Source organism: Ranitomeya imitator, chromosome 6 (assembly GCF_032444005.1).
Source record: "Ranitomeya imitator isolate aRanImi1 chromosome 6, aRanImi1.pri, whole genome shotgun sequence".
NCBI classification, from domain to species: domain Eukaryota; kingdom Metazoa; phylum Chordata; class Amphibia; order Anura; family Dendrobatidae; genus Ranitomeya; species Ranitomeya imitator.
This window is the reverse complement of record NC_091287.1, coordinates 460,526,800-460,598,888: the sequence shown is the minus strand read 5'-3', so window position 1 is coordinate 460,598,888 and position 72,089 is coordinate 460,526,800.

Below are 72,089 nucleotides of genomic sequence, written 5' to 3'. Positions count from 1 at the left end.
GATGATGCACACAGGAGTCAGGAGTGACACACAAGCCCAGAGGCCAATATTTATCTCCCAATGATTGATGTAGTGATTTTTTCAGGTAGATTTTGGAACCCAAATCAAGCTAAAAAAATAATAGGCTTTCTATGGCCCACTATTTGTGAGAGAGATGGCACGCTCAGGACTGGCACACAAGCCCAGAGGCCAATATTAATCTCCCACTTTTTTTTTTTTTTTTTCAGGGAAAATTTATAAACCCAATAAAATAAATAATAAATAGGCTTTCTATGGCCCACTATCTGAGAGAGAGAGATGGCACGCTTAGGACTGGCACACAAGCCCAAAGGCCAATATTAATCTCCCTTTTTTTTTTCAGGGAGAATTTATAAAACCAAAAAAAATAAATAAATAGGCTTTCTATGGCCCACTATTTGTGAGAGAGATGGCACGCTCAGGACTGGCACACAAGCCCAGAGGCCAATATTAATCTCCAACTTTTTGTTTTTTTTTTCAGGGAAAATTTATAAACCCAATAAAATAAATAATAAATAGGCTTTCTATGGCCCACTATCTGAGAGAGAGAGATGGCACGCTTAGGACTGGCACACAAGCCCAAAGGCCAATATTAATCTCCCTTTTTTTTTCAGGGAGAATTTATAAAACCAAAAAAAAATAAATAAATAGGCTTTCTATGGCCCACTATTTGTGAGAGAGATGGCACGCTCAGGACTGGCACACATGCCCAGAGGCCAATATTAATCTCCCACTTTTTTTTTTTTTTTCAGGGAAAATTTATAAACCCAATAAAATAAATAATAAATAGGCTTTCTATGGCCCACTATCTGAGAGAGAGAGATGGCACGCTTAGGACTGGCACACAAGCCCAAAGGCCAATATTAATCTCCCTTATTTTTTTCAGGGAGAATTTATAAAACCAAAAAAAATAAATAAATAGGCTTTCTATGGCCCACTATTTGTGAGAGAGATGGCACGCTCAGGACTGGCACACAAGCCCAGAGGCCAATATTAATCTCCCACTTTTTTTTTTTTTTTTTCAGGGAAAATTTATAAACCCAATAAAAAAAATAAATAGGCTTTCTATGGCCCACTATCTGAGAGAGAGAGATGGCACGCTTAGGACTGGCACACAAGCCCAAAGGCCAATATTAATCTCCCACTGATTGATTTATTGATTTTTTCAGGTAGAATTTAGAACCCAAATAAAGCAAAAAAAAAAAAATTGGCATTCTATGGTCCACTGAGTGAGTGATGATGCACACAGGAGTCAGGAGTGACACACAAGCCCTGAGGCCAATATTTATCTCCCACTGATTGATTTATTGATTTTTTCAGGTAGAATTTAGAACCCAAATCAACCAAAAAAATAAATAGACTTTCTATGGCCCACTATTTGTGAGAGAGATGGCACGCTCAGGACTGGCACACAAGCCCAGAGGCCAATATTAATCTCCCACTTTTTTTTTTTTTTTCAGGGAAAATTTATAAACCCAATAAAATAAATAATAAATAGGCTTTCTATGGCCCACTATCTGAGAGAGAGAGATGGCACGCTTAGGACTGGCACACAAGCCCAAAGGCCAATATTAATCTCCCTTTTTTTTTCAGGGAGAATTTATAAAACCAAAAAAAAATAAATAAATAGGCTTTCTATGGCCCACTATTTGTGAGAGAGATGGCACGCTCAGGACTGGCACACATGCCCAGAGGCCAATATTAATCTCCCACTTTTTTTTTTTTTTTCAGGGAAAATTTATAAACCCAATAAAATAAATAATAAATAGGCTTTCTATGGCCCACTATCTGAGAGAGAGAGATGGCACGCTTAGGACTGGCACACAAGCCCAAAGGCCAATATTAATCTCCCTTTTTTTTTTCAGGGAGAATTTATAAAACCAAAAAAAAATAAATAAATAGGCTTTCTATGGCCCACTATTTGTGAGAGAGATGGCACGCTAAGGACTGGCACACAAGCCCAGAGGCCAATATTAATCTCCCACTTTTTTTTTTTTTCAGGGAAAATTTATAAACCCAATAAAAAAAATAAATAGGCATTCTATGGCCCACTATCTGAGAGAGAGAGATGGCACGCTTAGGACTGGCACACAAGCCCAAAGGCCAATATTAATCTCCCACTGATTGATTTATTGATTTTTTCAGGTAGAATTTAGAACCCAAATAAAGCAAAAAAAAAAAAAATAGGCTTTCTATGGCCCACTGAGTGAGTGATGATGCACACAGGAGTCAGGAGTGGCACACAAGCCCTGAGGCCAATATTTTTCTCCCACTGATTGATGTAGTGATTTTTTCAGGTAGATTTTGGAACCCAAATCAAGCAAAAAAATAAATAGGCTTTCTATGGCCCACTGAGTGAGAGATGGCACACACAGGAGTCAGGAGTGGCACACAAGCCCTGAGGCCAATATTTTTCTCCCACTGATTGATGTAGTGATTTTTTCAGGTAGATTTTAGAACCCAAATCAAGCAAAAAAATAAATAGGCTTTCTATGGCCCACTGAGTGAGAGATGGCACAGACAGGGATGGCAGTCTAGCAGAAATGCCAATCTTAATCTCCCACAAAAAAAAAAGGAACTGTCCTTCAATTACTATCTCCCTGCAGTAATCTCAGCCAGGTATGGCAGGCAGCAATAAGGAGTGGACTGATGCACAAATTAAATAAAAAGTGTGGACAAACAAACAAGATAGCTGTGCAGAAAGGAAGGAACAAGAGGATTTGTGCTTTGAAAAAAGCAGTTGGTTTGCACAGCGGCGTACACACAGCAATGCAGCTATCAGGGAGCCTTCTAGGGCAGCCCAATGAGCTACAGCGCTGAGGGGAAAAAAAAATGTAGCTTCCACTGTCCCTGCACACCGAAGGTGGTGTTGGACAGTGGAAATTGCTACAGCACAAGCGGTTTGGTGGTTAATGGACCCTGCCTAACGTTATCCCTGCTTCTGACGAAGCGGCAGCAACCTCTCCCTAAGCTCAGATCAGCAGCAGTAACATGGCGGTCGGCGGGAACGCCCCTTTATAGCCCCTGTGATGTCGCAGACAGCAAGCCAATCACTGCAATGCCCTTCTCTAAGATGGTGGGGACCAGGACCTATGTCATCACGCTGCCCACACTCTGCGTTTACCTTCATTGGCTGAGAAATGGCGCTTTTCGCGTCATTGAAACGCGACTTTGGCGCGAAAGTCGCGTACCGCATGGCCGACCCCGCACAGGTTTCGGATCGGGTTTCATGAAATCCGACTTTGCCGAAAGTCGGCGACTTTTGAAAATGAACGACCCGTTTCGCTCAACCCTACTGGTGAGTGTAACAGGCCAGTGCTTCTCCTGTGGGGGAGGGCCTGTGACTTGCTCTCTGCACCTCTCGCTTCCCAAACATCTAACAGCAGAAACTCCAGCACTTTTATCATCTTCCAGAGATTTCCTTAATCCTTCTCTGCCCACAGTCAGATCTATTAGGAGATTCCCCCTGAGCAGAGCAGTGATTACAGCCTGCACACGCTTGCAATAGCCCTGTTCTCATAGTGGGGGGACCAGGACAGATCCTCCTCTGCTCAGCAAACACGACTCCAGTGTGAGAGATACGGGAAGCTGACAATATCCCTTCTAGTCAACAGAAGCTGATCGTCTACCACTGTCACTCTCCTCCATAAGAGAAGATAAACTATTTCTTTGGAATCCCATCCCTTTTCCAGCAGCAGCACCCAGGAGAACAATAAGACATATATCAGAGACAGTGGGCTTCCTGTTTGTTTTTTCTCTGCTTCTACAACATCATCACTGAGTTGTACCCTCAAGTACACGGTCCTGGGCTTGTCCCACACCTAACCTTGTCATGTTGGACCTAAAATGAGGTGACGAGCTTTGGCACCACCAGACATAACGCGGCTCATACCGGCTTTCACTGACTCTCCTGACCGCTGAGGCGCTTACCGCTAGAACCGCAGCACGACTGGGCACATGATGACCCGAGGCAGATCTAATAAGAAGGCCTCTCCTCCTCGCCTGCCAGACTTCTTTCCGCGGTCTCAAACCGCACATGCCGCAGGGAAAATGGCGCGGGCTTCTCCCTCCAGATCATCACACTCCTCCGGCGGCTCCCAGGATTCAGAAAGAGGTGAGACCTCAGCGGGAGCACAATATAGCAGCTCTGCACCTATGACCAGGGGGGATATGAAAGAATTCCTCACATCTATACGCGCCTCATTAAAAGAGGATATGCAGGACATGTTGAAGGAGATAAGAGGAGACATTAACTTCTTAGGGGCCCGCACGGATCATTTGGAAAACAAAATGTCCAAATATGTCTCTGTAATTAACGCTCTGGTGGATGAAAACCAAGTTATAAAAGGCAAGTTAGCAGGGGCATTTAATAAATTGCACGACTTAGAGGACAGATCCAGGAGAAACAATATTTGTGTGAGAGGAATCCCTGAGAATGTTGCAGATAAAGATTTAGCTGCTTTCCTCCAGAATTTTATGCAGGCTGCCCTGCCCTCACTTTCCTCGAGAGATCTACTGGCGGACAGGGTACATAGAACACCCAAGCCCAAGCATCTAGACCCATCTCTTCCTAGAGACATCCTTGCACAGATTCATTTGTACACTACTAAAGAGACATTCCTGCGGCAGATAAGGAGCCCCCCTGACCTTCCCCCTGAATTCCGGGATCTCCAGGTCTTCCCGGATTTGTCAGCTGCTACCCTGGCCAAAAGGAGAGAATACGCCCATGTCTGTAAAGCATTGAGGGACAGCAACATACGTTACCGATGGGGGTTTAATCCTGTGCATTTGATTATCACTTATGAAGGACGCACGGTCGCCTGCCCCTCGCCTAAACAGGCAGAGGAGAGGCTTACGGCCTGGAAAATACTCTTTGCTCCCAGACCTGCGGATACAGGAAAGAAAATAGCCTCAGACTGGTCTACGGTTTGAAAGTGCCACACGGACGGTGTCTGGATTGCTGAGCTCTCCTACTGCACCCCTCAGTGGGCCTTTGGATTGTGAACTTCTCACTTCCACCCCTCCACGCAGATTCTGTTCTGCGGACTGTCTGGACTGTTCCGGACGTTCCTACGAGGATTCCTCATATATTGACCTATGTTTTGTTTTGTTTTTTTTTTGCCTTTTTTTTTACTTCTTTTTATTTTCTGGTTCTTTTTACTACATACTTGCCCTTCCCCTTTCTTCCCTCCAGGTTTTTTCTCTCCAAATCCCCGGGCATTCTCTGTCTATATTGATTTTTGATTGTTATTATGGAACTGGCAGTTATTTGTATATAAGCTTTGGTACACCGCTAGTGGGGTCACTGGGTAATACCAGCAGTTTAGACTTTAGTATAATGGTACCATGACTTTACAAATTCTTTCTTTGAATGTCAGGGGTTTAAACTCCCCTGAGAAGAGATCTATGATGTGGAGGGAGGTGAAGCAGTCGAGGGCAGATATTTTCTGCTTGCAGGAGACCCATTTGTTGGTCGAGGATAATTTTAGGCTTCGTCATCCCCTCTTCCCACACATTCTATTTACTAATGGCCCAACCAAAAAGGCTGGTGTGTGCATCATGGTGAAAAATACAATCGCTTTTAAATTGATAGCGCAAAATAATGACCCCACGGGTAGGTGCTTAACTATCACGTGCTTATTGAATGGTGAGTTACACACGTTGACAAATCTTTATGCTCCCAATGAGGGACAACATACATTCCTGAGAACAACCCTTCATGAGGTCTCTGAGAATGTGAAGGGCAGCAATATAATATGTGGTGACTTTAATCTCCCCATGCATGTGGACCTGGATTGCTCTTCTAGTAGCAGACGACCTAGAGGGGACTTGACTCTCCTCACAGGCGAATTTCATCTGCATGATTATTGGAGATATTCGCATGCATCTGAGAGGGAATATACCTTTTACTCTTCCAGGCATTCCACATACTCCCGTATTGATTATTTTCTAACAGACAGTGCAACCTTGTCCAGATGTAGATCCGCAACTATAGGCTTAATAACGTGGTCTGATCACGCTCCAATCACTCTAACTCTTACTTTAGCACACCAAGCTAACCCAGCCTTTAGGTGGCGATTAAACGACGCATTGCTGTTGAATGGGGAGGTGTTAGATAGAATCTCTTCGGAGTTGGAACACTACTTTCAGATAAATGATAATGGAGAGGTTTCTGATGAGTCCTTATGGTTGGCGCATAAAGTAGTGATTAGAGGTGTGCTTCTCCAACAAGCTTCCTACCTGAAAAGGAAGAGGGAGAGTGGCAGAGAGGCTTTACTTTCCCACCTGCAATATTTAGACAATATCAACAAGTCTGCTCCCACGCCTTCTATCTCTGAGGAGATCTATCAGATTAGGTTTAAATTGAGAGAAAATCTCTTGCCCAGATATGCACATAACAAGAAGAAATTCAAGACTAGTCTATATGCCGCAGGTGATAGGGCAGGTGCACTCCTGGCGCGCAGAGTACGTAAGAGGGAAGCTAAATCAAGAGTGGACCATATCTTAGATAAAAATAGGAAGGTCCTCAGGAACCCTCAGGACATAGTCCAAGCTTTTGCAGAATATTATACCGGCTTGTATAATTTAAAAGATGACCCTTCTACTCCCCAGCCGGATCACCAATCTATTTATAAATATATAGACTCTATAAAATTACCCCGTATTACATCTGAGCAGCTAAACTACCTTAATTCTCCCTTCACAGATGTAGAAATTAACTCGACGATTAAACAAACTAAATCTCATAAGGCCCCGGGCCCAGACGGGTTGACGAATGACTATTATAAATCCTTTTATCTGTTGCTGACTCCATATTTGCAGAGATTATTCTCGGTGTGGAGAGACTCTGGTACTGTGATGGCTCTTGGTTTGGAAGCTACCATATCTACCATACCCAAGCCTGGGAAGCCTCTCACACACCCTGGTGACTTTAGACCCATTGCTCTGCTCAATTCGGATGTCAAAATATTCACTAAAATTATAGCGTCCGGACTAAAGCTTATTATCCCAACTATAATTTCACCGGACCAAGTGGGTTTTATGGCCAGATGTGAGACGAAAGTTGGGGTGTGGCGCATGCTGAATCTGATTAAAATAGCCGAGCTGTCTGGCCTACCCAGTGCATTCCTGTCGCTTGATGCTGAGAAGGCTTTTGACAGGGTGCACTGGGGGTACCTTCGGGCAGTATTAGAAAGGTTTGGACTGTCGGGCCCAATATTCTCAGCAATCTGTGCTATGTACTCGACTCCTTGTGCCAGGGTCTTGACGTCCGGTTTTTTATCTGGTCCGTTTCAGATCACGAATGGCACTCGTCAGGGTTGCCCACTCTCTCCTATTATTTTCGCACTGTGCATGGAGCCGCTCGCTGAACGCATAAGAACCTCTATTAATATCACCGGCATCAGGGTTGGACAGATGGAGCACAGAATTGGCTTGTATGCTGATGATGTTATTCTATCCTGTGTCAACTTGGAGACATCCTTGACAGCTATTACCTTGGAATTCAGGGAATTCAGTAATGTGTCATACTACAGGTTGAATCCCACGAAGTCCTTGTTGTTTCCGGTGGCGGTTCCGTGCGCGGCCAAGTCGAAAATGGAGGCTGAGTTTCCATTTAAATGGATGACAAAGGGTATCGCGTACTTGGGAGTTATATTGACGGGCTCTGAACAGATTGTCAAGAAGAATTTCTCTAAATTGATCACACAGGTTAGGGCACAACTTGACCATTTTCACAAAGTTATAACATCCTGGATTGCCAGGATTAATGTTTTCAAAATGATGATCCTGCCTAAAATATTGTATCTCCTTAGGTGTATCCCATTAAAAATCCCCAAAAGTTTGATTTTGAAATTACAAACTATGACATACGATTAAATTTGGTCACACAAAAAATCTAGAATCGCTAGGACCTTGATGTACTATCCGTACAAACGGGGAGGGCTGGGAATGCCGAACCTCATGCTGTACCATAGAGCGGCCATACTAACTGGACTTAGAGACTGGTGGCAGGCGGACAAAGACCATAGATGGCTCCAAATAGAAAACTATTATGCCAAAACTAGATCTACCCATACAATTCTTGAGGCTGAATCTATTGCAATCACTGATTATTCCCCTCCCTTACCAACCATGAAAATCGCACTCCACTATTGGAGGACACTGGTCCCTTCCTTGATTAAATTATCTCATGACTCCCTATTAGTGTTGAGCGATACCGTCCGATACTTGAAAGTATCGGTATCGGATAGTATCGGCCGATACCCGAAAAATATCGGATATCGCCGATACCGATATCCGATACCAATACAAGTCAATGGGACATCAAGTATCGGAATGTATCCTCATGGATCCCAGGGTCTGAAGGAGAGGAAACTCTCCTTCAGGCCCTGGGATCCATATTAAAGTGTAAAATAAAGAATTAAAATAAAAAATATTGTTATATTCACCTCTCCGGCGGCCCCTGGACATCAGCGGGAGGATCCGGCGTCCGGCACGGCTTCTTTCTTCAAAATGCGCGCCTTCAGGACCTGTGGAATGACGTCCCGGCTTCTGATTGGTCGCGTGCCGCCCATGTGACCGCCACGCGACCAATCAGAAGCCGCGACGTCATTCCTCAGCTAAAGTCCTAGAATGAGCGCCTTCTAGGACCTGAGGAATGACGTCGCGGCTTCTGATTGGTCGCGTGGCGGTCACATGGGCGGCACGCGACCAATCAGAAGCCGGGACGTCATTCCACAGGTCCTGAAGGCGCGCATTTTGAAGAAAGAAGCCGTGCCGGACGCCGGATCCTCCCGCTGATGTCCAGGGGCCGCCGGAGAGGTGAATATAACAATATTTTTTATTTTAATTCTTTATTTTACACTTCCGATACCGATACCCGATATCACAAAAATATCGGATCTCGGTATCGGAATTCCGATACCGCAAGTATCGGCCGATACCCGATACTTGCGGTATCGGAATGCTCAACACTACTCCCTATCCTTAAAAGCCCTTGAGACACACATCCCATTTATTAATCTCCAGCCTTGGGTTGATGCTGGAATCGTAATATTACGGCAGATATTGGATGCCGCTGGCCTTGTCCCCTTTGACCGCTTGGCCTCCGGCTTCCCGAATGTCCGGAGATATTTCTATCAATATTTGCAGATACGTCATCTACTTCATAATTCCCCAAACTCGCCTTTCTTCAACTCCCATTTAAATAACAGGGTTAATGGTTATTTCTTGTTGCCTGACTCTGGCCCGAAGGGAATTTCAATATTATATAAAGCCTTAAACGACCCAGCAGAAGATGTTAAACTGCCATATATGATCAAGTGGGAACAGGATCTGGACTTCCTATCTGACGCGATAGATTGGGAGGAGGGACTGGGTGAAGTATTACGGGTATCTGCCTGCGTCAATTATCTCGAACAATTGAAAAAAGTACACCTTAGATGGTCCCAATATCCGGTTCAGGTGGCTCACTATGACCCTGCCAGGTCGGACAAATGCTGGAGGGGGTGCGGTCACAGGGGAACTCTGGAACACACCTGGTGGTCGTGTCCAATTCTTCAGCCTTGGTGGAGAGATATGGACCTTTTAATTGCACAGGTCTTGGGGATCCAGCTGACTCTGTCATCTAGGCATGCCATTCTTCACATCGGCCTGGAGGACATTCCACACATACTTCGAGGTACACTATCACATATTCTAATAGCTGCCAGGTTATTAGTCGCCTCAAGATGGAAAGACACTAATCCTCCCAATATTAGTGAATTAATTAATAAACTTAATGTCCACTGCCAATATGAACTCGCTTTGGCTCACTCCATGACTGCCAAAACCAAAAGACAAAATATTTGGCACCCTTGGTTACATAGTGCTCATTCCTCTATTTACCCGCACCACCCTGTTTGATCGTTTACTTGAGTGGGAATAAGTAAGCATAATTGATATGTCTGTTTTTGTGTTTGTAATATTCTTATTCTGCCATAGTTTGCCAGGACCCCTTGTCTATAACTGAATTGCTAGATAATGTCTTGTGAATGCCTATACTCCTTCCCCCCCCCCCCCCTACTCACCCTACTGTACCTATCCCTCCCCCCGCCTCTCTCCCCTACTTCTTCCTTTCTGATTGGTTTGCTTTTTCTCCTTACTTATTTCTGGTCATTTTTAGTTGACCTCTGTTACTGTTATTACTGTTTGACTGCACTGTATTGTTTTGGAAATCTTCAATAAACACTAATTGATAAAAAAAAAAAGGTTGCCAGTGTTGAACCATAGTTAAAATACTTTTTTATTAATAATTATTAAAATAATTTTTTATGTTAAAAGTGAAAATGTGTTTGTCAAATTATTTGGGAATATGTCATACCACAAAAAGAAATAATTAAGAAACGGGGAGTTAAAACGCTGGAGCATACACCAAATGAGCCTGAACTCTGACACTGGGTGTTATCTGATCCATTGGGCGTTGCTTCCAAATGCTGACGTGTACATGTGTAGCCCACGGTCTAGGAAACAGTTGGCTGTAGGCGTTCGCCCCCCCTCCTCCTCCTCCTTGTCCTCCAGCAGATGCGAGAGCTCGTCCACAGACTGCAGTCGCATGACCACTCCGCAGCTGCCACTGTTGCAGACGAGGTTTCCCATTATGGAACAGCTAGTGGCAAGCGTCAGCAGGCTGTATTGGCAATGAAGTGTTTGGGCGACAACAGACACACCGCCGAAGTTCTGTCCGAGTTCTTGCAGCAAGAAACTCAGTCATGGCTGGGCAGTGTACATCTTGAGGTAGGCAAGGTAGTCAGTGATAACGGAAGGAATTTTATGGCTGTCATAGCCCTTTCACAACTGAAACACATTCCTTGCCTGGCTCACACCTTAAACCTGGTGGTGCAGTGCTTCCTGAAAAGTTATCCGGGGTTACCAGACCTGCTCCTGAAGGTGCACAGACTTTGCTCGCACATCCGCCGTTCGCCCGTACACTCCAGCCGTATGCAGAACCATCAGCGATCTTTGAACCTTCCCCAGCATCGCCTAATCATCGACGTTGCAACAAGGTGGAACTCCACACTGCACATGCTTCAGAGACTGTGCGAACAGAGGCGTGCACATGGCTGGTTAGTGCAGACAATGCCATAATAAGCATGAGCATCCCCCTAATGCGTCTGCTGATGCAAAGTTTGACGCACATAAAGTAGCAGGCGTCTGCAGCCGATTACGAGGGAAGCCTTGATGAGAGTCAGCCATTGTATTGTCAGGGAAGTCTACTGGACGAGGTGACGGGTGAAGAGGAGGAGGACGAGGAGGATGATGGGGATGAGTATTTTTTGGATGAGGAAGCTTCTCAGGGGGCAATAGAAACTGGTGGCGCTGCAAGGTTAGGTTCAGGGTTTTTGAGGGAGGCAAGTGACGTTGATTAGCCTGAAAGTGCTCCTCAACCCAGCACAAGCATTGAATTGACAACTGGAACATTGGCCCACATGGCGGATTATGCCTTGCGTATCCTAAAAAGGGACCCCCGCATTATAAAAATGATGACCGATGACGATTACTGGTTGGCCTGCCTCCTGGATCCACGCTATAAGGGGAAATTGCAAAATATCATGCCACATGAGAACCTTGAACAAATATTAGCAACCAAACATGCAACTCTTGTTGACCGTTTGATTCAGGCATTCCCAGCACACAGCGCCGGTGATGGTTCTCACACGGGCTGCAGGGGGCAACAGGGCAGAGGTGTTAGAGGTGCACAAATCAGAAGTGGTGTTGGACAGAGGGGTTTTCTGACCATGTTGTGGAGTGATTTCGCAATGACCGCAGACAGGACAGGTACTGCAGCATCAATTCAAAGTGACAGGAGACAACATTTGTCCTGTATGGTTACTAACTATTTTTCTTCCCCTATCGATGTTCTCCCTCACCTGTCATTCCCATTTGATTATTGGGCATTAGTGTTGAACATTCCGATACCCCAAGTATCGGGTATCGGCCGATATTTGCGGTATCGGAATTCCGATACCGAGTTCCGATATTTTTGCGATATCGGGAATCGGGATCGGGATGAATATTCATGTGTAAAATAAAGAATAAAAATAAAAAATATGGATATACTCACCCTCGGACGCGCACTGGTTGTAACCGCTGCAATCGGCAGCCTCCGTTCCTAAGAATGAGCGAGTGAAGGACCTGCGATGACGTTGCGGCTTGTGATTGGTCGCATGAGCGGTCACATGAGCGGTCACGCGACCAATCACAAGCCGCGACATCATCGAAGGTCCTTCACCCTGCATTCTTAGGAACGGAGGCTGCCGGTTAAACCGCTAAGGTCCAGGGTCCGCCGGAGGGGTGAGTATATCCATATTTTTTATTTTTATTCTTTATTTTTTACATGAATATGGATCCCAGGGCATGAAGGAGAGTTTCCTCTCCTTCAGACTCTGGGAACCATTCCAGGATCACTTCCGATATTTGTGTCCCATTGACTTGTATTGGTATTGGGTATCGGCATCGATATCCGATATTTTTTGGATATCGGCCGATACAATCCGATACCGATACTTTCAAATATCGGAAGGTATCGCTCAACACTACTGGGCATCCAAAATAGACAACTGGCCTGAATTGTCCGAATATGCATTGCAGGAGCTCGCTTGCCCAGCAGCTAGTGTGCTATCAGAAAGAGTATTCAGTGCTGCTGTTTCAATACTGACCGAAAGAAGGACTCATCTGGCTACCCAAAATGTTAATGCTCTAACCTTCATTAAAATGAACCACTCATGGATTTCTAATTATTTTGCCCCACCTTTCCCGGCTGACACCTAGCTTTCCTGTAAAAAGGTCTTGCTTTTGGACTGATCTTATTGACTGTTCCAATCTCTTAATTTGCAGCTGCTGTATGTCCAGCATACGACATGTTTACACCTCCCTAAATGGGCTGACTCCCCCACAGGGCCGTGGTCTCGCCACTTAGCGCAAGCACCCGTGAGAGTGCCGTTTGTCTGAAGAGGTGGGTGTGCTCACTTTTGGTCGATGGCACTGGCCCTGGGTCCCTCATAGTACAATGAAGTGTCTCTGGCGGTGGTGATGCGCTCCCAACATCAGACACACCGTTGTAACATGAGGGGCCCTGGGCCAGTACCGCCGGGCACGAGAGAGTGTCCCCCCAGCTCAAACTGTGCTCTACCACTTGCAAAATTATCTCTCACAGCTCCATCGCTGTTTAGTCTATGCGGTGAAATCCTTCAATGCCTGGCACTGACAATACCAATTTGTTGACATGTATGATGCTAGTTAAAATATTCAGTGGCCCTGTCCTACATTTACACCAGTAAATACTTTGCGCCAAATAACAATGTCTGAAAGTCAGCAGAGGAGCCCACCTCTGTACCTAAGTATGCCACCCTTTTTTGTTTTGTTTAGTTTTTTTGCGAGACAATAACATCTAGGTATTATTTTGGAGTACTAACTGTGTCAGACACTCCTTCCAATTGTCCTCCGCTGACCACACCAATGCTGTCTTTGTACCCCTGCAAGATAATTGAAACTGCATTGAGCCTATTTTTTTATTTTAGGCCTAATAAGTCTGTCTGCGGTCCCTCCTTCCAATTGTCCTCCACTGACCACACCAATGCTGCCTGTGTACCCCTGGAACCTAATTAAAAGTGCATAGAGCCTTTTTTTTTATTTTAGGCCTAATAAGTCTGTCTGCGGTCCCTCCTTCCAATAGTCCTCCAATCACCACACCAATGCTGCCTGTGTACCCCTGGAACCTAAGTAAAAGTGCATAAAGCCTATTTTTTTATTTTAGGCCTACTAAGTCTGTCTGCGGTCCCTCCTTCCAATAGTCCTCCGCTGACCACACCAATGCTGCCTGTGTACCCTTGGAATCTAATTAAAAGTGCATAGAGCCTTTTTTTTTATTTTAGGCCTAATAAGTCTGTCTGCAGTCCCTCCTTCCAATTGTCCTCCACTGACCACACCAATGCTGCCTGTGTACCCCTGGAACCTATTTAAAAGTGCATAGAGCCTACTTTTTTTATTTAAGGCCTAATAAGTCTGTCTGCGGTCCCTCCTTCCAATTGTCCTCTGCTGACCACACCAATGCTGCCTGTGTACCCCTGCAAGATAATTGAAACTGCATAGAGCCTATTTTTTTTATTTTAGGCCTAATAAGTCTGTCTGCGGTCCCTCCTTCCAATTGTCCTCCACTGACCACACCAATGCTGCCTGTGTACCCCTGGAACCTATTTAAATTGCATAGAGCCTATTTTTTTATTTTAGGCCTACTAAGTCTGTCTGCGGTACCTCCTTCCAATTGTCCTCCACTGACCACACCAATGCTGCCTGTGTACCCCTGGAACCTATTTAAAAGTGCATAAAGCCTACCTTTTTATTTTAGGCCTACTATGTCTGTCTGCAGTCCCTCCTTCCAATTGTCCTCCGCTGACCACACCAATGCTGCCTGTGTACCTCTCGAACCTATTTAAAAGTGCATAGAGCCTATATTTTTATTTTAGGCCTAATAAGTATGTCTGATGTCCCTCCTTCCAATTGTCCTCCACTGACCACACCAATGCTGCCTGTGTACCCCTGGAACCTATTTAAATGGGCATAGAGCCTACTTTTTTTATTTTAGGCCTACTAAGTCTGTCTGTGGTCCCTCTTTCCAATTGTCCTCCGCAGACCACACCAATGCTGTCTGTGTACCCCTGGAACCTAATTAAAAGTGCATAGAGCCTATTTTTTTATTTTAGGCCTAATAAGTCTGTCTGCGGTCCCTTCTTCCAATTGTCCTCCACTGACCACACCAATGCTGCCTGCGTACCCCTGGAACCTATTTAAAAGTGCATAGAGTTTACTTTTTTTTTTAGGCCTACTAAGTCTGCCTGCGGTCCCTCCTTCCAATAGTCCTCCGCTGACCACACCAATGCTGCCTGTATACCCCTGGAACCTAATTAAAAGTGCATAGAGCCTATTTTTTTATTTTAGGCCTAATAAGTCTGTCTGCGGTCCCTCCTTCCAATTGTCCTCCACTGACCACACCAATGCTGCCTGTGTTCCCCTGGAACTTATTTAAAAGTGCGTAGAGCCTACTTTTTTTATTTTAGGCCTAATAAGTCTGTCTGCGGTCCCTCCTTCCAATTGTCCTCCACTGACCACACCAATGCTGACCATGTACCCATGTAACCTTTTTTAAACCTGCATTGAGCCAACTTTGTGGTGTAAGGCCTACTAGCAGTGTCTGGCTGTGCCACTCAATACAGCTGTCCTCTGCAATTGTCAGGTTTTCAGCCTATCGGAATTTTAAAGTGGGGCTACTAGTTTGGTTGGGGCCTACTAACAGTGTCTGCCGCTCCAAGGTGTTCTCCAGGTTGCCTTTCCTGAGCTTCTATCTTCAGGCTCTTGTTAAATAGTTGTTAAATGGAACAAATGCAGTGGGGCTACTAGTTTGGTTGGGGCCTACTAACAGTGTCTGCCGCTCCAAGGTGTTCTCCTGGTTGCCTTTCCTGAGCTTCTATCTTAAGGCTCTTGTTAAATAGTTGTTAAATGGAACAAATGCAGTGGGGCTACTAGTTGGGTTGGGGCCTACTAACGGTGTCTGCCACTCCAAGGTGTTCTCCTGGTTTCCTGCCCTGAGCTTCAATCTTCAGGCTCTCATTAAGTAGTTGTTAATATAACACTGCATTTGGCCCCCGCCATGCAAACACACCGCCGTACTTTGAGGGGCCCTGTGCAAGTGCCAATGCGAAAGAGTGGGCCCCCCTGCTTGCTCAGGATCACAGCACTTGCAAAGTTGAAATACTTACCTCTCCCTTCTCCACTGCCGTGACGTGGTCAACGTTTCCTGGGCCCACTAAATACTTGAACTAGCCATTCCCCCACAACTTTAGCCAAATGACCCCCAATGTCCAATGCCTAACTATAATTATAAGGTAAATTAAGATTGGCAAGCTTCAGTACCAAGAATGGATGTTTTTTGCCATTAAAATGGGCACTGTAGGTGTTTTCCTGGCCTCCACTCACTGCCGACTATGCTTCCCCATTGAGTTGCATTGGGTTTCGTGTTTCGGTAGATCCCCAACTTTTCGCGATAATCGGCCGATTTCACTCGACTCAACTTTTAAGATAGTCGGGTTTCGCGAAACCCGACTCGACCCTAAAAAACTAAAAGTCGCTCAACCCTAGTCATCGGTCATCATTTTTATAATGCGTGGGTCCCTTTTTAGGATGCGCAAGGCATAATCCGCCATGTGGGCCAATGTTCCACGTGTCAATTCACTGCTTGTGCTGGGTTGAGGAGCACTTTCTGGCAAATCAACGTCACTTGTCTCCCTCAAAAACCCTGAACCTGACCTTGCAACGCCACCAGTTTCCATTGCCCCCTGAGAAGCTTCCTCATCCAAAAAATATTCATCCCCATCATCCTCCTCGTCCTCCTCCTCTTCGCCCGCCACCTCGTCCACTAGAATTCCCTGACCAGACAATGGCTGACTCTCATCAAGGCTTCCCTCGTCCTCAGCTGCAGATGCCTGCTTCTTTATGTGCGTCAAACTTTGCATCAGCAGACGCATTAGGGGGATGCTCATGCTTATGATGGCGTCATCTGCACTAACCAGGCATGTGCATGCCTCAAAACACTGAAGGAAATGACACAGGTCTTGTAGCTTCGACCACTGCACACCTGACAACTCCATGTCTGCCATCCAACTGCCTGCCCGTGTATGTGTATCCTCCCACAAATACATAACAGCACACCTCTGTTCGCACAGCCTCTGAAGCATGTGCAGTGTGGAGTTCCACCTTGTTGCAACGTCGATGATTAGGCGGTGCTGGGGAAGCTTCAAAGATCGCTGATGGTTCTGCATATGGCTGGAGTGTACTGGCGAACGGCGGATGTGCGAGCAAAGTCTGCGCACCTTCAGGAGCAGGTCGGGTAACCCCAGATAACTTTTCAGGAAGCACTGCACCACCAGGTTTAAGGTGTGAGCCAGGCAAGGAATGTGTTTCAGTTGTGAAAGGGCTATGGCAGCCATAAAATTCCTTCCTTTATCACTGACTACCTTGCCTGACTCAAGATGTACACTGCCCAGCCATGACTGAGTTTCTTGCTGCAAGAACTCGGACAGAAGTTCTGTGGTGTGTCTGTTGTCGCCCAAACACTTCATTCCCAAAACAGCCTGCTGACGCTTGCCACTAGCTGTTCCATAATGGGACACCTCGTGTGCAACAGTGGCAGCTGCGGATGGAGCGGTCGTGCGACTGCGGTCTGTGGACGAGCTCTCTCTTCTGCTGGAGGATGAGGAGGAGGAGGAGGGGGGGGGCGAATGCCTACAGCCAACTGTTTCCTAGACCGTGGGCTAGGCAGAACTGTCCCAATATGGCTGTCCCCTGTGGACCCTGCATCCACCACATTAACCCAGTGTGCCGTGATGGACACGTAACGTCCCTGGCCACGCCTACTGGTCCATGTATCTGTTGTGAGGTGCACCTTTGTACTGACAGATTGCCTGAGTGCATGGACAATGCGGTCTTTTACATGCTGGTGGAGGGCTGGGATGGCTTTTCTCGCAAAGAAGTGTCGACTGGGTATGTTGTAGCGTGGTACTGCGTAGTCCATCAGGGCTTTGCAAGCTTTGCTTTCAACTAACCGGTAGGGCATCATCTCTAACGAGATAAGACTAGCAATGTGGGCGGTCAAACCCTGTGTATGCGGATGAGAGGATGAGTACTTCCTTTTCCTAACGAGAGTCTCTTGTAGGGTGAGATGGACTGGAGAGCTGCATATGGTGGAACTAGCGGGGGTGCTGGTGGACATGGCAGACTGAGAGATGGTTGGTGATGGTATTCTTGCTGTTGGCCTACATACAGTGTTTCCTACCAAGAACCTGGTGATTCCCTGACTGCTTTGGCCTTGCGACGATACCTCCACATTTGCTGCAGGTGGTGTGGTAAACCGTGTGCTTACAGTGAGGGAAGGAATGTAGCGTTGCTGACTAGCTTCATTGTGAGCGGGTGCAACAACGTTACGGGATGTTTGGTAGTTAGTCCAGGTTTGCAAGTGCATGGTGGTTAAATTTCCACGCATGCAAGTTGTATTTAGATTTTTCACATTCTGACCTCTGCTAAAGGTACTTGAGCATTTCTTACAGATGACTTTGCACTGATCATTCGGATCTTGGTTAAAAAATTGCCAGGCTGCACTCTTCCTACTATCGAATACCTTTTCAGGCATTGCACACTGAGCTACTTTAACCGGATGGCCATGCTGTTCTACAACTGGTTTTTGGTTTTGACACACATTTTTGCCCAGATACAGGCCTGCCAGATGAAAGCTGTTGTGATGTTGATGCCTGCTGCGGCTCCTCCTCCTCCTCTTCAGAGCTACTGCCAGCGGCACCCTGTTCCCCCAATGGCTGCCAATCGGGGTCAACAACTGGGTCATCTATCACCTCCTCTTCTATGTCCTGTGCACCTTCCTCTGTGTCACCATGTAAGCCGGTGCTATAGCATTCGGGACGGGGCACCATAGTCTCATCAAGGTCAGATTCTGGCTCAGTACACTGTGAGGGCAATATTGTGATCTGAGTCAATGGAACATCATAATAATCTGGCTGTGGCTGTGCATCTGTGCACACCATGTCCGATTCATCTTGTAATGGGCATGGCCTGTTAACAATTTCCCTTTCTAACCCAGGCACGGTATGTGTAAAGAGCTCCATGGAGTAACCTGTTGTGTCGCCTGACGCATCCTTCTCTGTTGTTCTGGGTGAAGGACAAAAGGAAGCGACTTGTTCTTGACTGGGAGCATCCACTGCCGACGCACTGCTTTTAAATTTTGCACTTTCCGAAGAGGAGGCGAAAGAGCTAGAGGCAGAGTCAGCAAGGAAAGCCACAACTTGTTCCTGCTGCTCCGGCTTTAAAAGCGGTTTTCCTACTCCCAGAAAAGGGAGCGTTTGAGGCCTTGTGAAGCCAGATGATGACGCTGGCTCAACAACTCGAGACTTAGGTGCTATATTGCTTTCCTACGACCACCTGATGCTCCACCACCACTACCATCATTACCAGCTGGCAATGACCGACCACGGCCACAACCTCTTCCACCAGACTTCCTCATTCTTGGAAAAATGTAACCAAACTAACAAACGTTATATGGTACTGTAAAACCAGTTAGAAGGTGCACGTAAACATGTTGTGAGTTTAAATCTCCCTTTATAGGTGTGTGAGACTGCTGGGAAAATCAGGCCCACTGTATTACACTTCACAGTTTGAGTGGCAGAAAGTGGATGACATATGCCACAAACAGGACTGACGCAGATGCACTCAGTGGCAATATAAATCTCCCTTTTTTAGGTGTAGGAGAATGCAGGAAAAAATCAGGCCCACTGTATTGCACTACACTGTTTGAGTGGCAGAAAGTGGATGACAGATATGCCACAAACAGGACTGACGCAGACGCACTCAGTGGCAATATAAATTTCCCTTTTTTAGGTGTGGGATAATGCAGGAAAAAATCAGGCCCACTGTATTACACTACACAGTTTGAGTGGCAGAAAGTGGATGACAGATATGCCACAAACAGGACTGACGCAGATGCACTCAGTGGCAATATAAATCTCCCTTTTTGTATGTGGGAGAATGCAGGAAAAAATTAGGCCCACTGTATTACACTACACAGTTTGAGTGGCAAACAGTGGATGACAGATATGCCACAAACAGGACTGACGCAGATGCACTCAGTGGCAATATAAATTTCCCTTTTTTAGGTGTGGGAGAATGCAGGAAAAAATCAGGCCCACTGTATTACACTACACAGTTTGAGTGGCAGAAAGTGGATGACAGATATGCCACAAACAGGACTGACGCAGATGCACTCAGTGGCAATATAAATCTCCCTTTTTTAGGTGTGGGAGAATGCAGGATAAAATCAGGCCCACTGTATTACACTACACAGTTTGAGTGGCAGAAAGTGGATGACAGATATGCCACAAACAGGACTGACGCAGATGCACTCAGTGGCAATATAAATCTCCCTTTTTATGTGTGGGAGAATGCAGGAAAAAATCAGGCCCACTGTATTACACTACACAGTTTGAGTGGCAGAAAGTGGATGACAGATATGCCACAAACAGGACTGACGCAGATGCACTCAGTGGCAATATAAATCTCCCTTTTTTAGGTGTGGGAGAATGCAGGATAAAATCAGGCCCACTGTATTACACTACACAGTTTGAGTGGCAGAAAGTGGATGACAGATATGCCACAAACAGGACTGACGCAGATGCACTCAGTGGCAATATAAATCTCCCTTTTTTAGGTGTGGGAGAATGCAGGATAAAATCAGGCCCACTGTATTACACTACACAGTTTGAGTGGCAGAAAGTGGATGACAGATATGCCACAAACAGGACTGACGCAGATGCACTCAGTGGCAATATAAATTTCCCTTTTTTAGGTGTGGGAGAATGCAGGAAAAAATCAGGCCCACTGTATTACACTACACAGTTTGAGTGGCAGAAAGTGGATGACAGATATGCCACAAACAGGACTGACGCAGATGCACTCAGTGGCAATATAAATCTCCCTTTTTTAGGTGTGGGAGAATGCAGGATAAAATCAGGCCCACTGTATTACACTACACAGTTTGAGTGGCAGAAAGTGGATGACAGATATGCCACAAACAGGACTGACGCAGATGCACTCAGTGGCAATATAAATCTCCCTTTTTTAGGTGTGGGAGAATGCAGGATAAAATCAGGCCCACTGTATTACACTACACAGTTTGAGTGGCAGAAAGTGGATGACAGATATGCCACAAACAGGACTGACGCAGATGCACTCAGTGGCAATATAAATTTCCCTTTTTTAGGTGTGGGAGAATGCAGGAAAAAATCAGGCCCACTGTATTACACTACACAGTTTGAGTGGCAGAAAGTGGATGACAGATATGCCACAAACAGGACTGACGCAGATGCACTCAGTGGCAATATAAATTTCCCTTTTTTAGGTGTGGGAGAATGCAGGAAAAAATCAGGCCCACTGTATTACACTACACAGTTTGAGTGGCAGGAAGTGGATGACAGATATGCCACAAACAGGACTGACGCAGATGCACTCAGTGGCAATATAAATCTCCCTTTTTTAGGTGTGGGAGAATGCAGGATAAAATCAGGCCCACTGTATTACACTACACAGTTTGAGTGGCAGAAAGTGGATGACAGATATGCCACAAACAGGACTGACGCAGATGCACTCAGTGGCAATATAAATCTCCCTTTTTTAGGTGTGGGAGAATGCAGGATAAAATCAGGCCCACTGTATTACACTACACAGTTTGAGTGGCAGAAAGTGGATGACAGATATGCCACAAACAGGACTGACGCAGATGCACTCAGTGGCAATATAAATTTCCCTTTTTTAGGTGTGGGAGAATGCAGGAAAAAATCAGGCCTACTGTATTACACTACACAGTTTGAGTGGCAGAAAGTGGATGACAGATATGCCACAAACAGGACTGACGCAGATGCACTCAGTGGCAATATAAATTTCCCTTTTTTAGGTGTGGGAGAATGCAGGAAAAAATCAGGCCCACTGTATTACACTACACAGTTTGAGTGGCAGGAAGTGGATGACAGATATGCCACAAACAGGACTGACGCAGATGCACTCAGTGGCAATATAAATCTCCCTTTTTTAGATGTGGGAGAATGCAGGAAAAAATCAGGCTCACTGTATTACACTACACAGTTTGAGTGGCAGAAAGTGGTTGGCAGATATATAAAAAAATACAAGGGCTGTAGTAGAATTTCAGTCTCCCTACAATGATCAAAGGACAAGTATGGCAGCAATAAAAAGGACTGCTGCGCACAAAAGTGTGAACAAAGAAGCAAGAGAACTGTGCAGAAAAGAAGGAGCAACAGGATTTTTGCTTTAAAAAAAGCAGTTGGTTTGCACAGCAGCGTACAAACATCAATGAAGCTATCAGGGAGCCTTATAAGCTACAGAGCTGATGCACAGAAATCTAGCCTCCACTGTCCCTGCAAAGAAAAGGTGGTGTTGGATTGTGGAAATCGCTACAGCACAAGCGGTTTGGGGGTAAATCTTCCCTTCCTAACAATATCCCTGCTTCAGACGAAGCTACAGCAACCTCTCCCTATGCTCAGATCGGCAGAAGTAAGATGGCGGTTGGCGTACACGCCCCTTTATAGCCCCTGTGACGCTGCAGAAAGCAAGCCAATCACTGTAATGTCCTTCTCTAAAATGGTGGGGACTGAGACCTATGTCATCACGCTGCCAACACTCTGCGTCCACCTTCATTGGCTGAGAAATGGCGCTGAACGCGTCACATGAAACGTGACTTTTGCGCGAAGATCGCGTACCACATGGCCGATCCCACACTGGGATCGGGTCGAGTTTCATGAAACCCAACTTTGCCGAAAGTCGGCGACTTATGAAATTGGCCGATCCGTTTTGCTCAAAACCATGTGACCGTTCACTGCAGGAAGAAGCTGCAAGCGCCGGAGAACCAGAGACACTGGGCCAGGAGCAGGTGAGTATTATTACACAGCTGCCGCTCCCCCTCCCCTGCCGACCCCTGGGTGTGACTCGAGTATAAGCCGAGAGGGGCAATTTCAATCTAAAAAAATGGGCTGAAATTATCGGCTTATACTCGAGTATATACAGTAGATATAATTTTATACAAATCCCCCAAAATAGGCTGGACAAAATTGTTGGTGCCCCCAACTTAATTTTTTGTTCCACACCCTTTGGAATAAATAACTGCAATAAATCGCTTCCTATACCCATCAATGAGCTTCTTAGACCTCTCAACTGGAAATTTTGACTACTCTTCTACTCTTTTTTTGCAAACTGCTCCACGTCTCTCATATTTGGAGGATACCTTCTCCCAACAGCAATTTTAAAATCTCTTAACAGGTGATCAATGGGATTTCAAATCGTACTCATTGCTGCCACTTCAGAACTCTTCAGCGCTTTGTTTACATCCAATTCTGGTTTCCTCTTGAAGTATGTTTCGAGTGATTGTCCTGCTTGAAGACCCATGACCTAGGATGCAAAACCAGCTTTCTGACAGTGGGCACTACATTGCGACCCAAAATCAGCGCCAGAGGTAGCAAAAGAACCCCAAAACATCTTTAAACCTTCACTTCTCCTCGTTCTGTTCTCCATGCTTAGTGTGGCAAACACAGACACACAATGCCAAGATTGAGTAAGCTTCTCCCCTTTTCATCTGGTTTCAGGTATTTTCTGAGTTTGAATGAGTATCACATGCTTGAAACAAAGCTGTTTCCCACAATTTTGGAAAGGTAACAACAATTTTGACCAGACCATTTTTGGAGTTTAATTTAAAATTTTGTCCAATTTGCCCTTTTTTTCCTCATTTTTTGTGTTGTTTCAATATACACAAAGGAAATAAACATGTGTCTAACAAATCATGTGTAATTGGCATAATTTTCTGGGAGAAATACTTCCTTTTCTGGAACAATTTCTGGGGTGCCACCACTTTCGGCCATTATTGTATTTATATAGGCAGCACGGAGGCTCAGTGGTTAGGGTCCTGGGTTCATATCCCACCAAGGACAACATCTGAAAGGAGTTTGTATGTTCTCCCCGTGTTTGCGTGGGTTTCCTCCCACATTCCAAAGACATACTGAAAGGGATTCTAGATTGTGATCCTCAATGGGTACAGTGCCAATAATGTTTGTAAAGCGCTGTGGAATTAAAGACACTATATAAATGAGTTAAATAAAAATAAAAAATAAATAGATGTGTATCCAGTAATGTATGTATTATATATACACTGCTCAAAAAAATAAAGGGAACACTAAAATCCCACATCCTACATATCACTGAATGAAATATTCCAGTTGTAAATCTTTATTAATTACATAGTGGAATGTGCTGAGAACAATAAAACCTAAAAATGATCAACGTAAATCACAACTAATATCCCATGGAGGTCTGGAGTTGGAATGATGCTCAAAATCAAAGTGGAAAATGAAGTTACAGGCTGATCCAACTTCAGTGGAAATGCCTCAAGACAAGGAAATGATGCTCAGTAGTGATGAGCGAGTAAACTCATTGCTCGGGTTTTCCCGAGCACGCTCGGGTGGTCTCTAAATATTTGTAACTGCTCAGAGATTTAGCTTTTGTTGACTCAGCTGCATAATTTACAACTGTTAGCCAGCCTGAGTACATGTGGGGGTTGCCTGGTTGCTAGGGAATCCCCACATGTAATCAAAATGTATAACAGTCGCAAATCATGCAGCTGCTGCGAGGAAAACTAAATCTCCGAGCAGTCACAAATACTCAGAGACTACGGGAACGTGCTTGGGAAAACCCGAGCAACGAGTATACTTGCTCATCACTAATTCTCAGTAGTGTGTGTGGCCTCCACGAGCCTGTATGATCTCCCTACAATGCATGGGCATGCTCCTGATGAGGCGGCGGATGGTCTCTTGAGGGATCTCCTCCCAGACCTGGACTAAAGAATCCACCGACTCCTGGACAGTCTGTGGTGCAACGTGACATTGGTGAATGGTGCGAGACATGATGTCCCACATGTGTTCAAACAGATTCAGGTCTGGGGAATGGGTGGGCCAGTCCATAGCTTCAATGCCTTCATCTTGCAGGAACTGCTGACACACTCCAGCCACATGAGGTCTGGCATTGTCCTGCATTAGGAGGAGCCCAGGCCCAACCGCACCAGCATATGATCTCACAAGGGGTCTGAGGATCTCATCTCGGTACCTAATGGCAGTCAGGCTACCTCTGGTGAGCACATGGAGGGCTGTGTGGCCCTCCAAACAAATGCCACCCCACACCATTACTGACCAACTGCCAAACCGGTCCTGTTGAGGGATGTTGCAGGCAGAAGATTGCTCTCCATGGCATCTCCAGACTCTCTCAAGTCTGTCACATGTGTTCAGTGTGAACCTACTTTCATCTGTGAAGTGCACAGGGCGCCAGTGGAGAATTTGCCAATCCTGGTGTTCTGTGGCAAATGCCAAGCATACTGCACGGTGTTGGGCTGTGAACACAACCCCCATCTGTGGACGTCAAGCACTCAGACCATCCTCCTAGAGTCAGTTTCTAACCATTTGTGCAGACACATGCACATTTTTGACCTGCTGGAGGTCATTTTGCAGGGCTCTGGCAGTGATCCTCCTGTTCCTTCTTGCACAAAGGCGGAGGTAGCGGTCCTGCTGCAGGGTTTTTGCCCTCCTACGGCCCCCTCCACATCTCCTGGTGTACTGGCCTGTCTCCTGGTAGCGCCTCCCGCCTCTGGACACTACACTGACAGACACAGCAAACCTTCTTGCCACAACTCGAATTGATGTGCCATCCTGGATGAGCTGCCCTACCTGAGCCACTTGTGTGGTTTGTAGAGTCCATCTCATGCTACCACGAGTGTGAAAGCACAACCAACATTCAAAAGTGACCAAAACATCAGCCAGAAAGCATTGGTACTGAGATGTGGTCTGTTGTCCCCACCTGCAGAACCACTCCTTTATTGAGCGTGTCTTGATAGTTGCCAATAATTTCCATCTGTTGTCTATTCCATTTGCACAACAGCATGTGAAATTTATTGTCAAACAGTGCTGCTTCCTAAGCGGACAGTTTGATTTCACAGAAGTTTGATTTTCTTAGAATTATATTCTGTTGTTTAAGTGTTCCCTTAATTTTTTAAGCAGTATATATATAGATATATATATATAGATATATATAATTGTCTAAGAGTTTTTCTGTCTGTCTGTCTGTCCTGTCTGTCCTGGAAATCCCGCATCTCTGATTGGTCGAGGCCGCCAGTGACGGGCACAGCATGGCGACGATGATGTCATAAAGGTTGCCTCGACCAATCAGCGACGGGAACAGTCTGCCGCGAATTCACCTCGACCAATCAGCGACGGGCACAGTATAGACGTAGATGTCGGTTGTGAATTCTGTTGTCGAGCTCCCTCCTGTGGTCGTGAATGGTACTTCGGTGAGTTCTGTCCGTGGGCTCCCTCTGGTGGCTGTGAGTGGAGCTGCTGCTTCTGAGGTTCCTTACACAGGTGACGGGGTTTATCCTTTGGTTTGCTGCTCTATTTAACTCCACTTAGATCGTTACTCCATGCCAGCTGTCAATGTTTCTGCATTGCTTCAGTTCGCTCTTGGATCTTTCTGGTGACCTGTCTACTCCAGCAGAAGCTAAGTTCCTGACATTATCTAATTCGTTCATTGTTTTCTTGTCCAGCTGGATATCATGATTTTGTCTTGCTAGCTGGAAGCTCTGGAATGCAGAGTGGCATCTCCGTACCGTTAGTCGGTGCGGAGGTCTTTTTTGCACACTCTGCGTGGTCTTTTGTAGTTTTTTGTGCTGATCGCAAAGCTACCTTTCCTATCCTCTGTCTATTTAGTAAGTCTGGCCTCCCTTTGCTGAAACCTGTTTCATTTCTGCGTTTGTGACTTTCATCTTTACTCACAGTCAATATATGTGGGGGGCTGCCTTTTCCTTTGGGGAATTTCTCGGAGGCAAGGTAGGCTTTATTTTCTATCTCTAGGGCTAGCTAGTTCTTAGGCTGTGACGAGGCGCCTAGGGAGCGTCAGGAGCGCTCCACGGCTATTTCTAGTGTGTGTGATAGGATTAGGGATTGCGGTCAGCAGAGCTCCCACATCCCAGAGCTTGTCCTGTTTGAGGTTTAACTATCAGGTCATTCCTGGTGCTCCTAACCACCAGGTCATAACAGTACAGCTGGCCCAAAGTATTAATGCATCTCAATAGAGGGATAAGAGAAGTTCTGAGACCATTTTTTTTTCTTTGCACTGTGTTTTGTATTTCTTTTCCCCTAAACATTTGGGTGGTTCAGGACACAGGTGTAGACATGGACATTCAAGGTCTGTCCTCTTGTGTGGATCATCTCACTGCAAGGGTACAAAACATTCAAGATTTTGTGGTTCAGAATCCGATGTTAGAGCCTAGAATTCCTATTCCTGATTTATTTTCTGGGAATAGATCTAAGTTTCTGAATTTCAAAAATAATTGTAAATTGTTTCTAGCTTTGAAACCCCGCTCCTCTGGTGACCCCGCTCAACAAGTAAAAATTATTATTTCTTTGTTTCGTGGTGACCCTCAGGACTGGGCATTTTCCCTTGCGACAGGAGATCCTGCATTGCGTGATGTTGATGCATTTTTTCTGGCGCTTGGATTGCTTTATGATGAACCAAATTCCGTGGATCAGGCAGAGAAAATCTTGCTGGCATTGTGTCAGGGTCAGGATGAAGCGGAGGTGTACTGTCAGAAGTTTAGAAAGTGGTCTGTGCTTACTCAGTGGAATGAATGTGCCCTGGCGGCAATTTTCAGAAAGGGTCTTTCTGAAGCCCTTAAGGATGTCATGGTGGGATTTCCCACGCCTGCTGGTCTGAATGAGTCTATGTCCTTGGCCATTGGCCGCTCTTCTTACCTGCATCTCAAAAAAATTTCTAGAATTCGCCCTTTTCTTACTTTCGACTCTGCAAAAACTCTTACTGTTTCACTTATTCATTCTCGTCTGGACTATTGTAACTCTCTACTAATCGGCCTCCCTCTTGCAAAACTCTCCCCGCTCCAATCTGTCCTGAATGCTGCAGCCAGGATCATATTCCTCACCAACCGTTACACCGATGCCTCTACCCTGTGCCAGTCATTACACTGGCTACCCATCCACTCCAGAATCCAGTACAAAACTACTACCCTTATCCACAAAGCACTCCATGGCTCAGCACCACCCTACATCTCCTCCCTGGTATCAGTCTACCACCCTACCCGTGCCCTCCGCTCCGCTAATGACCTCAGGTTAGCATCCTCAATAATCAGAACCTCCCACTCCCGTCTCCAAGACTTTACACGTGCTGCGCCGATTCTTTGGAATTCACTACCTAGGTTAATACGATTAATCCCCAATCCCCACAGTTTTAAGCATACCCTAAAAACTCATTTGTTCAGACTGGCCTACCGCCTCAATGCATTAACCTAATGATCCCTGTGTGGCCTATTTAAAAAAAAAAAAAAGGTTCCTCGCATCATGTTCTCATACACTTTATGCAGTATTAGCCCTCTGTGTCTGTACTGCTACATACTTAGGCAGATAACTGGTTCATGCAGCTTTACATGAACACCTGAGCCTTACACTATGGCTGGTCCGAATAACTAAAGCAATTGTTATCATCCACCTCTCGTGTCTCCCCTTTTCCTCATAGTTTGTAAGCTTGCGAGCAGGGCCCTCACTCCTCCTGGTATCTGTATTGAACTATATTTCTGTTATGCTGTAATGTCTATTGTCTGTACAATTCCCGTCTATAATTTGTAAAGCGCTGCGGAATATGTTGGCGCTATATAAATAAAAATTATTATTATTATTCTTATTCAGATCGATCGGCGCTTGTGTGAGCGCAAAGCTGTGCACCATTTGGCGGTGTTCTCTGAGAATAGGCCTGAGCCTATGCAGTGTGATAGGACTTTGACCAGAGCTGAACGGCAAGAACACAGACGTCAGAATGGACTGTGTTTTTACTGTGGTGAATCCACTCATGCTATCTTTGATTGTCCTAGGCGCACTAAGCGGTTCGCTAGGTCTGCCACCATTGGTACAGTACAGTCTTAATTTCTTTTGTCCGTTACTCTGATTTGCTCTCTGTCGTCCTATTCTGTTATGGCATTTGTGGATTCAGGCGCTGCCCTGAATTTGATGGACTTGGAGTTTGCCAGGCGCTGTGGTTTTTCCTTGGAGCCCTTGTAGTATTCTATTCCATTGAGAGGAATTGATGCTATGCCTTTGGTCAAGAATAAACCTCAATACTGGACGCAATTGACCATGTGCATGGCTCCTGCACATCAGGAGGATATTCGCTTTTTGGTGTTGCATAATCTGCATGATGTGGTCGTTTTGGGGTTGCCATGGCTACAGGTCCATGATCCAGTATTGGATTGGAAATCTATGTCTGTGTCCGGCTGGGGTTGTCAAGGGGTACATGGTGATGTTCCATTGTTGTCAATTTCGCCTTCCACTCCTTCTGAAGTCCCTGAGTTTTTGTCAGATTACCGGGATGTATTTGAGGAGCCCAAATCCGGTGCCCTACCTCCTCATAGGGATTGCGATTGTGCTATTAATTTGATCCCGGTAGTAAGTTTCCTAAGGGCCGACTGTTTAATTTATCTGTGCCAGAGCACGCTGCTGTGCGGAGTTATATAATGGAATCCTTGGAGAAGGGTCATATTCGCCCATCGTCGTCACCATTGGGAGCAGGGTTCTTTTTTGTGGCCAAGAAGGATGGCTCTTTAAGACCTTGTATTGATTACCGCCTTCTTAATAAGATCACAGTCAAATTTCAGTATCCTTTGCCGCTGATGTCTGATCTGTTTGCTCGGATTAAGGGGGCTAGTTGGTTCACCAAGATAGATCTTCGAGGGGCATATAATCTTGTGCGAATTAAACAGGGCGATGAATGGAAAACAGCATTTAATACGCCCGAGGGCCATTTTGAGTACCTGGTTATGCCATTCGGGCTTTCTAATGCTCCATCTGTGTTTCAGTCCTTTATGCATGACATCTTCCGAGAGTACCTGGATAGATTCATGATTGTAAATTTGGATGTCATTTTGGTCTTTTCGGATGATTGGGGGTCTCATGTGAAGCAGGTCAGAATGGCGTTCCAGGTCCTTCGTGTGAATTCCTTGTTTGTGAAGGGGTCTAAGTGTCTCTTTGGAGTTCAGAAGGTTTCGTTTTTGGGTTTCATTTTTTCCCCTTCTACTATTGAGATGGACCCTGTTAAGGTCCAGGCCATTTATGATTGGACTCAGCCGACATCTGTGAAGAGCCTACAGAAGTTCCTGGGCTTTGCTAATTTTTTCCGTCGCTTCATCGCTAATTTTTCTAGTGTTGCTAAACTGTTGACTGATTTGACCAAAAAAGGTGCTGATGTGGTCAATTGGTCCTCTACGGCTGTACAGGCTTTTCAGGAGTTGAAGCGTCGTTTTTCTTCTGCCCCTGTGCTGTGCCAACCAGATGTTTCGCTCCCGTTTCAGGTTGAGGTTGATGCTTCTGAGATTGGAGCAGGGGCTGTTTTGTCGCAAAGAAGTTCTGATTAGGGTTGAGCGAAACGGGTCGAACATTTTCAAAAGTCGCCGACTTTTGACAAAGTCGGGTTTCATGAAACCCGATCCGACCCCTGTGCGGGGTCGGCCATGCGGTACGCGACTTTGGCGCCAAAGTCGCGTTTCAATGACGCGAAAAGCGCCATTTCTCAGCCAATGAAGGTAAACGCAGAGTGTGGGCAGCGTGATGACATAGGTCCTGGTCCCCACCATCTTAGAGAAGGGCATTGCAGTGATTGGCTTGCTGTCCGCGGCGTCACAGGGGCTATAAAGGGGCATTCCCGCCGACCGCCATGTTACTGCTGCTGATCTGAGCTTAGGGAGAGGTTGCCGCCACTTTGTCAGAAGCAGGGATAGCGTTAGGCAGGGTCCATTAACCACCAAACCGCTTGTGCTGTAGCGATTTCCACAGCCCAACACCACCTTCGGTGTGCAGGGACAGTGGAAGCTACATTTTTTTTTTCCTCAGCGCTGTAGCTCATTGGGCTGCCCTAGAAGGCTCCCTGATAGCTGCATTGCTGTGTGTACGCCGCTGTGCAAACCAACTGCTTTTTTCAAAGCACAAATCCTCTTGTTCCTTCCTTTCTGCACAGCTATCTTGTTTGTTTGTCCACACTTTTTATTTAATTTGTGCATCAGTCCACTCCTTATTGCTGCCTGCCATACCTGGCTGTGATTACTGCAGGGAGATAGTAATTGAAGGACAGTTCCTTTTTCTTTTTTTCTTTTTTTTTTTTTGTGGGAGATTAAGATTGGCATTTCTGCTAGAGTGCCATCCCTGTCTGTGTCATCTCTCACTCAGTGGGCCATAGAAAGCCTATTTATTTTTTTGCTTGATTTGGGTTCTAAAATCTACCTGAAAAAATCACTACATCAATCAGTGGGAGAAAAATATTGGCCTCAGGGCTTGTGTGCCACTCCTTACTCCTGTGTGTGCCATCTCTCACTCAGTGGGCCATAGAAAGCCTATTTATTTTTTTGCTTGATTTGGGTTCCAAAATCTACCTGAAAAAATCACAACATCAATCAGTGGGAGAAAAATATTGGCCTCAGGGCTTGTGTGCCACTCCTTACTCCTGTGTGTGCCATCTCTCACTCAGTGGGCCATAGAAAGCCTATTAATTTTTTTGCTAGATTTGGGTTCTAAATTCTACCTGAAAAAATCAATAAATCAATCAGTGGGAGATTAATATTGGCCTTTGGGCTTGTGTGCCAGTCCTAAGCGTGCCATCTCTCTCTCTCAGATAGTGGGCCATAGAAAGCCTATTTATTATTTTTTTTATTGGGTTTATAAATTTTCCCTGGAAAAAAAAAAAAAGTGGGAGATTAATATTGGCCTCTGGGCTTGTGTGCCAGTCCTGAGCGTGCCATCTCTCTCACAAATAGTGGGCCATAGAAAGCCTATTTATTTTTTTGGTTGATTTGGGTTCTAAATTCTACCTGAAAAAATCAATAAATCAATCAGTGGGAGATAAATATTGGCCTCTGGGCTTGTGTGCCACTCCTGACTCCTGTGTGCGTCCTCTCTCACTCAGTGGGCCCTAGAAAGCCTATTTTTTGTTTTATTTGTTTTCTAAATTCTCCCTGAAAAAATCATTTTATTTTATTTGGTTTCTAAATTATTCCTGAAAAAATCATTTTTTTTTTATTTATTTTTTTCTAAAGTCTCCCTGAAAAAAAAAAAAAAATCAAATCAGTGGGAGATTAATATTGCCCTTTCTGCTTGTGTGCCAGTCTTGACTCCTGGGTGTGCCATCTCTCTCTCTCCAATTGTGGGCCATAGAAAGCCTATTAATTTTTTTGCTTGATTTGGTTTCCAAAATCTACCTGAAAAAATCACTAAATCAATCAGTGGGAGAAAAATATTGGCCTCTGGGCTTGTGTACCACTCCTGACTCCTGTGCGCGTCCTCTCTCACTCAGTGGGCCATAGAAAGCCTATTTTTTTTTATTTGTTTTCTAAATTCTCCCTGAAACAATCATTTCATTTTATTTGGTTTATAAATTCTTCCTTAAAAAATCATTTTTTTTTATTATTTTTTTTTTTCTAAAGTCTCCCTTTTACAAAAAAAAAAACAAATCAGTGGGAGATTAATATTTACATTTGCGCTTCAGTGACAGTCCTGCGTGTGTGGCATCTCTCTCATTTGTTGCCACCAACAACAGAGTGTGTAACATTGTGCCTGATTTTCGTTGTGGTCTCACCCACCTGTAAAGGGGTAGCTAAATCATACTGAAGTTATAGCTCACCGTGTAAGTTGTGTGACAGCAACAAATACCGTTAGTTTGGTAACGTTTTTAAAACAATGAGGAAGTCTGGTGGAAGAGGTCGTGGCCGGGGGCGTTCATTGTCAGCTGGTAATGAGGGTAGTGGTAGTGGTGGAGCATCAGGTGGTCATGGGAAAAAAAATATTGCACCTAAGTCTGGAGCTGTGGAGCCAGGTTCGTCGTCTGGCTACACAAGGCCTCGAACGCTCCCTTTTCTGGGAGTAGGAAAACCGCTTTTAAAGCAGGAGCAGCAAGAGCAAGTTTTGGCTTATCTTGCTGACTCAGCCTCTAGCTCTTTTGCCTCCTCTCGTGAAACTGGTAAATGTAAAAGCAGCGCGTCGTTAGTGGATGTTCACGGTCAGGGACAAGTCGCTTCCTTGTCCTCTTCAGCAAAAACAACAACAGAGAAGAATGCAGCAGGCGACACAACGGGTTACTCCATGGAGCTCTTTATACATACCGTCCCTGGCTTAGAAAGTGAAGCAGTTAACAGTCCATGCCCATTACAAGTTGAATCTGACATGGAGTGCACTGATGCACAGCCACAGCCAGACTACTATGCTGGTCCTTTGACTCAGACCACAACATTGCCCTCGCAGGGTGCTGATCAAGAATCAGACCCTGATGAGACTATGTTGCCCCATCACGAACGCTATACCACCGACCGACACGGTGACACAGACGAAGTTGCACACGAGCTATAAGAAGAGGTAATAGATGACCCAGTTCTTGACCCCGATTGGCAGCCATTGGGGGAACAGGGTGCAGGCGGCAGCAGTTCTGAAGCGGAGTAGGAGGGGCCACAGCAGGCATCAACATCGAAACAGGTTCCATCTGCCGGGCCCGTATCTTGCCCAAAACGCGTGGCAAAGTCAAAACCTGTTGGAGGACAGCGTGGCCATACAGTTAAAGCTCAGTCTGCAATGCCTGAAAAGGTATCCGATGCTAGAAAGAGTGCAGTCTGGCATTTTTTTAAACAACATCCAATTGATCAGCGCAAAGTCATCTGTCAAAAATGTTCAACTACCTTAAGCAGAGGGCAGAATCTGAAAAGTCTCAATACAAGTTGCATGCATAGACATTTAACCACCATGCATTTGCAAGCTTGTACTAACTACCAAACGTCCCTTAAGGTTGTAGCACCCTCGGCCAATGAAGCTAGTCATCAACGCAACATCCCTTCCGGCAGTGTAGGGCCACCATTTTCTGCACCACCTGCAGTATCTGTGCAGGTTTCTTTGCCAGGCCAAAGCAGTCAGGGTCAGGGAATCACCAGTTTCGTAGTAGGAAACACTGCATCTAGGGCACCGGTGGCAACAATACCATCTCCCACCGTCTCTCAGTCTGCCATGTCCACCGGCACGCCCGCTAGTTCCACGATCTCCAGCTCTCCAGTCCAGCTCACCCTACATGAGACTATGGTTAGAAAAAGGAAGTACTTAGCCTCGCATCCGCGTACACAGGGTTTGAACGCCCACATAGCTAGACTAATCTCGTTAGAGATGATGCCCTACCGGTTAGTTGAAAGCAAAGCTTTCAAAGCCCTGATGGACTACGCTGTACCACGCTACGAGCTACCCAGTCGACACTTTTTTTTCCAGAAAAGCCATCCCAGCCCTCCACCAGCATGTTAAAGAGCGCATCGTCCATGCACTCAGGCAATCTGTGAGCACGAAGGTGCACCTGACAACAGATGCATGGACCAGTAGGCATGGCCAGGGACGTTACGTGTCCATCACGGCACACTGGGTAAATGTGGTGGATGCAGGGTCCACAGGGGACAGCAAGTTTGGGACAGTTCTGCCTAGGCCACGGTCTAGGAAACAGTTGGCTGTAGCCGTTCGAACCCCCTCCTCCTCCTCCTCGTCCTCCTGCAGAAGCGAGACCTCGTCCACAGACCGCAGTCGCACAACCACTCCATCCGCAGCTGCCACTGTTGCACACGAGGTCTCCCATTATGGGGCAGCTACTGGCAAACGTCAGCAGGCTGTATTGGTTATGAAGTGTTTGGGCGACAACAGACACACCGCTGAAGTTCTGTCCGAGTTCTTGCAGAAAGAAACGCAGTCGTGGCTGGGCACTGTAGATCTTGAGGCAGGCAAGGTAGTGAGTGATAACGGAAGGAATTTCATGGCTGCCATCTCCCTTTCCCAACTGAAACACATTCCTTGCCTGGCTCACACCTGAAACCTGGTGGTGCAGTGCTTCCTGAAAAGTTATCCGGGGTTATCCGACCTGCTCCTCAAAGTGCGTGGACTTTGCTCACTTATCCGCCGTTCGCCCGTACACTCCAGCCGTATGGAGACCTATCAGCGTTCTTTGAACCTTCCCCAGCATCGCCTAATCATAGACGTTGCAACAAGGTGGAACTCAACACTGCACATGCTTCAGAGACTGTGTGAACAGAGGCGGGCTGTTATGTTTTTGTGGGAGGATACACATACACGGGCAGGCAGTAGGATGGCAGACATGGAGTTGTCAGGTGTGCAGTGGTCGAAGATTCAAGACATGTGTCAAGTCCTTCAGTGTTTTGAGGAATGCACACGGCTGGTTAGTGCAGACAACGCCATAATAAGCATGAGCATCCCCCTAATGCGTCTGCTGATGCAAAGTTTGACGCACATAAAGGATCAGGCGTCTGCAGCTGAGGAAGAGGAAAGCCTTGATGACAGTCAGCCATTGTCTGGCCAGGGCAGTGTACAGGACGAGGTAGCGGGCGAAGAGGAGGAGGAGGACGAGGAGGATGATGGGGATGATTATATTTTTAATGAGGAAGCTTTTCCGGGGCCAGTGGAAATTGTTGGCGCGGCAAGGCCGGGTTCTGGTTTTTGGAGGGACACAAGTGACGTGGATTTGCCTGAAACTGCCCCTCAACCAAGCACAACCACAGATTTGAGAACTGGAACTTTGGGCCACATGGCGGATTATGCCTTACGTATCCTCAAAAGGGACACACGCATAACAAAAATGATGAACGATGACGATTACTGGTTGGCCTGCCTCCTTGATCCTCGCTATAAAGGCAAATTGCAAAATATAATGCCACATGAGAACTTGGAACTAATATTAGCAACCAAACAATCAACTCTTATTGACCGTTTGCTTCTGGCATTCCCTGCACACAGCGCCCGTGATCGTTCTAACACGAGCTGCAGGGGCCAGCAGACCAGAGGTGTTAGAGGGGCAGAAATCAGAAGTGGCGTTGGCCAGAGGGGTTTTCTGACCAGGTTGTGGAGTGATTTTGCTATGACCGCAGACAGGACAGGTACTGCAGCATCAATTCAAAGTGACAGGAGACAACATTTGTCCAGTATGGTTACTAACTATTTTTCATCCCTTATCGACGTTCTCCCTCAACCGTCATTCCCATTTGATTACTGGGCATCAAAATTGGACACCTGGCCAGAATTGGCAGAATATGCATTGCAGGAGCTTGCTTGCCCGGCAGCTAGTGTCCTATCAGAAAGAGTATTCAGTGCTGCAGGTTCAATACTAACAGAAAAAAGGACTCGTCTGGCTACCCAAAATGTAGATGATCTAACCTTCATTAAAATGAACCACAACTGGATTTCGAAATCTTTTGCCCCACCTTGCCCGGCTGACAACTAGCTTTCCTATGTAAAGGTCTTGCCTGTGGACTATTCTGAACGACTTTTCCAATCTCGTAATTTGCAGCACCTGATTGTCCAGCATCCGACATGTTAACACCTCCCTAAATGGCCAAAGTCCCCACACGGGGCCGTGGTATCGCCACTTGGCGCCAGCACCCGTGAGAGTACTGTTTGTCTGAAGAGGTGGGTGTGTCCGCTTTTGGTCGACGGCACTGCCACTAGGTCCCTCATAGTACAATAAAGTGTCTGGCGGTGGTGGTGCGCACCCAACGTCAGACACACCGTTGTAATATGAGGGGCCCTGGGCCTGTACCGCCGGCCACAAGACAGTCCCCCCCCAGGTCAAACAGTGCTCTACCACTTGCAAAATTATCTCTCACAGCTCCACCAATGTTTAGTCTATGCGCTGACATCCTTCAATGCCTGGCACTGTCAATACCATTGTATTGACATTTTTCTTATGTTAGGCCTTCGAAGCCTGTCTGCGGTCCCTCCTTCCACTAGGCCTCCACTGACCTGTCTACTGCCGCCCGTGTTCCCCTGGAACCAATTTTAAATTGCCTACAGCCAGCCCAATTTATTATGTTAGGGCTTCGAAGCCTGTCTGCGGTCCCTCCTTCCACTAGGCCTCCACTGACCTGTCTACTGCTGCCCATGTTCCCCTGGAACCATTTTTAAATTGCCTACAGCCAGCCCAATTTATTATGTTAGGGCTTCGAAGCCTGTCTGCGGTCCCTCCTTCCACTAGGCCTCGACTGACCTGTCTACTGCTGCCCGTGTTCCCCTGGAACCATTTTTAAATTGCCTACAGCCAGCCCAATTTATTATGTTAGGGCTTCGAAGCCTGTCTGCGGTCCCTCCTTCCACTAGGCCTCCACTGACCTGTCTACTGCTGCCCGTGTTCCCCTGGAACCAATTTTAAATTGCCTACAGCCAGCCCAATTTATTATGTTAGGGCTTCGAAGCCTGTCTGCGGTCCCTCCTTCCACTAGGCCTCCACTGACCTGTCTACTGCCGCCCGTGTTCCCCTGGAACCAATTTTAAATTGCCTACAGCCAGCCCAATTTATTATGTTAGGGCTTCGAAGCCTGTCTGCGGTCCCTCCTTCCACTAGGCCTCCACTGACCTGTCTACTGCTGCCCGTGTTCCCCTGGAACCAATTTTAAATTGCCTACAGCCAGCCCAATTTATTATGTTAGGGCTTCGAAGCCTGTCTGCGGTCCCTCCTTCCACTAGGCCTCCACTGACCTGTCTACTGCTGCCCGTGTTCCCCTGGAACCAATTTTAAATTGCCTACAGCCAGCCCAATTTATTATGTTAGGGCTTCGAAGCCTGTCTGCGGTCCCTCCTTCCACTAGGCCTCCACTGACCTGTCTACTGCTGCCCGTGTTCCCCTGGAAGCAATTTTAAATTGCCTACAGCCAGCCCAATTTATTATGTTAGGGCTTCGAAGCCTGTCTGCGGTCCCTCCTTCCACTAGGCCTCCACTGACCTGTCTACTGCCGCCCATGTTCCCCTGGAACCAATTTTAATTTGCCTACAGCCAGCCCAATTTATTATGTTAGGGCTTCGAAGCCTGTCTGCGGTCCCTCCTTCCACTAGGCCTCCACTGACCTGTCTACTGCTGCCCGTGTTCCCCTGGAACCAATTTTAAATTGCCTACAGCCAGCCCAATTTATTATGTTAGGGCTTCGAAGCCTGTCTGCGGTCTCTCCTTCCACTAAGCCTCCACTGACCTGTCTACTGCCGCCCGTGTTCCCCTGGAACCAATTTTAATTTGCCTACAGCCAGCCCAATTTATTTTGTTAGGGCTTCGAAGCCTGTCTGCGGTCCCTCCTTCCACTAGGCCTCCACTGACCTGTCTACTGCTGCCCGTGTTCCCCTGGAACCAATTTTAAATTGCCTACTGCCAGCCCAATTTATTATGTTAGGGCTTCGAAGCCTGTCTGCGGTCCCTCCTTCCACTAGGCCTCCACTGACCTGTCTACTGCTGCCCGTGTTCCCCTGGAACCAATTTTAAATTGCCTACAGCCAGCCCAATTTATTATGTTAGGGCTTCGAAGCCTGTCTGCGGTCCCTCCTTCCACTAGGCCTCCACTGACCTGTCTACTGCCGCCCGTGTTCCCCTGGAACCAATTTTAAATTGCCTACAGCCAGCCCAATTTATTATGTTAGGGCTTCGAAGCCTGTCTGCGGTCCCTCCTTCCACTAGGCCTCCACTGACCTGTCTACTGCCGCCCGTGTTCCCCTGGAACCAATTTTAAATTGCCTACAGCCAGCCCAATTTATTATGTTAGGGCTTCGAAGCCTGTCTGCGGTCCCTCCTTCCACTAGGCCTCCACTGACCTGTCTACTGCCGCCCGTGTTCCCCTGGAACCAATTTTAAATTGCCTACAGCCAGCCCAATTTATTATGTTAGGGCTTCGAAGCCTGTCTGCGGTCCCTCCTTCCACTAGGCCTCCACTGACCTGTCTACTGCTGCCCGTGTTCCCCTGGAACCAATTTTAAATTGCCTACAGCCAGCCCAATTTATTATGTTAGGGCTTCGAAGCCTGTCTGCGGTCCCTCCTTCCACTAGGCCTCCACTGACCTGTCTACTGCCGCCCGTGTTCCCCTGGAACCAATTTTAAATTGCCTACAGCCAGCCCAATTTATTATGTTAGGGCTTCGAAGCCTGTCTGCGGTCCCTCCTTCCACTAGGCCTCCACTGACCTGTCTACTGCTGCCCGTGTTCCCCTGGAACCAATTTTAAATTGCCTACAGCCAGCCCAATTTATTATGTTAGGGCTTCGGAGCCTGTCTGCGGTCCCTCCTTCCACTAGGCCTCCACTGACCTGTCTACTGCTGCCCGTGTTCCCCTGGAACCAATTTTAAATTGCCTACAGCCAGCCCAATTTATTATGTTAGGGCTTCGAAGCCTGTCTGCAGTCCCTCCTTCCACTAGGCCTCCACTGACCTGTCTACTGCTGCCCGTGTTCCCCTGGAACCAACATCAGAAAATATAAAAATAAGTATTTTGCTTATAAAAAAGAAAATACTGGAGAGATATCAAATGCAGACATTTTAACATTAAAAACAAACACATACAACAAAAATCTGGTACAGTACTAAAAATGGCCACCAGCTACAATAACTTTCTCCTGCAAGTAGTTAACTGAAAGTTTTTTTCAATTTAAAAAACAGATATGGCATCCACCGAGTGTTGTCCTGTCGCGTCTTCTTTATATTATTGCCAAGAAGATGCAAAACAATGAGAATAATAAAATCATTATTTACCAAAAAAATAGAGTAAGTCAAAACCACATTGCAAATAAACATTCATTACAAATAAAGAAGCAGGGCGCGTCCGAGGGTGAGTATATACCTAATAAGAATATAATCACCCTCGGACGCGCCCTGCTTCTTTCCGACAGCCTTCCTTCCTAAGAATCAGCCCTTCCGTGGTGTAGAGAGAGGGTGTGTTACACTCCAAGGTGTTCCCTAGGTTGCCTTTCCTGAGCTTCGATCTTCATGCTCTCGTTTAGTAGTTGTCGGAAAGTAGGCTGCATTAGGCCTACAAATTGGGTATGGGGTGGAGAGAGAAGGTGTGTTACACTCCAAGGTGTTCCCCAGGTTTCCTTGCCATTGCTTCGGTCTTCCGACTCTCGTTTAGTAGTTGTAGAAAACTACACTGCATTAGGCCTACAACATGGGTATAGGGTGGAGAGAGATGGTGTGTTCCACTCCAAGGTGTTCTCCAGGTTGCCTTTCCAGAGCTTCGATCTTAATGCTCTCGTTTAGTAGTTGTTGGAAACTACACTGCATTAGGCCTCCAAATTGGCTATGGGGTGGAGAGAGATGGTGTGTTACACTCCAAGGTGTTCTCCAGGTTTCCTCGCCATTGCTTCGATCTTCAGACTCTCGTTTAGTAGTTGTAGAAAACTACACTGCATTAGGCCTACAAAATGGGTATCGGGTGGAGAGAGATGGTGTGTTACACTCCAAGGTGTTCCCCAGGTTTCCTTGCCATTGCTTCGGTCTTCCGACTCTCGTTTAGTAGTTGTAGAAAACTACACTGCATTAGGCCTACAAAATGGGTATGGGGTGGAGAGAGATGTTGTGTTCCACTCCAAGGTGTTCTCCAGGTTGCCTTTCCTGAGCTTCTATCTTCAGGCTCTCGTTAAATTGTGGTCAAATGGAACAACTGCATTTGGCGTACTAGTTGGTTTGGGGCCTACTAACAGTGTCTGCCGCTCCTTGCTGTTCTCCTGGTTTCCTGTCCTGAAATTCCATTTTCAGGCGCTCGTTAAGTAGTTGTTAATGTTAGACTGCATTTGGCCTACTAGTTGGGTTGGGGCCTACTATCGGTGTCTGCCACTCCTTGCTGTTCTCCTCCACTGAACAAAGCTGTGCCGCCTGTTTACTACGGTTGCCAATTTTGAACTGCATTTCGACTACTTACTGATTTGGGCCTACTCTCTGTGTCAGCCTCTCATTCCAGTTGTCCTCCACTGCAATGCCCCCTGGTTATTCCTGTGTTACCAATTTTGAACTGCATTTAGCCAACTTTATTCTTTGGGCCTATATCTGTGTTTCCTCCTCATCCTGCCCATTGCCCAGCCAGTGATAGATGAGTCTGCTGGTACATTGACCCATAACGCAACATTCCCCGTGCACGCTACACAACAACATTGTGACCCTGCTGAAAGTCAGGTTGCTCTTCCTGCATACCATACCACCTTACACGGGGACAAAGAGGAAGGTGCAGATGAAAGTGCAGGTTCCTTCATCAGGTGGGGGGAGGAATACTAGTTGGCGACGTCACTGGCACAGGGCCTCTCATAGTACGCAAAAGTGTTGCTGCCGGTGGGAGGCGCCCCCGCCGTGCAAACACACCGCTGTACTTTGAGGGGCCCTGTGCCAGTGCCAATGCCAACGAGTGGGCCCCCCCTGCTTGCTCAGGTTCACAGCACTTGCAAAGTTGAAATACTTACCTCTCCCTGCTCCACTGCCGTGACGTGGTCCAGATTTCCTGGGCCCACTAATTACTTGAACCAGCCCTACCCACCACAACTTTAGCCAAATGACCCCCAATTTCAAATGCCTTCCAATTATTATAAGGTAAATTACGCTTGACAAGCTTCATTAAGAAGAATGGATGGTTTTGACATGAAAATGGGCACTCTAGGTGTTTTCCTGGCCCCCACTCACTGCCGACTATGCTGCCCCATTGACTTGCATTGGGTTTCGTGTTTCGGTCGATCCTGACTTTACGTCATAATCGGCCGATTTCACTCGACCCGACTTTTGAGATAGTTGGGTTTCGCGAAACCCGGTTCGACTCTAAAAAGGTCAAGGTCGCTCAACTCTAGTTCTGATGGCTCGGTGATGAAACCTTGTGCCTTCTTTTCTAGAAAATTCGCGCCTGCTGAGCGCAATTATGATGTTGGCAATCGAGAGTTGTTGGCCATGAAGTGGGCATTCGAGGAGTGGCGACATTGGCTTGAAGGAGCTAAACATCGCGTGGTGGTCTTGACGGATCACAAGAATTTGACTAATCTCGAGTCTGCCAAACGGTTGACAGGCTCGATGGTCGCTCTTTTTCTCCCTTTTTGATTTTGTGGTTTCATACCTTCCGGGATCTAAGAATGTGAAGGCTGATGCCCTGTCAAGGAGTTTTGTGCCTGACTCTCCGGGTGTTCCGGAGCCGGCGGGTATTCTTAAAGAGGGGGTAATTTTGTCTGCCATCTCCCCTGATTTGCGGCGCGTGCTGCAGAAGTTTTAGGCTGATAGACCTGACCGTTGTCCAACGGAGAAACTGTTTGTCCCTGATAGATGGACTAGTAGAGTTATCTCTGAGGTTCATTGTTCGGTGTTGGCTGGTCATCCTGGAATCTTTGGTACCAGAGATTTGGTGGCTAGATCCTTTTGGTGGCCTTCATTGTCACGGGATGTGCGTTCTTTTGTGCAGTCCTGTGAGACTTGTGCTCGGGCTAAGCCCTGCTGTTCTCGTGCCAGTGGGTTGCTTTTACCCTTGCCGGTCCCGAAGAGGCCCTGGACGCATATTTCCATGGATTTTATTTCTGATCTCCCTGTTTCTCAAAGGATGTCGGTCATTTGGGTGGTTTGTGATCGCTTCTCTAAGATGGTCCATTTGGTACCCTTGTCTAAATTACCTTCCTCCTCTGATTTGGTGCCATTGTTTTTCCAGCATGTGGTTCGTTTGCATGGCATTTCGGAGAACATCGACTCGGACAGAGGTTCCCAGTTTGTTTCAAGGTTTTGGTGGTCCTTTTGTGCTAAGATGGGCATTGATTTGTCTTTTTCTTCGGCTTTCCATCCTCAGACTAATGGCCAAACCGAACGAACTAATCAGACTTTGGAAACATATCTGAGATGCTTTGTTTCTGCTGATCAGGATGATTGGGTGTCCTTCTTGCCTTTGGCTGAGTTTGCCCTTAATAATCGCGCCAGCTCGGCTACTTTGGTTTCTCCTTTTTTCTGCAATTCTGGTTTCCATCCTCGTTTCTCTTCAGGGCAGGTTGAGCCTTCGGACTGTCCTGGTGTGGATACTGTGGTGGACAGGTTGCAGCAGATTTGGACTCATGTGGTGGACAATTTGACATTGTCCCAGGAGAAGGCTCAACGTTTCGCTAACCTCCGGCGCTGTGTTGGTCCCCGACTTCGGGTTGGGGATTTGGTTTGGTTGTCATCTCGTCATGTTCCTATGAAGGTTTCCTCTCCTAAGTTTAAGCCTCGTTTCATTGGGCCATATAAGATTTCTGAAATTCTTAATCCTGTGTCATTTCGTTTGGACCTTCCAGCTTCTTTTGCCATCCATAATGTGTTCCATAGGTCGTTGTTTTCGGTGATACGTGGCGACTATGGTTCCCTCCGTTGATCCTCCTGCCCCGGTGTTGGTCGAGGGGGAGTTGGAGTATGTGGTGGAGAAGATTTTTGGATTCTCGTGTTTCAAGACGGAAACTCCAGTATCTGGTCAAGTGGAAGGGTTATGGTCAGGAGGATAGTTCCTGGGTTTTTGCCTCTGATGTTCATGCTGCCGATCTAGTTCGTGCCTTTCATTTGGCTCATCCTGATCGGCCTAGGGAATCTGGTGAGGGTTCGGTGACCCCTCCTCAAGGGGGGGTACTGTTGTGAATTCTGTTGTCGAGCTCCCTCCTGTGGTCGTGAATGGTACTTCGGTGAGTTCTGTCCGTGGGCTCCCTCTGGTGGCTGTGAGTGGAGCTGCTGCTTCTGAGGTTCCTTACACAGGTGACGGGGTTTATCCTTTGGTTTGCTGCTCTATTTAACTCCACTTAGATCGTTACTCCATGCCAGCTGTCAATGTTTCTGCATTGCTTCAGTTCGCTCTTGGATCTTTCTGGTGACCTGTCTACTCCAGCAGAAGCTAAGTTCCTGATATTATCTAATTCGTTCATTGTTTTCTTGTCCAGCTGGATATCATGATTTTGTCTTGCTAGCTGGAAGCTCTGGAATGCAGAGTGGCATCTCCGCACCGTTAGTCGGTGCGGAGGTCTTTTTTGCACACTCTGCGTGGTCTTTTGTAGTTTTTTGTGCTGCTCGCAAAGCTACCTTTCCTATCCTCTGTCTATTTAGTAAGTCTGGCCTCCCTTTGCTGAAACCTGTTTCATTTCTGCGTTTGTGACTTTCATCTTTACACACAGTCAATATATGTGGGGGGCTGCCTTTTCCTTTGGGGAATTTCTCGGAGGCAAGGTAGGCTTTATTTTCTATCTCTAGGGCTAGCTAGTTCTTAGGCTGTGACGAGGCGCCTAGGGAGCGTCAGGAGCGCTCCACGGCTATTTCTAGTGTGTGTGATAGGATTAGGGATTGCGGTCAGCAGAGCTCTCACATCCCAGAGCTTGACCTGTTTGAGGTTTAACTATCAGGTCATTCCTGGTGCTCCTAACCACCAGGTCATAACAGATGTCATAATGGTTGCCATGGCGACGATGATGTCATAAAGGTTGCCTCGACCAATTCTAGAATATGCATGTCCCCGTAGTATATGGACAATGATTATTCCAGAATTCGCGGCAGACTGTGCCCGTCGCTGATTGGTCGAGGCAACCTTTATGACATCATCGTCGCCATGGCAACCATTATGACATCTACGTCGATACTGTGCCCATCGCTGATTGGTCGAGGGGAATTTGCGGCATACTGTGCCCGTCGCTGATTGGTCGAAGCAACCTTTATGACATCATCGTCGCCATGCTGTGCCCGTCGCTGATTGGTCGAGGCTGCCAGGCACAGCATGGCGACGATGATGTCATAAAGGTTGCCTTGACCAATCAGCGACGGGCACAGTCTGCGGCGAATTCGCCTCGACCAATCAGCGACGGGCACAGTCTGCCACGAATTCTGGAATCATCATTGTCCATATACTACGGGGACTGTTATGAACAGGTAATTCAGAACCACAATGGACCTTGAAGTTCAGAGCACACAAGGTGACCTAACATTTACCAAAAACATAGGACAAGCTCTGAGACGTGGAAACTCTGCTGACCGCAATCCCTAATCCTAACACACCACACTAGAGGTAGCTGTGGATTGCGCCTAACGCTCCCTATGCAACTCGGCACAGCCTGAGAAACTAACTAGTCCTGAAGATAGAAAAATAAGCCTACCTTGCCTCAGAGAAATTCCCCAAAGGAAATGGCAGCCCCCCACATATAATGACTGTGAGTAAGATGAAAATACAAACACAGAGATGAAATAGATTTAGCAAAGTGAGGCCCGACTTACTGAATAGACCGAGGATAGGAAAGATAGCTTTGCGGTCAACACAAAAACCTACAAACAACCACGCAGAGGGGCAAAAAGACCCTCCGCACCGACTAACGGTACGGAGGTGCTCCCTCTGCGTCTCAGAGCTTCCAGCAAGCAAGAAAAAACCAATATAGCAAGCTGGACGGAAAATATAGCAAACAAAAATAACACAAGCAGAACTTAGCTTATGCAGGATAGAGAGGCCACAGGAACGATCCAGGAGGAAGCAAGACCAATGCTAGAACATTGACTGGAGGCCAGGATCAAAGCACCAGGTGGAGTTAAATAGAGCAGCACCTAACGACTTAACCTCATCACCTGAGGAAGGAAACTCAGAAGCCGCAGTACCACTCTCATCCACCAAAGGAAGCTTATAGACAGAACCAGCCGCAGTACCACTCACGACCACAGGAGGGAGCTTGGCCACAGAATTCACAACAGTACCCCCCCTTGAGGAGGGGTCACCGAACCCTCACCAGAGCCCCCAGGCCGACCAGGATGAGCCACATGAAAGGCACGAACCAGATCGGCAGCATGGACATCAGAGGCAAAGACCCAGGAATTATCTTCCTGACCATAACCTTTCCACTTAACCAGATACTGGAGTTTCCGTCTCGAAACACGAGAATCCAAAATCTTCTCCACAATATACTCCAATTCCCCTTCAACCAAAACTGGAGCAGGAGGATCAATAGATGGAACCACAGGTGCCACGTATCTCCGCAACAATGACCTATGGAACACGTTATGGATGGAAAACGAAGCCGGAAGAGTCAAACAAAAAGACACAGGATTAAGAACCTCAGAAATCCTATATGGACCAATGAAACGAGGCTTAAATTTAGGAGAGGAAACCTTCATAGGAATATAACGAAATGACAACCAAACCAAATCCCCAACACGAAGTCGGGGACCCACACAGCGCCTGCGGTTAGCGAAACGTTGAGCCTTCTCCTGGGACAAAGTCAAATTGTCCACTACATGAGTCCAAATCTGCTGCAACCTATCCACCACAGTATCCACACCAGGAGAGTCCGAAGACTCAACCTGCCCTGAAGAGAAACGAGGGTGGAACCCAGAATTGCAGAAAAACGGCGAAACCAAAGTAGCCGAGCTGGCCCGATTATTAAGGGCGAACTCAGCCAAAGGCAAAAAGGACACCCAATCATCCTAATCAGCAGAAACAAAACATCTCAGATATGTTTCCAAGGTCTGATTGGTTCGTTCAGTCTGGCCATTTGGCTGAGGATGGAAAGCCGATGAAAAAGACAAATCAATGCCCATCCTAGCACAAAAGGCTCGCCAAAACCTCGAAACAAACTGGGAACCTCTGTCAGAAACGATGTTCTCTGGAATGCCATGTAAACGAACCACATGCTGAAAAAACAATGGCACCAAATCAGAGGAGGAAGGCAATTTAGACAAGGGCACCAAATGGACCATCTTAGAGAAGCGATCACAAACCACCCAAATGACCGACATTCTTTGAGAGACGGGGAGATCCGAAATAAAATCCATAGAGATGTGTCCAAGGCCTCTTCGGGACCGGCAAGGGCAAAAGCAACCCACTGGCACGAGAACAGCAGGGCTTAGCCCGAGCACAAATCCCACAGGACTGCACAAAAGAACGCACATCCCGCGACAGAGACGGCCACCAAAAGGATCTAGACACCAAATCTCTGGTACCAAAGATTCCAGGATGACCAGCCAACACCGAACAATGAACCTCAGAGATAACTTTATTCGTCCACCTATCAGGGACAAACAGTTTCTCCGCTGGGCAATGGTCAGGTCTATTAGCCTGAAATTTTTGCAGCACCCGCCGCAAATCAGGGGAGATGGCAGACAAAATTACCCCCTCTTTGAGAATACCCACCGGCTCAGACAAACCCGGAGAATCGGGCACAAAACTCCTAGACAGGGCATTCGCCTGCACATTTTTAGAGCCCGGAAGGTACGAAACCACAAAGTCAAAACAGGAGAAAAACAGCGACCAACGAGCCTGTCTAGGATTCAACCGTTTGGCAGACTCGAGATAAGTCAAGTTTTTGTGATCAGTCAAGACCACCACGAGATGCTTAGCTCCTTCAAACCAATGACGCCACTCCTCGAACGCCCACTTCATGGCTAGCAACTCTCGATTGCCAACATCATATTTTCGCTCAGCAGGCGAAAATTTCCTAGAAAAGAAGGCGCATGGTTTCATCACCGAGCAATCAGAACTTCTCTGCGACAAAACAGCCCCTGCTCCAATTTCGGAAGCATCAACCTCGACCTGGAACGGAAGCGAAACATCTGGTTGGCACAACACAGGGGCAGAAGAAAAACGACGCTTCAACTCCTGAAAAGCTTCCACAGCAGCAGAAGACCAATTGACCACATCAGCACCCTTCTTGGTCAAATCAGTCAACGGTTTAGCAATGCTAGAAAAATTACAGATGAAGCGACGATAAAAATTATCAAAGCCCAGGAACTTCTGCAGACTCTTCAGAGATGTTGGCTGAGTCCAATCATAAATGGCCTGAACTTTAACAGGGTCCATCTCGATAGTAGAAGGAGAAAAAATGAACCCCAAAAATGAAATCTTCTGAACACCAAAGAGACACTTTGACCCCTTCACAAACAAAGAATTAGCACGCAGGACCTGGAACACCATTCTGACCTGCTTCACATGAGACTCCCAATCATCCGAGAAGACCAAAATATCATCCAAGTATACAATCAGGAATTTATCCAGGTACTCTCGGAAGATGTCATGCATAAAGGACTGAAACACTGATGGAGCATTAGAAAGTCCGAATGGCATAACCAGGTTCTCAAAATGGCCTTCGGGCGTATTAAATGCTGTTTTCCATTCATCGCCCCGTTTGATACGCACAAGATTATACGCACCACGAAGATCTATCTTGGTGAACCAACTAGCCCCCTTAATCCGAGCAAACAAATCAGACAGCAGCGGCAAGGGGTACTGAAATTTGACCGTAATTTTATTTAGAATGCGGTAATCAATACAAGGTCTCAGCGAACCATCCTTCTTGGCCACAAAAAAGAAACCCGCTCCCAATGGCGACGATGACGGGCGAATATGACCCTTCTCCAGATTATGCAACACCAGAAAGCGAATATCCTCCTGGTGCGCAGGAGCCATGCACATGGTCAGCTGGGTCCAATACTGAGGCTTATTCTTGGCCAAAGGCGTAGCATCAATTCCTCTCAATGGAATAGGACACTGCAAGGGCTCCAATAAAAACCCACAACGTTTAGCATAATCCAAGTCCATCAAATTCAGGGCAGCGCCTGAATCCACAAATGCCATGACAGAATAAGATGACAAAGAGCAGATCAAGGTAACGGACAGAAGAAATTTTGACTGTACAGTACCAATGGCGGCAGACCTAGCGAACCGCTTAGGACAATCAGAGATAGCATGAGTGGAATCACCACAGTAGAAACACAGCCCATTCTGACGTCTGTGTTCTTGCCTTTCAGCTCTGGTCAAAGTCCTATCGCACTGCATAGGCTCAGGTTTATGCTCAGATAATACCGCCAAATGGTGCGCAGATTTAGGCCCGCGCAAGCGTCGACCGATCTGAATGGCCAAAGACATAGACTCATTCAGACCAGCAGGCATAGGAAATCCCACCATGACATCCTTAAGGGCTTCAGAGAGACCCTTTCTGAAAATAGCTGCCAGCGCACATTCATTCCATTGAGTGAGCACGGACCACTTTCTAAACTTCTGACAATAAATCTCTATCTCATCCTGACCCTGACACAGAGCCAGCAAATTTTTCTCTGCCTGATCCACTGAATTAGGTTCGTCATACAGCAATCCGAGCGCCAGAAAAAACGCATCAATATTACATAATGCAGGATCTCCTGGCGCAAGGGAAAATGCCCAGTCTTGAGGGTCGCCACGTAATAAAGAAATAATGATTTTAACTTGTTGAACTGGGTCACCAGAGGAGCAGGGTTTCAAAGCCAGAAACAGTTTACAATTATTTTTAAAATTCAAAAACTTAGCTCTATCTCCAGAAAATAACTCAGGAATAGGAATTTTAGGTTCTAAAATAGGATTCTGAACCACTAAATCTTGAATGTTCTGTACTCTTATAGTGAGATTATCCATCAAAGAGGACAGACCCTGAATATCCATGTCCACACCTGTGTTCTGAACCACCCTGATGTAAAGGGGAAAAGAAAGACAGAACACAGTGCAAAGAAAAAAAAAATGGTCTCAGAACTTCTCTTTTCCCTCTATTGAGAAGCATTAGTACTTTGGGCCTCCAGTACTGTTATGAACAGGTAATTCAGAACCACAATGGACCTTGAAGTTCAGAGCACACAAGGTGACCTGACATTTACCAAAAACATAGGACAAGCTCTGAGACGTGGAAACTCTGCTGACCGCAATCCCTAATCCTAACACACCACACTAGAGGTAGCCGTGGATTGCGCCTAACGCTCCCTATGCAACTCAGCACAGCCTGAGAAACTAACTAGCCCTGAAGATAGAAAAATAAGCCTACCTTGCCTCAGAGAAATTCCCCAAAGGAAAAGGCAGCCCCCCACATATAATGACTGTGAGTAAGATGAAAATACAAACACAGAGATGAAATAGATTTAGCAAAGTGAGGCCCGACTTACTGAATAGACCGAGGATAGGAAAGATAGCTTTGCGGTCAACACAAAAACCTACAAACAACCACGCAGAGGGGCAAAAAGACCCTCCGCACCGACTAACGGTACGGAGGTGCTCCCTCTGCGTCTCAGAGCTTCCAGCAAGCAAGAAAAAACCAATATAGCAAGCTGGACGGAAAATATAGCAAACAAAAATAACACAAGCAGAACTTAGCTTATGCAGGATAGAGAGGCCACAGGAACGATCCAGGAGGAAGCAAGACCAATACTAGAACATTGACTGGAGGCCAGGATCAAAGCACCAGGTGGAGTTAAATAGAGCAGCACCTAACGACTTAACCTCATCACCTGAGGAAGGAAACTCAGAAGCCGCAGTACCACTCTCATCCACCAAAGGAAGCTTATAGACAGAACCAGCCGCAGTACCACTCACGACCACAGGAGGGAGCTTGGCCACAGAATTCACAACAGGGGACATGCATATAATAGAATACCCGATGCATTAGAATCGGGCCACAATCTAGTATATATATATATTTATATATTAGTTAAGTTTGATCTTAGACATGGCATAAAGGGTCCTAACCGAGGAAGTCACTCTAGATCCGGCCCCACAAAAATGAATTTCAGTAAAAATGAGGAGGATGCAGAGATATATTGAAAATTTATTTTCCAAAAGACAACAAATTATGGTTTGAAAAATAAAATGCCCCAACCTGGCACAGGATAATTCTGGAATCATCATTGTCCTCCACTGCTGTCAAGTGCCGCCATTGTGTTGTCTAAGGGTCTAATTGTCTATCTCGGAAATCCCGCCTTGCTGATTGGTCGAGGTCAGCCTGCCTGTTGTGAATTCTGTGGCAGAGTTCACTCCTGTGGTCACAAGTGGTACTTCGGCTGATTCTCTCTGGGAGCTTCCGTTTGTGGAGGAAAGTGGTACTGCAGCTTCTGAGTTTCCTCCCTCAGGTGATCTGGTGAGGTCGTTAGCTGCTTCTCTACTTAACTCCACCTGATGCTTTGATCCATGCTTCCTGTCAATGTTCCAGTGTTGGACTTGTGTTTCTCTGGATCATTCCTGTGGCCTGCTGCTCTGCATAGCTAAGTGCTTCTTTGCTATTTGTTGCTATTTTTTCTGTCCAGCTTGTCTATTTGTTTTGCTGGAAGCTCTGGGACGCAAAGGGTGTACCTCCGTGCCGTTAGTTCAGTACGGAGGGTCTTTTTGCCCCTTTTGCGTGGTTTTCTTTAGGGTTTTGTGTAGACCGCAAAGTTATCTTTCCTATCCTCGTTCTGTCTAGAATATCGGGCCTCACTTTGCTGAATCTATTTCATCCCTACGTTTGTCTTTTCATCTTACTCACAGTCATTATATGTGGGGGGCTGCCTTTTCCTTTGGGGTATTTCTCTGAGGCAAGGTAGGCTTATTTTTCTATCTTCAGGCTAGTTAGTTTCTCAGGCTGTGCCGAGTTGCATAGGGAGCGTTAGGCGCAATCCACAGCTGCCTCTAGTTGTGTTTGGAGAGGATCAGGAATTGCGGTCTACAGAGTTTCCACGTCTCAGAGCTCGTTCTATTATTTTGGGTTATTGTCAGATCACTGTATGTGCTCTGATCGCTATGTACATTGTGTTACTGAATTGCCTATCATAACAGTACAGGAAGCCAAAAGTACTAATGATTCTCAATAGAGGGAAAAAAGAAGTTCTGAGACCATTTTTTTTCCTTTGCACTGTGAGTTGTCTTTTTTTTTCCCTAGACATTTGGGTGGTTCAGGACACAGGTGTTACAATGGACATTAAAGGTCTGTCTTCATGTGTAGATCAGCTCACGGCAAGAGTTCAAGATATTCAAAATTTTGTGGTTCAGAATTCTTTGTTAGAACCAAGAATTCCTATTCCAGATTTGTTTTTTGGAGATAGAACTAAATTTCTGAGTTTCAAGAATAATTGTAAACTGTTTCTGGCTTTGAAACCTCGCTCCTCTGGTGACCCAGCGCAACAGGTTAGGATCGTCATTTCTTTTTTGCGTGGCGACCCTCAGGACTGGGCATTTTCTCTTGCGTCAGGAGATCCTGCATTGAGTGATATCGATGCGTTTTTCCTGGCGCTTGGATTGTTGTACGATGAGCCTAATTCAGTAGATCAGGCAGAAAAAAATTTGCTGGCTCTTTGTCAGGCTCAGGATGAGATAGAGCTATATTGCCAGAAATTTAGAAAATGGTCCGTGCTCACTCAATGGAATGAATCTGCGCTTGCAGCCATTTTCAGAGAGGGTCTCTCTGAAGCCATTAAGGATGTCATGGTGGGATTTCCTATGTCCGCTGGTTTGAATGAGTCTATGTCTTTGGCCATTCAGATCGGTCGACGCTTGCGTGAGCGTAAATCTGTGTACCATTTGGCGGTATTACCTGAGATTAAACCTGAGCCTATGCAGTGCGATAGGACTATGACCAGAGTTGAACGGCAAGAACACAGACGTCTGAATGGGCTGTGTTTCTACTGTGGTGATTCCACTCATGCTATCTCTGATTGTCCTAAGCGCACTAAGCGGTTCGCTAGGTCTGCCGCCATTGGTACTGTACAGTCAAAATTTCTTCTGTCCGTTACCTTGATCTGCTCTTTGTCATCTTATTCTGTCATGGCATTTGTGGATTCAGGCGCTGCCCTGAATTTGATGGACTTGGATTATGCTAAACGTTGTGGGTTTTTATTGGAGCCCTTGCAGTGTCCTATTCCATTGAGAGGAATTGATGCTACACCTTTGGCCAAGAATAAGCCTCAATACTGGACCCAGCTGACCATGTGCATGGCTCCTGCACATCAGGAGGTTATTCGCTTTCTGGTGTTGCATAATCTGCATGATGTGGTCGTGTTGGGGTTGCCATGGCTACAAGCCCATAATCCAGTATTAGATTAAAATTCCATGTTGGTGTCCAGCTGGGGTTGTCAGGGGGTACATGGTGATGTTCCATTTCTGTCAATTTTGTCATCCACCCCTTCTGAGGTTCCAGACTTCTTGTCTGATTACCGGGATGTATTTGATGAGCCCAAGTCCGATGCCCTGCCTCTGCATAGGGATTGTGATTGTGCTATCAATTTGATTCCTGGTAGTAAATTCCCAAAAGGTCGACTGTTTAATTTATCCGTGCCTGAGCACACCGCTATGCGCAGTTATGTGAAGGAATCCCTGGAGAAGGGGCATATTCGCCCGTCATCGTCGCCATTAGGAGCAGGGTTCTTTTTTGTAGCCAAGAAGGATGGTTCGCTGAGACCGTGTATAGATTACCGCCTTCTTAATAAGATCACTGTTAAATTTCAGTACCCCTTGCCATTGTTATCTGATTTGTTTGCTCGGATTAAGGGGGCTAGTTGGTTCACTAAGATAGATCTTCGTGGTGCGTATAATCTGGTGAGAATCAGGCAAGGCGATGAATGGAAAACTGCATTTAATACGGCCGAGGGTCATTTTGAGTATCTAGTGATGCCGTTCGGACTTGCCAATGCTCCATCAGTGTTTCAATCCTTTATGCATGACATCTTCCGTGAGTACCTGGATAAATTCCTGATTGTGTACTTGGATGACATTTTGATCTTCTCGGATGATTGGGAGTCTCATGTGAAGCAGGTCAGAACGGTTTTTCAGGTCCTGCGTGCTAATTCTTTGTTTGTGAAGGGATCAAAGTGTCTCTTTGGTGTGCAGAAGGTTTCATTTTTGGGGTTCATCTTTTCCCCTTCTACTATCGAGATGGATCCGGTTAAGGTCCAAGCCATCCATGATTGGACTCAGCCGACATTTCTGAAAAGTCTGCAAAAGTTCCTGGGCTTTGCTAATTTTTATTGTCGCTTCATCTGTAATTTTTCTAGTGTTGCCAAACCATTGACCGATTTGACCAAGAAGGGTGCTGATTTGGTCAATTGGTCTTCTGCTGCTCTGGAAGCTTTTCAAGAGTTGAAGCGTCGTTTTCTTCTGCCCCTGTGTTGTGTCAACCAGATGTTTCTCTTCCGTTCCAGGTCGAGGTTGATGCTTCTGAGATTGGAGCAGGGGCTGTTTTGTCGCAGAGAGGTTCTGGTTGCTCAGTGATGAAACCATGCGCTTTCTTTTCCAGGAAGTTTTCGCCTGCTGAGCGAAATTATGATGTGGGCAACCGAGAGTTGCTGGCCATGAAGTGGGCATTCGAGGAGTGGCGACATTGGCTTGAAGGAGCTAAGCATCGCGTGGTGGTATTGACTGATCATAAGAACTTGACTTATCTCGAGTCTGCCAAGCGCTTGAGTCCTAGACAAGCTCGTTGGTCATTGTTTTTTGCCCGTTTTGACTTTGTGATTTCGTACCTTCCGGGCTCTAAAAATGTGAAGGCGGATGCTCTGTCTAGGAGTTTTGTGCCCGACTCTCAGGGTTTATCTGAGCCGGCGGGTATCCTCAAGGAAGGAGTAATTGTGTCTGCCATCTCCCCTGATTTGCGGCAGGTGCTGCAAAAATTTCAGGCTAATAAACCTGATCGTTGCCCAGCGGAGAAACTGTTTGTCCCTGATAGGTGGACGAATAGAGTTATCTCTGAACTTCATTGTTCGGCGTTGGCTGGTCATCCTGGAATCTTTGGTACCAGAGAGTTAGTGGCTAGATCCTTTTGGTGGCCCTCTCTGTCGCGGGATGTGCGTACTTTTGTGCAGTCCTGTGGGATTTGTGCTCGGGCTAAGCCCTGCTGTTCTCGTGCCAGTGGGTTGCTTTTGCCCTTGCCGGTCCCGAAGAGGCCTTGGACACATATCTCTATGGATTTTATTTCTGACCTTCCCGTTTCTCAAAAGATGTCAGTCATTTGGGTGGTCTGTGATCGCTTTTCTAAGATGGTCCATCTGGTACCCTTGTCTAAATTGCCTTCCTCCTCTGATTTGGTGCCTTTGTTCTTCCAGCATGTGGTTCGTTTGCATGGCATTCCAGAGAATATTGTTTCTGACAGAGGTTCCCAGTTTGTTTCGAGGTTTTGGTGAGCCTTTTGTGGTAGGATGGGCATTGACTTGTCTTTTTCCTCGGCTTTCCATCCTCAGACTAATGGCCAGACCGAACGAACCAATCAGACCTTGGAAACATATCTGAGATGCTTTGTTTCTGCTGATCAGGATGACTGGGTGTCCTTTTTGCCTTTGGCTGAGTTCGCCCTTAATAATCGGGCCAGCTCGGCTACCTTGGTTTCGCCGTTTTTCTGCAATTCTGGGTTCCATCCTCGTTTCTCTTCAGGACAGGTTGAGTCTTCGGACTGTCCTGGTGTGGATACTGTGGTGGACAGGTTGCAGCAGATTTGGACTCAGGTAGTGGACAATTTGAACTTGTCCCAGGAGAAGGCTCAACTTTTCGCTAATCGCAGACGCCGTGTGGGTCCCCGACTTCGTGTTGGGGATCTGGTTTGGTTATCTTCTCGTCATATTCCTATGAAGGTTTCCTCTCCTAAGTTTAAACCTCGTTTTATTGGTCCGTATAGGATTTCTGAGGTTCTTAATCCTGTGTCTTTTCGTCTGACCCTTCCAGATTCTTTTTCCATACATAACGTATTCCATAGGTCATTGTTGCGGAGATACGTGGCACCTATGGTCCCATCTGTTGAGCCTCCTGCCCCGGTTTTGGTGGAGGGGGAATTGGAGTATATTGTGGAGAAGATTTTGGATTCTCGTGTTTCAAGACGGAAACTCCAGTATCTGGTTAAATGGAAGGGTTATGCTCAGGAAGATAATTCCTGGGTTTTTGCCTCTGATGTCCCTGCTCCCGATCTTGTTCGTGCCTTTCATGTGGCTCATCCTGGTCGGCCTGGGGGCTCTGGTGAGGGTTCGGTGACCCCTCCTCAAGGGGGGGGTACTGTTGTGAATTCTGTGGCAGAGTTCACTCCTGTGGTCACAAGTGGTACTTCGGCTGATTCTCTCTGGGAGCTTCCGTTTGTGGAGGAAAGTGGTACTGCAGCTTCTGAGTTTCCTCCCTCAGGTGATCTGGTGAGGTCGTTAGCTGCTTCTCTACTTAACTCCACCTGATGCTTTGATCCATGCTTCCTGTCAATGTTCCAGTGTTGGACTTGTGTTTCTCTGGATCATTCCTGTGGCCTGCTGCTCTGCATAGCTAAGTGCTTCTTTGCTATTTGTTGCTATTTTTTCTGTCCAGCTTGTCTATTTGTTTTGCTGGAAGCTCTGGGACGCAAAGGGTGTACCTCCGTGCCGTTAGTTCAGTACGGAGGGTCTTTTTGCCCCTTTTGCGTGGTTTTCTTTAGGGTTTTGTGTAGACCGCAAAGTTATCTTTCCTATCCTCGTTCTGTCTAGAATATCGGGCCTCACTTTGCTGAATCTATTTCATCCCTACGTTTGTCTTTTCATCTTACTCACAGTCATTATATGTGGGGGGCTGCCTTTTCCTTTGGGGTATTTCTCTGAGGCAAGGTAGGCTTATTTTTCTATCTTCAGGCTAGTTAGTTTCTCAGGCTGTGCCGAGTTGCATAGGGAGCGTTAGGCGCAATCCACAGCTGCCTCTAGTTGTGTTTGGAGAGGATCAGGAATTGCGGTCTACAGAGTTTCCACGTCTCAGAGCTCGTTCTATTATTTTGGGTTATTGTCAGATCACTGTATGTGCTCTGATCGCTATGTACATTGTGTTACTGAATTGCCTATCATAACACCTGCCTCTATGGGGCCATAACTGCATGGAGCATTATAATACGTGACTGGGCAAAATACTGCGTGACTGGGCAATATACTACGTGGACATGCATATTCTAGAATACCCGATGCGTTAGAATCGGGCCACCATCTAGTATATATATATATATATATATATATATATATATATATATATATATATATAGACTAAACAACATGAAGTGCCAAGCATGTCAAGGTGGAGCTTCATATGGATAGAGCCTAGCTCTATTGACTTATCTCTCCATGTGCCCAGACAGGCCTCAAATTAAATAGGGAAAAGATAGGAACCAAGCCTAAATTGTAATGAAACCTTTTATGGAAAGATGAGTGGATAAGGGTGCATAGCTCTAGAATGGGCTTTATTTTACTTGTATTTAGTTACATTTAGCAGCATTTGAAATGGTAAATTCCAAAATCTCCCAGAATTTATTGCCGGCTCACTGTCGCTACAGAACTTGGCTTACATTTATAAAAGTAAATTTTTACACCGGACATTATGTGGGGAAATGTTCTACGTGTTAAGCCTCAATTTGACATCAGTGTTTTTCTTGTACAAGAAAAACAGTCAAAGTTTCATTACAGTTTTTTATCAGAGTATTATCAGAGTTTGGTAATTGTGTCATTTTTTACTATTAGAGTTTGGTCAGAGTTTCACCAGTTCTTCTTGGATGTAAAAAAAAATGTTAAATGTTTCTCAAGCTTCTCCTGTCAAACAGTCTGTTAAACGGATAGATCACAGATGGCTTCCAAGTGTTGTCCAATCTTTTTACGAAACTATAAACTTACATAGGCAAGTTTAATCTGAGATTCTAATGAAAATATGGCATGTCACTTGGGCCATGAAAATACATGGAGATGTGAACAGCCCCACAGAATATAATAGGCACGAGTCCAATCCGTGAAAAACACAGATAGAACTCGTATGAGAAAAACTGATGTCTGAATGACCTCTAAGAAGGGTTTTGAAAAACTAATTAACAGATTAGTATTGCACTTTGTTCCAGATTTCTGATGAAGATTTTACACAAAAATAATCTACAGCTGATTTAGTGTATGTTCAGTTTACTGTAAAAAAATGTTTTGATCTAAGAGCATAATGAGACCGTACGGCAGATCTGTCAATGACACTGCAGTGGGTCCATTCAGTTACGTTAGTTTGTAAACACTAGGATATCACATGAGGCCATTAACTGTTGCAAAAAATGTTATACCATTTATCTATGCATAATTGTCCTGCTTTTATCCTACATTTCTTATATAATCTTTGTATACTTTACGCTGCTTTCTTACTGCATCCTGTCCTGCATGTACTCCATGTGTGTGTGTTCCCTAATTACACGTGTAATTTTAGTTTACTAATTTAAAAGATCTATCAGCTAAGTCTTAGCTCAATTTTAGCAATCCAGGGCTTTAATATAAAAATAGTATTTCTATATTTATGTAATAAACTTATGTAGGTAAGCATATTTTGGGGGGAGGAGTAACTGATGGAGTTTTGCATTTTGTAAGAGTTTTTGAAAAAGCGTAAATTGACGTCAAGAGAAGATGTTTGAACCAGAAATGAATGAATGAACAGACCTTCATTTACAGTGATGTCTAGGTGACAAAATATATGTTTATCCATCTGCTTTTACTTTGGAGCTGACCACAAATTTTATTATCAATCTGATGTTGTGGATGACGTCATGACCAACTTGTGACCACCTTGTAAAACATCTTAACAGAAAGTCTTGTACATATAATTTATTGCTAAATAGTCTATAGTAGATCTGTACATTTGGTTTATAAGGTTATGTTGAACTAACATACTGTACGTGACAGCTTTTTTAGCTATGTATTATTAAGTGTGGAATATTTAGCTTAAGAGAAGTCAAATACCACGTCAGCAACATTTACGGTTCAAATGCCATCATACGTACAGTCACTTTTGTGATTTTTAAAAACCACTTTTCAAAAATCTTGCGAAATATTTGCAGTACTTACTGGGCTGAACAGGTGTCAATATTCTGCACGGAAAGAAACTTATACCTCCTATATCACATTACATAGGTTGAAAAACGACATAGGAACATCAAATTCAACATTTCTCCATCAGTTACAAATTCTCTATCACAAGACTATTTAGAACCTACAATGTGATTTGTTGTGAGAAATGTATCCAACCTTTTGTCAGATGCTGATACAGTGTCTGCCATTACTACCTCTTGTGGTAGAACATTCCACAGTCTGACAGCTCTTTATTTAAAGAACCTTTTACTACGTAAAGGCTGGAATCGCTTTTCCTCCATATGTAATGATTTTGTCTTGTGTAGTGATGATCGACCACTCAAATGCTTGAGTGCTCAGTACTCAAATCGAGCAAGTCGAACCCTCGGATGGGCTCGACTTGAGTACTGAGTTTAATGGAAGTCAATGGGTAAATCATTCATTTTTCTGGAAGACCCTAACATTAGGGCTGAAAAATCACTGAAATAGATGGAAACAGTGCTCAAATGGAATGGGAACACAATGGTGAAGACAACTGGATGCATTTCTGACTTCCAAGACACTGCAGAGGAACAATGTTGTCTATAAAAGTATTACACCACTTTTAAGGTACGTTCCCACGATGAGCATTTGTTCAGGCTTTCATGCAGCTGAATTTCCTCATGAATCCCGCAACTTAGCTCGCTTTTGTATGCGTTTTTGACGTATGTGATTTTGTCTCTCTTTGGTATGTTATTAGATGTGCAATGATATAGATAAATAGGTAGATAGATAGATAGATAGATAGATAGATAGATAGATAGATAGATGAAAGGTACATAGATACATTAATATCCATGAGATATATAATTAGTGCTTTGTGTGTGTAGTTTACTGTTTATGAATTAACCTAATAAATAAATAAGCGACATGAGGTCCCCCCTATTTTTGACAACCAGCCAAGGTAAAGCTGTGTGCTGATATCAGTCCGGGCAGGTCTCTTGTTATTGGGCCCTTCTTAGCCTAAAAATATAAGCCCACAGCCATCCCAGAATTGGTGCATTACATTAGATGCATCAATTCAGGTGCTATACCTGGCTCTTCACAATTGCCTTGGTGCAGTGGCAATCTGGGCAATAGTAGTTGGGTTTGATGACAGCTGGCAATAATAAAAACACACAAAGAAAAAGTACTTTATTTGAATAAACACTCCCCTACACAATTCCTCGTTCACCAATCTATGGAAAAAATAAAAATAAAAAAATGTCCATGCAGGTCCGAAGTAATCCACAAAATCTAAAGTAGTCCAGAAAAGGATACCTGAAAAACATAAAAAGACATAAATAAAAACAAAAGCCTGTCCGTCGTTCACTAATTTAATTCCAAAAATGTTGCCATGCAGGTCCGATATAGTCCACGTTCATCAAATCTGTTTCTGGCATCTGTGGCTATGATGCTCATCAAAGCTGCAGAGATTCGCTTCATTGATTTGAATTGTAGAGGACAGATGGAGTACAGATTTACTCGGCTGCCTCCTTATAGCGATTGGATCCATCAGGGGGTCATCTGAATCATGTAATTCAGAGATTTAGATGAAAACCCAAATGTAAGTGCTCAGCGTAGAGCGCAAGATAAATGTGATCCAAAATGTTATATAATATATGGTTCCAACAAAAACTTCAACTCAATCTAAAAAAGATCAAGTTCCCACTCAGGTTCGTGTTCTGTTAACTGAAATATAGAGGGCTTCCAAATTACTGCTAATGCTTCTAACTTGCTAGCAACAAAAGACTGTATTTAAAAAGTAATGCTGATGCACCGTAAACATTTGGTAAATGTAATTTATTGTATATTTTGTGCGGTATAACATCTAGTTTAAGGTCATCAAAATTTAAAGTTTGAAGATTGCAACATTTTCAATATTTTCATTAATACATGCAAAAAATAAGTACAACATGTCACAAAAGAACAACTTCAAAATCACTTGGATATGTTGTGGTGTGTTTCAGAGTTATTACCTCATAAAGTGACATTGGTCAGAATAGCAACAGTTGGCTAGGAAGTTGGTCAGGAAGTCTGGGGGGTGATGGGGTTAAATATTAATATGGACAGTGTAAAAAAGTTAGAACACATTTTTAAAACACTGTACTTCTGAATCTACTATATTCAACTTTCTCTCCCTTCAAAATGTATTACAAGTATTTTTTCTTGTTTGGTCATTTTACTCTTTTGGCTTTCATGGCTTGTAATTTACCAGATTAATTTAATTTCTTTGCTGCTTGTTTGAATTTTTTTTATTTTTCTGCACTGTCAGGATAAAATATATGTGCTATGGGTTCTATGAAGCTTAATAGTCATCCTATGAACATTGTGTGAACTATGTATTGTAGATGTTTGTGAATACTGCCACCTAGCAGTTGTAGATGAGTTAAGAAGAAAGTTTTCCATGTCCATAGAGTAATGATGTAAAGTACTTACTGAACATAATCATCAATATTGTATATATTTACAGTTAAAGAATCATTTTGACCTGAACTGTTAATTGGGATGTGAATAGTATTAGTTCAGAGGCTTTATTTGTTTAAAATAGTCTAATGGGTAATCATAACCTCATGCAATTTATTACAATATTTAAAGCACCATCCCAGCTTTGTTTAATTTTACCACTGGAGTGGTGCTTCTAATCTAAGGTACCTGACTCTTCTCTCATACTTAGCACAGTCTTCACCTTCTATTGCCGGTGCTCCCATCGTTCTCCGGCAGTTTGTGACCTGCCGGATCATTCCAGTGTTTGCTGGAGCGATTCTAGGGTCACAACTCAATCACAGATCTATGAGAGCCTCATTCTGGCTTTCATAGACATGCAATGAGAGCTTGTGATGCAACATCTGACTCTCGGCCTGTCAGAAGATGTAGTCAAAATAATGCGCCAAGGGAACGGAGCAGAGACAGAAAAATCTGAAGATGCCGGAGGGTGACTATAAGACCAGGGCCAGGGGCCTCGTAGTAAACATCTGGGCAGCACGGTGGCTCAGTGGTTAGCACTGCAGCCTTGCAGCGCTGGAGTCCTGGGTTCAAACCCCGCCAAGGACAACATCTGCAAAGAGTTTGTATGTTCTCTCCGTGTTTGCGTGGGTTTCCTCCGGGCACTCCGGTTTCCTCCCACATTCCAAAGACATACTGATAAGGAATTTAGATTGTGAGCCCCATCGGGGACAGTGATGATAATGTGTGCAAAATGTAAAGCGCTGCGGAATATGTTAGCGCTATATAAAAATAAAGATTATTATTATTATTAAACATAACCCTCCAGTCCTGAAAAAACTTCTAGAGTTGGACTGTTAAAAATCAGTTTTTACTCTTTCTCTCTCAAGGAGACCCTGGATGGGACAGCGTGTTCTGTGCTGTAAGGCTATCTTCCACTTTATGATCATTTGGCAGGTGGCTAGCTAAAGTCAGACTTTTTATAGGTTACAGATGAGATGGGTTCAGGATATTTATCTCGGCATTAAATCTCCCCTGAAAGAGGACGTGTATGGGTCAGGAGGGGAGGAATGTAAACTTAAACACTCCATCCTTTCGTTATCTGCCTTCAGAAGGAACTAGCAGTAACTTACTCAACCTCTAGCCATTGAAAGCACAAAAACATTTGGCAGAGCCAAACGTTCATTTGTATGAACGGTAAGGCTACTTTCACACTTCCGTCTTCCAAATCTGCACAGGATCCGTCAAGACGTTGAAATGACGGATCCTGTGCAGATTGTGGAAAACATGTGCACTGGGCCCGTCTTTCTGATGGACCCGTCGAGCCTATGTGCTCCTGTTGTATATGCGTCTTCGCAGCGGTTTTCCGCTGCGAAAACGCATACACAACACAAATCAGGTTAAAAAAAATTAAAAATCGCAGTATTCTCAACTACCGACGTTCCCGTACAGCGATGCTCCCGGCAGCTAGCGTTCCTAGTAATACATTGCGAAATCTAGCGAGACTGCGACTTCTTGTGAGATTTTACAATGTATTACTAGGAAGTAACGCTAGCTGCCGGGACCATCGGTGACACTGTGCGGGAACGCCGGTAGGTGAGAATATTGCAATTTTTTATTATTTTTAACATTATATCTTGTTACTATTGATGCTGCATAGGCAGCATCAATAGTAAAAAGAGAAAGAGAGCAAGCGAGAGAGAATTTCCCTGCTGGGAAATTCTTACACGCATGCTCTCTTTGAAAAGGCGGGACCCGTCGCTGGATTCCTGCTTTTCACAGACAGCGACACATTCTGCGCCCATAGGCTTACATTGTAGCCAGTGATGGGCAGCGTAGGATGCGTCGCTGACCGCTTTTCCTCTGAACGTTTTTTTATGCAGGATCCAGTGAAAGACAGATGAAACGAATGGCCATCCGTCACAATCCGTCGCTAATACAAGTCTCTGATAAAATGCAGGATCCTACAAATTTTTTTGCAGGATCCTGCATTCTCAAAAAATGACGGATTGTGACGGGAGCTGAAAGACGGAAGTGTGAAAGAGGCCTAAGCTTTAAGGACAAAAGTATTAGGACATATATGAATCATTGAATTAAGGTTTCTAATCCAGCACCACTGCCACATTTGTGAAGTAATCAAGCCTTTCAGCATGCCATTTTCCTTTACAAATATTTATGAAAGATTGGCTTGTTTTAAAGAGTTCACTGATAATAGCGCAGTCCTGTAATAGGATGTCACCATTGCAACATGTCAGTTTGTGGAATTTATTCCCTGCTATCTTTTCCATAATCAACTGTGAGTGGTATTATTCAAAATGGAAGCATTTAGCAACTGAAGTTACTGACCATGACAAGATACAGAGTAGGGTAGTTGAGTGCTAAACACATAACACATAAAGACGACAATGCTTTTCTGACCCAATAGCTACAGAGCTCCAAACCTCTTCTGGCATTAACATCAGTATAAAAACTGTGCTTCAGGCACTTCATGGCATGGGCTTCCATGACCGAGCAGTTGCATAAAAGACTTACATTACTAAGCACAATGACAATATTGGATGGAGTGCTGCAAAGCATGATGCCAATGGTCTCTGGAGCAGTGAATATGTGTTCCAGGGAGTTAAAAATCAATGTTCTGTATCTGGCAGTCCGATGGACAAGTCTGTGTTTTTTGAAAGTCGAGGCAATGTTATCACACTGACCTGAATGAATTGTGCTAAATGTAATGTTTCATAGAGGGGATATTTTGCAATAGCGTGTTTCCCAGGGGTTGGCCTAAGCCCTTTAAATCTAGTAAAGAGAGAGGTTAATTCTTCAGCATATCAATACAGGAAAGATATACAGTATATCTTGGTACCGTGTTAGCCAGTAGATAGAAAAATATTTAGAATTGAGAGTCCTCAGTGGTTGATACCTTTTAATGGCTAACTGAAAAGATGGTAACCAATTGCAAGCTTTCGAGACTACACAGGTCTCTTCATCAGGCAAAGACTATGCTATGTTGTGCATAAATATGTGATTCTTCAGAATTTGTTTTAGTCTTTGCCTGATGAAGAGACCTGTGTAGTCTTGAAAGCTTGCAATATATTACCATCTTTTCAGTTAGCCATTAAAAGGTATCAACCACTGAGGACTCTCAATTCTAAATATTTTTCAGCATATCAAGACATTTTAAGCAATCGTATATTTCCAGCTATATGGGAACAGTTTGGGGAAGGCCCTTTTCTGTTCCAGCTAGACTGAGCTCCAGTGCTGACTACAAGGACTCTGTTATTGGATTGAACTACCAAGGAATGCTGGGAGGTTTAGACTCTGAAGGTGACTTGTAAATTCTGGTTTGGTTAATAATACACTAAGTAATTTAGGAAATGTAAAAGATAAAAAATTAGAGATGAGCAAATGTTTTGAAGTTCAAACTTGCCAGCTTTGGAAAATTTTGCCAGAAAATTAAATTAGTAGCAAATCAATTCAAAAGTGCTTCAAAACTTCCAATTGTCCAGAAAAATTTGTAAAAAATTCTAAGGTCTCTTAGGACTTTTTACCCCAGCATTTCAAAATCAAAGATACCTTGCTGTGATCATACAGCCAGTGGCTAATACAGGTCCTTCTCAAAAAATTAGCATATAGTGTTAAATTTCATTATTTACCATAATGTAATGATTACAATTAAACTTTCATATATTATAGATTCATTATCCACCAACTGAAATTTGTCAGGTCTTTTATTGTTTTAATACTGATGATTTTGGCATACAACTCCTGATAACCCAAAAAACCTGTCTCAATAAATTAGCATATTTCACCCATCCAATCAAATAAAAGTGTTTTTTAATAACAAACAAAAAAACCATCAAATAATAATGTTCAGTTATGCACTCAATACTTGGTCGGGAATCCTTTGGCAGAAATGACTGCTTCAATGCGGCTTGGCATGGAGGCAATCAGCCTGTGACACTGCTGAGATGTTATGGAGGCCCAGGATGCTTCAATAGCGGCCTTAAGCTCATCCAGAGTGTTGGGTCTTGCGTCTCTCAACTTTCTCTTCACAATATCCCACAGATTCTCTATGGGGTTCAGGTCAGGAGAGTTGGCAGGCCAATTGAGCACAGTAATACCATGGTCAGTAAACCATTTACCAGTGGTTTTGGTACTGTGAACAGGTGCCAGGTCGTGCTGAAAAATGAAATCTTCATCTCCATAAAGCATTTCAGCCGATGGAAGCATGAAGTGCTCCAAAATCTCCTGATAGCTAGCTGCATTGACCCTGCCCTTGATGAAACACAGTGGACCAACACCAGCAGCTGACATGGCACCCCACACCATCACTGACTGTGGGTACTTGACACTGGACTTCAGGCATTTTGGCATTTCCTTCTCCCCAGTCTTCCTCCAGACTCTGGCACCTTGATTTCCGAATGACATGCAAAATTTGCTTTCATCAGAAAAAAGTACTTGGGACCACTTAGCAACAGTCCAGTGCTGCTTCTTAAATAGGATTATTTAGTCTAGAAAAAAGACGACTGAGGGGCGATCTAATAACCATGTATAAGTATATAAGGGGACAATACAAATATCTCGCTGAGGTTCTGTTTATACCAAGGAAGGTGACGGGCACAAGGGGGCATTCTTTGCGTCTGGAGGAGAGAAGGTTTTTCCACCAACATAGAAGAGGATTCTTTACTGTTAGGGCAGTGAGAATCTGGAATTGCTTGCCTGAGGAGGTGGTGATGGCGAACTCAGTCGAGGGGTTCAAGAGAGGCCTGGATGTCTTCCTGGAGCAGAACAATATTGTATCATACAATTATTAGGTTCTGTAGAAGGACGTAGATCTGGGGATTTATTATGATGGAATATAGGCTGAACTGGATGGACAAATGTCTTTTTTCGGCCTTACTAACTATGTTACTATGTTACTATGTTACTATGTTCTCTGTAGCCCAGGTCAGGCGCCTCTGCCGCTGTTTATGGTTCAAAAGTGGCTTTACCTGGGGAATGCGGCACCTGTAGCCCATTTCCTGCACACGCCTGTGCACGGTGGCTCTGGATGTTTCCACACCAGACTCAGTCCACTGCTTCCTCAGGTTCCCCAAGGTCTGGAATCGGTCCTTCTCCACAATCTTCCTCAGGGTCCGGTCTCCTCTTCTCGTTGTACAGCGTTTTCTGCCACATTGTTTCCTTCCAACAGACTTACCATTGAGGTGCCTTGATACAGCACTCTGGGAACAGCCTATTTGTTGAGAAATTTCTTTCTGGGTCTTACCCTCTTGCTTGAGGGTGTCAATGATGGCCTTCTTGACATCTGTCAGGTCGCTAGTCTTACCCATGATGGGGGTTTTGAGTAATGAACCAGGCAGGGAGTTTATAAAAGCCTCAGGTATCTTTTGCATGTGTTTAGAGTTAATTAGTTGATTCAGAAGATTAGGGTAATAGGTCGTTTAGAGAACCTTTTCTTGATATGCTAATTTATTGAGACAGGTTTTTTGGGTTATCAGGAGTTGTATGCCAAAATCATCAGTATTAAAACAATAAAAGACCTGACAAATTTCAGTTGGTGGATAATGAATCTATAATATATGAAAGTTTAATTGTAATCATTACATTATGGTAAATAATGAAATTTAACACTATATGCTAATTTTTTGAGAAGGACCTGTACATGCTGTCCACAGTTTGAGCAGCATATACAGGTCCTTCTCAAAAAATTAGCATATAGTGTTAAATTTCATTATTTACCATAATGTAATGATTACAATTAAACTTTCATATATTATAGATTCATTATCCACCAACTGAAATTTGTCAGGTCTTTTATTGTTTTAATACTGATGATTTTGGCATACAACTCCTGATAACCCAAAAAACCTGTCTCAATAAATTAGCATATCAAGAAAAGGTTCTCTAAATGACCTATTACCCTAATCTTCTGAATCAACTAATTAACTCTAAACACATGCAAAAGATACCTGAGGCTTTTATAAACTCCCTGCATGGTTCATTACTCAAAACCCCCATCATGGGTAAGACTAGCGACCTGACAGATGTCAAGAAGGCCATCATTGACACCCTCAAGCAAGAGGGTAAGACCCAGAAAGAAATTTCTCAACAAATAGGCTGTTCCCAGAGTGCTGTATCAAGGCACCTCAATGGTAAGTCTGTTGGAAGGAAACAATGTGGCAGAAAACGCTGTACAACGAGAAGAGGAGACCGGACCCTGAGGAAGATTGTGGAGAAGGACCGATTCCAGACCTTGGGGAACCTGAGGAAGCAGTGGACTGAGTCTGGTGTGGAAACATCCAGAGCCACCGTGCACAGGCGTGTGCAGGAAATGGGCTACAGGTGCCGCATTCCCCAGGTAAAGCCACTTTTGAACCATAAACAGCGGCAGAGGCGCCTGACCTGGGCTACAGAGAAGCAGCACTGGACTGTTGCTAAGTGGTCCCAAGTACTTTTTTCTGATGAAAGCAAATTTTGCATGTCATTCGGAAATCAAGGTGCCAGAGTGTGGAGGAAGACTGGGGAGAAGGAAATGCCAAAATGCCTGAAGTCCAGTGTCAAGTACCCACAGTCAGTGATGGTGTGGGGTGCCATGTCAGCTACTGGTGTTGGTCCACTGTGTTTCATCAAGGGCAGGGTCAATGCAGCTAGCTATCAGGAGATTTTGGAGCACTTCATGCTTCCATCAGCTGAAATGCTTTATGGAGATGAAAAAACCACTGGTAAATGGTTTACTGACCATGGTATTACTGTGCTCAATTGGCCTGCCAACTCTCCTGACCTGAACCCCATAGAGAATCTGTGGGATATTGTGAAGAGAAAGTTGAGAGACGCAAGACCCAACACTCTGGATGAGCTTAAGGCCGCTATTGAAGCATCCTGGGCCTCCATAACATCTCAGCAGTGTCACAGGCTGATTGCCTCCATGCCACGCCGCATTGAAGCAGTCATTTCTGCCAAAGGATTCCCGACCAAGTATTGAGTGCATAACTGAACATTATTATTTGTTGGTTTTTTTTGTTTGTTATTAAAAAACACTTGTATTTGATTGGATGGGTGAAATATGCTAATTTATTGAGACAGGTTTTTTGGGTTATCAGGAGTTGTATGCCAAAATCATCAGTATTAAAACAATAAAAGACCTGACAAATTTCAGTTGGTGGATAATGAATCTATAATATATGAAAGTTTAATTGTAATCATTACATTATGGTAAATAATGAAATTTAACACTATATGCTAATTTTTTGAGAAGGACCTGTATCACCTGTCAGGTTCCTATTAAGAAGATTAGAGTGGGCACTGCATAAATCAACCATAATATAGGTGCCTGCCAGAATCAGCTGATTCTGATGCCATTATGCTGTGATTTATCTCAGTGATGTAGTACATTCACTGCTCCAGAAATCCATCCTGACCCAAATAAATTTTACATGCAAAGAGTCATGTAACGAAAAAATAGACTTGAAGTTATATTGACAATTTTGTGCAGAAAATAGATGAGAAATGTATTATTTATTGCATCAACTGCTGTTTAATAATGTTTAACCCCTTAAGCCCCAAGGGTGGTTTGCACGTTAATGACCGGGCCAATTTTTACTATTCTGACCACTGTCCCTTTATGAGGTTATAACTCTGGAACGCTTCAACGGATCTTGGCGATTCTTACAATGTTTTCTCGTGACATATTGTACTTCATGATAGAGGTAAAATTTCTTCGACATAACTTGCGTTTATTTGTGAAAAAAACGGAAATTTGGCAAAAATTTAGAAAATTTTGCAATTTTACAACTTTGAATTTTTATGCCCTTAAATCACAGAGATATGTCACACAAAATAATTAATAAGTAAAATTTCCCACATGTCTACTTTACATCAGCACAATTTTGGAACCAAAAATTTTTTTTGTTAGGGAGTTATAAGGGTTAAAATTTGACCAGCAATTTCTCATTTTTACAACACCAATATTTTTTAGGGACCACATCACATTTTAAGTCATTTTGAGGAGTCTATATGATAGAAAATAACCAAGTGTGACACCATTCTAAAAACTGCACCCCTCAAAGTGCTCAAAACCACATTCAGGAAGTTTATTAACCCTTCAGGTGTTTTACAGGAATTTTTGGAATGTTTTTAAAATAAATTATTTAACTTTTTTTCACAAAAAATTTACTTCAGCTCCAATTTGTTTTATTTTACCAAGGATAACAGGAGAAAATGGACCCCAAAGCTTGTTGTACAATTTGCTCTGAGTACGCTGATACCCCATATGTGGGGGTAAACCACTGTTTGGGCGCATGTCAGAGCTCGGAAGGGAAGGAGCGCCGTTTAACTTTTCAATGCAAAATTGACTGGAATTGAGATGGGACGCCATGTTGTGTTTGGAGAGCCACTAATGTGCCTAAACATTGAAACCCCCCACAAGTGACACCATTTTGGAAAGTAGACCCCCTAAGGAACTTATCTCGATGTGTGGTGAGCACTTTGACCCCAAAAATGCTTCACGGAAGTTTATAATGTAGAGGTGTAAAAATATATATATATATTTTTTCACAAAAATGAATTTTTCGTCCCCAATTTTTTATTTTCCCAAAGGTACTAGAATAAATTGTACTCCAAAAGTTGGTGTTCAATTTGTCCTGAGTACACTGATGCCCCATATGTGGGCATAAACCACTGTTTGGGCACATGGCAGAGCTCGGAAGGAAAGGAGCGCCATTTGACTTTTCAATGCAAAATTGGCTGTAATTGAGATGGGACGCCATGTTGCTTTTGGGGAGCCACTAATATGCCTAAACATTGAAACCCCCCACAAGTGACACCCTTTTGGAAAGTAGACCCCCTAAGGAACTTATCTCGATGTGTGGTGAGCACTTTGACCCAAAAAATGCTTCACGGAAGTTTATAATGTAGAGGTGTAAAAATTAAAAAATAATATTTTTTCACAAAAATGAAATTTTTGTCCCCAATTTTTTATTTTCCCAAAGGTACTAGAAGAAATTGTACACAAAAAGTATTTGAGCAATTTGTCCTAAGCATGCTGATACCCTATATGTGGGGTGAACCACTGTTTGGGTGCATGACAGAGCTCGGAAGGGAAGGAGCGCCGTTTAATTTTTCAATGCAAAATTGGCTGGAATTAAGATGGGACGCCATGTTGCATTTGGAGAGCTCCTGATGTGCCTAAACATTGAAAGCCCCCACAAGTGACACCATTTTGGAGAGTAGACCCCCTAAGTATCTTATCTAGATGTGTTGTGAGAGCTTTGAACCCCCAAGTGTATCACTACAGTTTATGATGCAGAGCCGTGAAAATAAAAATTCTTTTTTTTTCACAAAAATTATTTTTTAGCCCCCAGTTTTGTATTTTTCCAAGGGTAACAGGAGAAAAAAGTTGTTGTCGAATTTGTCCTGAGTACGCTGATACCCCCTATGTGGGGGAGAACCACTGTTTGGGCGCATGGCAGAGCTCGGAAGGGAAGGAAGTGCCATTTGGAATGCAGACTTGGATGGATTGGTCTGCAGCATTTGCAGAGCCCCTGATGTACCTAAACAGTAGAAACCCCCACAAGTGACCCCATAATGGAACCCAGACCCCCAAGGAACTTATCTAGATGTGTTGAGAGAACTTTGAACCCCCAAGTATTTCACTACAGTTTATAAAGCAGAGCCGTGAAAATAAAAATCATTTTTTCCTACAAAATGGTTTTTTAGCCCCCCAAAATTTTTATTTTCCCAAGGGTAACAAGAGAAATTGGACCCCAGAAGTTGTTGTCCAATTTGTCCTGAGTACACTGATACTCCATTTGTTGGGGTAAACCCCCGTTTGGGCGCACAAGAGAGCTCGGAATGGAAGGAACACTGTTTTGCTTTTTCAACGCAGAATTGGCTGGAATTGAGATCGGACGCCATGTCACGTTTGGAGAGCCCTGATGTGCCTAAACAGTGGAAACCCCCAATTCTAACTGAAACCCTAACCCAAACACACCCCTAACCCTAATCCCAACCATAACCCTAACCCCAACTCCAACACACCCCTAACCCTAATCCCAACCATAACCCTAACCACACCCCTAACCCTGACACACCCCTAACCCTAATCCCAACCATAAATGTAATCCAAACCCTAGCCCTAACCCTAGCCCCAACCCTAATTCTAACCCTAACCCTAACTCAAGCCCTAACCCTAACCCTAGCCCTAACCCTAGCCTTAACCCTAACCCTAGCCCTAACCCTAAACCTAGCCCTAATACTAACCTTAACCCTTGCCCTAACCCTAGCCATAACCCTAGCCCTAACCCTAGCCCTTACCCTAATGGGAAAATGAAAATAAATACATTTTTTTTATTTTTTTATTTTTCCCTAACTAAGGGGGTAATGAAGGGGGTTTGATTTACTTTTATAGCGGGTTTTTTAACGGATTTTTATGATTGACAAGCCATCACACACTAAAAGACGCTTTTTATTGCAAAAAATATTTTTTGGCGTTACCACATTTTGAGAGCTATAATTTTTCCATATTTTGGTCCACAGAGTCATGTGAGGTCTTGTTTTTTGCGGGATGAGTTGACGTTTTTATTGGTAACATTTTTGGGCACGTGACTTTTTTTATCACTTTTTATTCCAATTTTTGTGAGGCAGTATGACCAAAAAGCAGCTATTCATGAATTTCTTTTCGGGGGGTGTTTATACCGTTCCGCATTTGGTGAAATGGATATAGCAGTTTTATTCTTTGGGTCAGTACAATTACAGCGATACCTCGTTTATATAATTTTTCTATGTTTTGGTGCTTTTATACGATAAAAACTATTTTATAGAAAAAATAATTATTTTTGCATCGCTTTATTCTGAGGTCTATAACTTTTTTATTTTTTTGCTGATGATGCTGTATGGTGGCTCTTTTTTGTGGAACAAGATGATGTTTTCATCGGAACCATAGTTATTTACAACCTTCTTTTTGATCGCGTGCTATTCCACTTTTTGTTCGGCGGTATGATAATAAAGCGTTGTTTTTTGCCTCGGTTTTTTTTTTACGGTGTTCACTGAAGGGGTTAACTAGTGGGACAGTTTTATAGGTTGGGTTGTTACGGACGCGGTGATACTAAATATGTGCACTTTATTGTTTCTTTTAATTTAGATAAAGGAATGTATTTATTGGAACAATATTTTTTTTTATTATTATTATTATTTATTTAGGGTTTTTTTTTTTACACATGTAATTTTTTTTTTGTTTTACTTTTTTACTTTGCCCGGGGGGGGGGACATAACAGTAAAGTGACAGATCGCTGATCTGATATGCACAGCAGTTAGGCTTCCCGGCGCCTGCTCTGAGCAGGCGCAGTAGAGCCACCTCACTGCAGGACCTGGATGCAGCCCCGCAGCCACTTTGGATCTGGGGCCTGCAGGGAGAGGAAGGTAGGAGACCCTCGGAGCAACGCGATCACATCGCGTTGCTCTGAGGGTCTCAGGGAAGCCCGCAGGGAGCCCCCTTCCTGCGCGATGCTTCCCTATACCGCCGGTACACTGCGATCGCAGTTTGATCGCAGTGTG